Source organism: Hyaena hyaena, unplaced genomic scaffold (assembly GCF_003009895.1).
Source record: "Hyaena hyaena isolate Hyena2069 unplaced genomic scaffold, ASM300989v1 scaffold_310, whole genome shotgun sequence".
NCBI classification, from domain to species: Eukaryota; Metazoa; Chordata; class Mammalia; order Carnivora; family Hyaenidae; genus Hyaena; species Hyaena hyaena.
Window position 1 is genome coordinate 1,852,818 of NW_024080940.1, and position 72,089 is coordinate 1,924,906.

At 40.3% G+C, this 72,089-nt stretch overlaps 2 protein-coding genes and 1 long non-coding RNA gene across 3 annotated transcripts; 1 reads left to right on the forward strand and 2 right to left on the reverse strand.

The window, feature by feature from the left end:
• The first annotated feature begins 5,198 nt into the window (after nt 1-5,198).
• IL7R (interleukin 7 receptor) lies at nt 5,199-30,440 on the forward strand. The gene is made up of 8 exons (XM_039248279.1): nt 5,199-5,357; nt 10,109-10,247; nt 20,981-21,138; nt 24,903-25,060; nt 26,892-27,054; nt 27,964-28,057; nt 29,180-29,255; nt 29,677-30,440. The coding sequence occupies exons 1-8, from the start codon at nt 5,276-5,278 to the stop codon at nt 30,178-30,180; spliced, it is 1,374 nt and encodes a 457-aa protein (XP_039104210.1). The 5' UTR covers nt 5,199-5,275; the 3' UTR covers nt 30,181-30,440.
• A 14,287-nt stretch (nt 30,441-44,727) lies between these two features.
• Nucleotides 44,728-49,946, reverse strand: LOC120242468. Its single transcript, XR_005531087.1, has 3 exons — nt 49,846-49,946; nt 45,443-45,509; nt 44,728-44,788 (listed from the first exon to the last, which is right to left on the reverse strand). It is a non-coding gene; the product is annotated as an uncharacterized LOC120242468 (long non-coding RNA).
• Nucleotides 49,947-53,516: 3,570 nt separating this feature from the next.
• Nucleotides 53,517-62,205, reverse strand: CAPSL (calcyphosine like). Its single transcript, XM_039248242.1, has 4 exons — nt 62,069-62,205; nt 59,099-59,276; nt 58,602-58,811; nt 53,517-53,618 (listed from the first exon to the last, which is right to left on the reverse strand). Exons 1-4 carry the CDS (start codon nt 62,203-62,205, stop codon nt 53,517-53,519), a joined length of 627 nt encoding a protein of 208 aa, XP_039104173.1.
• Nucleotides 62,206-72,089: the final 9,884 nt, after the last annotated feature.

Genomic DNA, 72,089 nt, shown 5'->3' on the forward strand with positions numbered 1-72,089 from the left:
CATTCGAATTCAAAAATTTTTGTCACAGTCCCATCTGAGGTTCTAAGAAAAGAAAAACCTTTTATCTCCATATATTGCTCAGTTTCAGGAGTTCCATGGAGCACCCAAATTTGCAACTCTAGCTTTGGAATTTTACTGTTCTTTAAAGCCTCTTGGGATCAGAGCCGAGATCAGAGAAAACGGGCCTGGTGTGAATATTAAAATTCTTACTTCCCCACAGGCAAGTAAGCTTTGCCATGCCCAGATCTAGGACCATTCACCGAATAAATCATTTCATACTCTTTTTTTAAATGTTTATTTAATCTTGAGAGAGAGAGAGAGAGAGAGAGAGCTAGCAGGGGAGGGGCAGAGAGAGAGGGAGACACAGATCTGAAGCAGGCTCCGGGTTCTGAACTGTCAGCGCAGGGCCCAAGGCAAGGCTCAAACTCACTCAGGAGCAGTGAGATCACGACCTAACTGACTGAGCCACCTAGGCCCCTCATTCATTTTGTATTCTTCAGTCCCACGACCAAATGCCTACTCTTTCCTCCTGCAGATGGAAATAGCTACTACCACCTATGTTCTTCATGACAAGTACTTTTGTGTAACTACCAAGGATACAACTCTTGCAGAGGCTATTTGTTCTCCACAACATTCATTCTCCCCTTCTTTCTTGTACTAATGGATTCTCCAGTTATAGTTGTGAACATAGTTACTCCTTTTCACACTACATTTTCCTTTCTCCCTTGTAGCCAAGGTGGCCATGGTGACTACTTTCTAGCCAATAAGAGAAGAGTAGAGGTGATATATGCAACTTTCAGATCACGTTCTTTAAAAAGAAACTGATTCCTCTTCACTTTCTTTTTACATCTGCTTCCCAAAGGCTGGAATAAGATCATGGTGCTGATAAGCTAACCCTCAAGACACAGACAAATGCAACATCCTAGGAAATGAAAGTGTAGGCTGGGTGCCTAATTGAATGAACCCATGGAGCTTCCTAACTGCCATGGATGATATCCTATGAGAGATCAATAATTTGCATTTTTGTTAAAGCCACTGTATGTCCAAGCCCCATCCCCCCCCCCCCCCCCCCCCCCCCCCCCGGTTTCAGATAGACCTCTTGCTCCTCCTTTTCCGGGTACTCCATGAACAATATCACTCAGGGTCACTTTTAATGTTGACCTTTGCATATTTAGCTTAGGAAATTATAGAACACCAGTGCTTTTCTTGGGGACTCAATTTACACAGGTGCTGGATTCTAAGAGGCCACGGGAGGCATAAGAAGTAGGATTGAGAGTTGTTGCCAATTTTCCCAGTCATCTGGGTTTGGATACCCAGATGTGGCAATCAGCACTGCAGTCCCTTAGAAAGTGTTCTGGGGGCATATAGGAACTGACCTGCAAGGATATCTGTGCAGAGTCACAGTCCAGGGTCTAGGAAGGTGTCACTTAATCCAGACTTCTCTCAAAAACACCACAGGACACTAATACTGGAGCTGTGAGCAGGAGCCTTCTATGAACTGGTTGCCTGTTGGTAAGGGTCTGACGGGAGAGATAGACCCACACCATGCCCCAGCTGCCCACAAAAGCAACAGGACCTGGAACCATTGCCAACAGACATACCACTTTCCTCAAGAATTGACCTTCTGGGTCACATTTTTACCAAAAATTGAACATGAAATAACATCAAAACGCTCTCTTTCTAGCAGAAATGACTTGAGCAAAGAGTGAAAAATTAATATTCAAGGCTCCATTTTTGTGGTATCCAAAGACAGAGACTAAAATCTTGTCAAGGCAAAAATAGCTCTGATGTTTCAAACTCTACCCAGAAAGAACTCGTTGCATGACATGACAGTGAGGCATGGGGCTGAAGATGCAGGGTAAGGAGGAAAGGGAAATGAAAGAAGAGCCACAACAAGGAAAACACTGTGCTCCTGGAAATGAAACTTCATGATGTCGGGACTCCCCCATAGGGCTCTAGGGACTGACTCAGCACACACCGTTAAAATGCTAAAGACAATTCATTTAGGACTAGAGCACGATTAGGGCTCCCTACTGCCACCCTCACCTATTTGACACCTTTGGGTGTTTTTATCAATCATTTTTCCCTTATTGTCCCTGGGGGACCCCAGTCACTCCACTAACCTGGCCTGGATTTCTTTTTTCCAGCAGGTAGGTGCTCAAGATTGTTTCCCATCTTACGGATAAAATCTAACTGTTAATTAAGGAAGGTAAGTGATGGGGGGGGGCGCTTATACAGATGTCATAGAATATGTTTTGGAACTTTCTGAATATTTTTGAAAATATCAGATTTTGCCCAGGATATTTCCATAGCAACATACACTGCTCATTATTACTAATGTTGTAGCTGTTGTTTCATTTTATTGTCCTTAAGTCTTCAATCACAAGGTGAGTGACTTTTAAATCTTTCTCATTTAGGACAAATTACCGAATGTTAATGGCTGTTTTCTAAGCTTCATATAAAAACTGACTCTGAGAAGGGCTTTGGCCCTTGAAACAGTTTGTTTCCCAAGGATGCTGAAAGAGAAAATGCACTGGTGCCTGTCCCACTAAATTTATAATTTCTGTTAAGTATGGAAATCAAATTTCTGGTCCTAAGAGAGGAGTCCAGATTATGAAGATTAGTGGTTAAGATTCTCAGCCTGAATTTGCCCAGGAAAATCTTTGACTTCACTGACTGGGAAACAAAGAGAAAATCTGGAACTTCCTGGAGTGGACTTCTACCAAGAAACCAAACAACAAATTTGAATAAGGGGTGCACACCACCATCCTGGAATCTCAAATCTAGCTAAAAGGTATGTTCTCCAAGATCTTCAGGACTCTACCTATTATATACAAAGGGCATGTAACTTATTACAGTAGGAAAATAAAAGAAAAGCATTCTGTGCTTTCTCCGCTTAATAAATGGTCTGAACGATCACACACACACATGCACTCACACACATTCACACACAAAGGAAGAAAGGAAAGTTGTGAGCAACTGACACTGGGAGTCTTACAAAGTTATTGTGTTCTGCTTGTATATGAGAAACATTAAAATGCCTTTCCTTTTCCATGATTCACCACATCATAGGAAGACAACATAGCAGAGGGGGAAGAGAGAAGATAGTGATGAAAGGAAATGGTGGGAGAAGAGAAAGGAAAGATGTGTGCCCCAACCAGGCTGCAGCGTCCAAGGATCTGCTTTGTCTTCTGTCCAATTGCTGGGATCCTGGCTTCTCATTTGGAGGCTATGGTTCCCTGAGCATCTTTCTTGATCTGCTTTTCTTAGCTCTCCACTTCTCTCATGGACAGTAATGACAAAGCAACAAGGTGAATTTCTCTCATTTGGTGTAATAGGTGGAGCAAGGCTGTTCTTCCCCAGCTTTCCTAAGTTTCAAAAGACTAGCAAGACCTAGGTGAACAAAACAGAGAAAGCACCATTTGTTCCCCAAGAATCTCTAGAAGGACTGACTCATGAGGCTTCTCATTTCTTTGAGCTCATCACATTATATCTAGGTTTCTCTCTAGGTCTTCCAGCATCTCCTGCCCCACCCAAAAAGAGTAAGTACACCAGTGGAAATCCCCTGAGCAAACTAGCACATGCTGTACCAAAATATTGTGTCTTGACTTTGTTCTTTTACATCTTCACAACTAAAGGAAAGAGATACAATCAAAATGATAGTCCACTTAAATGATAAACAAGAGAATTTAAAGAGACACAACCCAATTACTCACCCATGGAGTGATAATCTGAACAATTCATGAGGCCTGGATTGGTCGAGATATAAATATATATATATATTTGTCACAATAACTGTATGTGATGAGCTAAGTGAACTCATGCAGCTTTCAAAGATTCTCTGTTTTACGCACTGGGGGGTGTTGTTCATCTTTGCTAATTTAGCCATTTTTATAGTCTTGTGGGACCAATTCTACCCAATATCATTGAATCAAACAGAAGTTCACTACACACTCTCTACTCAGCATCTCAATACTCATCACCTTATAATTTCAGTCTTGTGGCTTATTTCTAAAAGAGAGCCGAGTAGTGTTTCATGGCTTGAATCCAGGTGATTAGCCAGTAGAAGACCTGAGCAGACCTCCATCTTCCAGAAGGTTTCCTCTGTCTGTTGATAACAAGGATTGCTATCAACCATCATCCAAACACTAATAGCGGTTTAAAGAAAAAGATCCAACAATTACCAGGAAGTCACTTAGGCTTAACAATTGTCACTACTTTAACCCTGATGCCATGTTGGGAATAGTTTTGATTGGCACACAAGTTTAGGGTAATCTTTGAATTATCTTTGTCACTGTCTCAGGCTTCTGCCCCTTGTATATACTGTATATATTAGTTTGGTTTACAAATGCCATATGTTACTGAAATGTGTGGCAATCAGATTTTCAAAAATATAATCCTATTATAAATACACTGAGAAAATAACTATTTATCCATTAAACAAGGGATCAACAGGTTTTTTTCTGTGAAAGACCACAGAGTAAAAATTTTACACTTTGTGTGCCATACAGTTTCTGCCGCAGGTCCCCAGCTCTGCTGCTGTAGCACAAAAGCAACTGTGTTTCAATAAAACTTTATTTGCAAAAATAGGTGGTAGGCCAAATTTTGCCCCTTGGCCATAGTTTGCCAACTCCTAAACTAAATAAATAATTCTTGAATTCCTACTTGGATTAGTGAGGTATAAGTAAGTACCAGGGATACACAGAAAACATAACAAACATTTGTAGTTCTTGTGAAATTCTCTAGTATGTATATTCAGAAATTGGAGATGAAGTATTTATAAATAACCTGCAATAAATTACTTAATAAAGTGCAGAATCTTTTCTTAAAGCAAAACTTACCCCAATCAATTGGTTAGTTATGTAAGTTTACAGTTTTGCCTTGTGATTATTTTTTTGAACTGAGCCTTATTCACACTCTATAGTCTCAGGTATTTTGGGCTATACTTGAATTTGCTACCTTATTCTGGAATAAGCACAGTAAGTTTGGGGACTGACAGGAATACCAAAAAGGCACATTAATTCAAATGCTCTATCCCTTCATTTCCTCTACCTCTGCTTACAACAGCAATACTTTTACTCAGACTTCCTGTTTCTGGCACTTGCCTTCTTTTTTGCTGTGTTTATACTTCCCCCTGTCTGTGGTTAAAGAAGTATAAAGTGCTAAAGCTGTAGATTGGTGTCTCTCTCTCTCTGCTTCACTGGTGCTCTGACTCTCATTCATTCCTACACACAGGCTCACACACCTCCTCTCTCCTCTCTTTCTCTCTCTCAGAATGACGATTCTAGGTACATCTTTTGGTATGGTTTTCTATTTACTTCAAGTCGTTTCTGGAGAAAGTGGCTATGCACAGAATGGTGAGTCATTTCTAACTTTTCTTTAGGATTTCAGATTATCTCTAGCATATGCGTCAGGTTACGTAGATCCCCAACAGACCTGATATGGGCACTGGGTTGGAATGGAGTTGGAGAACTTACCACATATTCTGTCATTTTTCTGTCATTTGTTAAGTTCTAACCACTGGGACAGGAGGCCAGGGAACAATACTGTGGATGGTATAAAGTCTTAGAATTGTCTAGAAGGAATGCATTTAACTCTCTAAATGTGGATCTTAAATACTGGTCAATGTCTCTACTCTTATAAAAAGAATACCCATATAGATGCAATGGGTATTCTTGTTGGAGAATCTCCAAGGTAATTTTACCTTGTTAAAAAAAAAATCAAGCTAGATTTATTTTGTTTAGCTTTTAAGAGGTTCCAAAAACATAACTCTCATGATAAATAATGTCCAGAAAGAACAGCTTTGTCTGCACTTACCATCACCAAACCTCCAGCATCTAAAAGTGTCTAGAACATAGTAGACATTGATATTTGAATTGAATATTTGAAAATTTCTTCAAAATATTTCAGTTTTTATATTTATGTGAGATTTTTAGTGAATAACTGAATAGAGAAAGATCTGTATGAGCTGTCTCATTCAAATAAATTTAATTATCATCATATAATAATTCTCTTTGGGATCCTTGAAATACTTACCACCTACAAGCCTGTGCTGTCTACTTAGGAACTGGGTCGTAATTACAACTGTAAAGAAAGACAAAACGACAGCAAGAGGAGACACCTGGGAATTTGGACCACTCATTTGCTCCTGATAATTAAACTCTTTCACTCTAACAGTTGAAAAGTATTTTCCTATCAAAGATATCAAAGACATCAGCCTAATGACTCAGCTTAGATATATAGTCATGTAATTACTAAGGGTGGAAATCCCTAGAATATTTCCACTGATGGAATTGTCAGAGGGCTGACATTTTTCAGTGTGACCATATATGATTCACTTTGTGGGGATGATCATAATTCCTTGGTACATACTGCCCTGTGTTTGCATGGATAGCTGCTTGACAGGTAACACCTAATTCTTACTCTCTGGGGTATAATATTTTCCCTCTATTTCTTTCTGGTGACCATACATTTTGAAAATGAAATAAGAATTCTAACTGAAAGCTGAGTTTCACTTCAACTTTTTAAATTTCAGTTTTATTTAGGAAATCTATAACCACCCATCCACATTGATCACCTCAAAGTACTTTTCAGTTTGGGGTATATAATAATCCACTGCTGTTTGTTGAAAGATTTGTTTTCTGATAACCACAAGGATGATAAAGAGAAGAAAGGAATATTTTGTAAAAATCTAAACCATGTATGTTTTTGATCAACTAATTCAACAGGAAGATTTCCAAACCACACAGCCTTGTCAATAATGCATATTCTAAAAAATTAAATTTTTATAGACAAATATGCTTAGCTAGTGAGGATTGAAAGAATAATAAGTTAACTCACTGTTAAAAAGATCTGTGTAAATTTCAAAGTCATAGTAATAATATCTTCGACATGGAACTCTCTTTCAAAGGATCCCCAAAGGTTTCATGTATATTCTTAGAATTAGAATTCTTAATTTACCTTCATTACTTATTTCTCAAAAACAAACCAAAAAAATAATAATAGTCATAGCTAACCCTTATCAGGTGTTTACTATATTCTAAGCTAACTCTTTGCATATATTTGTTCAATGATTCTCATAAAATGTGAATTTCCATATCAAAACATTGAGGTATAGAGAGGTTGAGTAACCCAACAGGAACCACAGCTACAAAGTAGAATAGCCAGAATTTAAACCCACATCTGTCCAGCTCTGGTGCCGTAGGTCTTAACCACTGTGTATAATACTCTTACCTAAGAGTTTTCCAGCTTAGATCAGGTAGAACATTATTTTTGTAAAATGCCATGCAATTTTGCAAGTTGGTGAGGGAAATTTTTCTTGGTTACAAAGCAGTTTTGTTCAATAACACCTCCTAAAGAGCCAGTAAGCTGCTTCTCAAAACATAACCACTTTAATTGTATGACCAATGTTTTGTATATTGTATGAGAATATACATCAGACTCACTTCACCAGCCTGGATGGCTAAGGGTGGTGGGCATGCCTTGTTCTGCTGGTGCTCAGCATCTGCTAGACTCTGTTCTCTGGCTTATATTGTATACTAAAGAATTTTGGAGACAAAGCTGATCCACAGAAGTCTGAATCCAAATAATAATGTAGGTTCTCTTGTATAGAATTAGTGGAAAACTTAAAGAAGAGAAAACATACTTAAAGAAAAGACACAGTGTGGACTGTTGTGTAAAGGCAGGCTAAAACCACCACTGTTCCACTGAGAAAAAAGCCAGTTCTTAGGAGACAAGGTCTTAAATCCTATCAGATTAGGAATGAACATGCTTTAAAATGTGAGTCCTAATGCGAGTTGTCCGTCGTTATTTAAAACTGTTATCAGGGAGCACCTGGGTGGCTCAGTCAGTTAAGCATCTGTCTGACTCTTGATTTTGGCTCAGGTCATGATCTAATGGTCATGAGATCCAGCCTCACGACAGGCTCTGTGCAGGGCATGGAGCCTGCTTAAGACTCTCTGTCTCTTTCAAAAAACAAACACAAAATCCAACTGTCATCAGGAAGGGATCCCCTAATGAAATTACATAAAGAGTCTTTGCTAGTGACAGAATTATAAGCCTATGGATTCTAGGAATGGTCAGATAGAGCAGTGCCCACAGCTTTTTATCTCTATGTAGTTTTTCGAGATTTGTGGCTTTTGCTGAACCAACCTGTGACTCAACTAATTGGTCCACTCCACTCACAACCAGCTTTACTAATTTTCCCACAGAACTACTTGGTAATTTAAGTAAAGAGGATGCTATTTGTACATTTCATAACCTTCAGCACATTCAACTGGGGTTTAATTTTAGTATATTCTGTATCCTATTTGAAGCCCTAGAAGCTTCTGATTTCTTGTATAGATGGGCCAACTTAATTTTTAGTATCAGTGGACCTGGAAGCCATCATAGCTCACACCTGATTACTATGAGAATGGCTTCTGTTACTCTGGATTTTTCAGATCCCTGTCCAAGCATATTTGCTGACACATTTTTCTCTATTAAATATTGTGACATATAGGTACAAAATGTCTATTTAATCTTAAGGGCCTCAACCCAGTTTAAGAAATTGAATACTATCTATGACAGATTGTACTTACTAAAAGTGATTGAAAAAAGATTCTGGTTTACTACATACTTCCAGAATTCTGTTAATATCTATAAGACACAGTGTCTATAGAAGAAGGATCTATAAGCACTGAAGTCATACCTATAGGATTTGTGGAAAATCCACCAGATCTGAGTCCTAGCAGATTTAATCTAATTACATTTGCCTTAGTAGCCTAAGACAAGTTGATTTAAATAAATATTTACACAATAGAGATAATCAATTGTACTTTTAGTTGGAATGCCTATTTAGGCAAGGGAAAGCAGCTATCTCTTAAAAAAGTGAACTTCTCATAGCAGCACTCTCCACAATAGCTAAAACATGGAAAGAGCCTAAGTGTCCATCAACAGATGAATGGATCAAGAAGATGTGGTTTATCTATACCATGGAATACTACATGGCAATGAGAAACAATGAAATCTGGCCATGTGTAGCAACATGGATGGACCTTGAGGGTGTTATGCTGAGCGAAATAAGTCAGGCAGAGAAGGACAAATATCATATGTTTGCACGTATAGGAGGATTAGGAGGAACTTGACGGAGGAACAAGGGGGAGAAGAAGGGCGGAAATGGTGGGGGAAAGGGAGAGAGGCAAACCATGAGAGACTCTTGAATGCTGACAAAAACTGAGGACTGATGGATGTGGGGGGGAGGTGGGGATGGGCATGGAGGAGGACACTTGTGGGGATGAGCACTGGGTGTTATGTGGAAACTAATTTGACAATAAACTATTTCTAAAAAAAAAAAAAAAGTGAACTTCTGACTGTATGATAGTTCTCATCTTCCTTCATTCAAAAAAAAAAATACTTGGGAGGAAATAATCAAAGATTAGTAATAAAGTCAAAGGCTAGATTAGGTAGCATTTGAGTAATGGAGATAAAGTATCTCTTGTTTGAAATGCATTAATTAACAGAAGAAATTATAGTGTAAAAAGGAAAAAGTATGTTTAGTATTTTATTCTAGATCCAATGCACTAACTCCATGACAGAAATATTTAGAAATATTTGGAGGTAGGGGCACTTAGGTGGCTCAGTGGGTTGAGTGTCCAAACCTCCTTTTTGGCTGAGGTCATGATCTCATGGTTCATGGGTTCCAACCCCACATCAGGCTCTGCGCTGACAGCTCGAAGCCTGGAGCTTGCTTCCGATACTGTGTCTCCCTCTCTCTCTCTCTCTCTTGTTCTCTCTCTCAAAAATAAATAAGTATATGTTTTTTTAAAAAAAGAAAAAGGGTATAGTCTATTTAAAAAATAAATATTTGGAGGTTATTTATTAATTTTGATGACTTTTTTCTTCTAGAAAAATCTGTGCTCTGTAGGTATTATTTTGGTTTGGATTTGGGATCGTTTTGGTTTTGATTTTGGTTTTTCTGTCTTTTGCCTTGGGCTTTTCTTCTTTAGATAAGCTTATTGTATCTCCTTCATGTCTGCTCCAAAAGGCTGCCGTTTGATTAATGTCATTCCAGATTTCAAAAGGATGCACTCATTTGCTTCATTAACAGATACATGTTTGTTCCTCCCAGGAGACTTTGATGATGCCGAGCTGGATGATTATCCATTCTCGTGCTACAGTCAGTTGGAAGTAGATGGATCCCAGCACTTGCTGACCTGTACTTTTGACGACCCAGATGTCAACAGCACCAATCTGGAATTTGAAATATGGTGAGGAATATTGGCTCCTGTGGGTGCCTGGAAATCCTGTCTCTCTTTTCATGTGCTGCTCAACAAAAGAAGGAATATGAGCCTAAGTAAAATCTATTGAATTCCAAAAACCTCCTGAAACTCCTTGTTCTTCACCAAAATACTACAGCAAAGATACTTTCATGGGCTAACCTGTCAGTCAGTCCCTGCTGATACAGCAAGCACCTGGAGACCTCACAACCCTCCTGACTTTGCAGCAGACTTTAAATCTGGTTTTCCTAGGACACTGCTCCCCCCAGATTTCTTTGCCTAACATGAGACAATCTAGTTTCTTGTTGCACTCTGGAGCACTGATGCCTGGTTTCTAATCCTAATACCAGCACCGTCTTAGCTTTTCAACCTAAAGCAAGTTATGTAATTTATCTAGTCCTCAGTTTCTTCACCTATTAAATGAGTTGTATGAATTCATACAGAGGTTTGGATAATTAAATAATTTAATAGTTTAATAATTTAATTAGAGGGCTGCCTGGGTGGCTCAGTTGGTTGAGCATCCGACTCTCCATTTTGGCTCCAGTCATGATCTCACGGTTTGTGAGTTTGAGTCCCACATTGGGCTCTGTGCTGACAGCATGGAACCTGCTTGGGATTCTCTCTCCCTCTCTCTCTGTGCCTCTCCCTTTCATGCTCTCTCTCTTTCTCAAAATAAACTTAAAAAATATTAATAATTTAATTGGAAGACACATCCAGTATGTAATTACTGGGAAAGATACATTAAAATAACAAAATCTATGAATACAGACCTAACTTTCACCTTCTTGGCACAATTTGACTTCAAATGATACTCTTAGTATCAATTTTCAAAAAATCAGCAGGAATAATCTGGCTCTTATTTTCATGAGGCCACAGGGAAAAGACAAAGAAAAAGAGAAAGTCTCTCTCTGATTTGAAAGTTTGTTGAAAAAACTCAGAGAACTTTCCTTTCCCTCCACAAACCATCTCATTGATGAGGGTTACTGTCTGTGATGACTTGGAAAAAAAATTCCAACGTGGAATTCCAACATAGGGCTATCTCCAAATTCATATCAAATGACCTAAGTAGGTTACCAAGAGAAGGGAGTTAAGACTCACCAGTAGCAAAAGAGGGCTTCTTAAACTCAGTAGACCCTCACCAATCCCCCTAATACATGGTCTAGACAAGTCCTAAATTCCATGCCTTACATTAAATTACAGGAGCTTCCTGCATGGGCTCATGTAGTGCTTCCTGATGCAGTCATTTGAGAACATTGTCTTGGACTTGAATTCCATTGGGCGTTCTCAGTCTGCTTGTCTTGGTTCACTTCTATAACATACTTTCCAGGAATAAAATATGTCCAGAGAACAGGAACCTACAATGTCCAGAATCTATACGGCAACTAGACCAGGCTAAAACAACCAAAGAGTTCATTCAAACCACGCACTCATTTTTATGCATAAAAACCCCTCCAATAGTTGTATGACTTTGGGTTCTCCACCAGGCTATTTGGTGGATAGCAGCATTCATATAGTTTCTCCTCAGGAGTCTGAGGCTGACCTTTCTGTCCACTTTCACTCACACCACTTCCTTGACCACTTGAACAAACTTACCCACTTCCTTTTGCAAGTCTTTTGATTTTTTCTATCATATTGTAATCTATCTGCAGTATCCATTGGGGGTTTTCAATTGGATTTATATACTTCAGTTGGAAAGGGATTGTCTTAGACATATTTTCAGTGTGAAACAGTAAGTTTGAGGAACTTAAGGTGCTTCTGGAGAGCAGCTGTGTTTGTGAAGGTATCCACACCTTGAGGGGGACTTTCATACAACTCCTAGGCCCAGGAGTAACATTGTTTCTCAAATCAAAGTCACTTAGAGTGCTGTATTTGCTCAATAGGCTAGGTTGCTTTTCCAATGAAACTAGCTTCATTGGAGCTTTCTGTTCCTTTAACATGTTTATAAAGAAGAAATTGGAAGTCACTGTAAGATGTACTTTCTGCTGAAGTCTTTACACAAGTGGAATTGTTGATAGAAACCAGATGCTGTTTCCCAGGAGGGCTTATTAGGGGCATTTTCCTAGATGAGTTTATCACCTGCCTGATCTGGTCATCAGTTTCCCAGGGTTAGAAACCAAATTACTTGGTGTTCAATGAGAGGATCCATCTCCCAGGAATAGACTTGTATTAGCCAAAATCACAGACTTAGATTACCAGAATGCCAATTGACAATTTCACATTGATAGATACAATTATGTTAGATGCCCAAATATTCATACTGGGCTCAGGACCTATAGGAGTAGGTTTTTGGAGAGGAGGAACAGAGTGGGGCAAGAGGGTATATATCAATGTAAATCCACTCTTACTGGTGGACCTGAAAATTTTTTATTAACCAGACTCTTAACCGCCCCTCAGGTACCTGAAATAACACAACAGAGGCACTAAAAGCAGGCACTTAGGTTAGAATCCCCACAGTAACACTTAAGGATCTCTGTGACCAAAGAGTTGCTACTTAAGCTCTCTGATCGTAACGACTACATTGCATTCGGATGGATGGCATATAGTCAGTACCTGTAAATGGTACTTAATTTTCAGTGTAGACTTATTTTTATTACAAATGTGATCAAAAGGTTGTTCAATAAATATAGGAGCAAAACAAAGGAAATTTGCTTGTTGATTTTAAGACTAGAGTTATTTAGTCTTAGTTATTTCAGATCTCAAAGCGCTTAATTTTTTAACACTAGCTACTAGCATTTAAACATCTAGATATCTCTTTAAAAATCAGATTTGATCATAGCAGGCCCATCCAACAAAAGTGTCTAAACAGAATTCCTGCTGCTTTTGTGGATGGACAATTAAATCGCAGCCCTGAAAGTAGACCCACTTTTCTCATTTATGTTACTTTTGTACACACCATGGGCACTTGACTTTGGGACCTTGCTTTTTAGGTGTTGGTATAAGGTCCATAGTCAGCTCTCAGAAGGGAACTGATTTTGTTTTATTTCCACATTCTTGGGGGCATCACAGTCACCTCCGTATGCCACTTACAGATATCACTTCCCATATTTTACCATCAATGTCACAGGCACCCTGCCAAATCTACCTCATATTCTAGACTTACCTAGCACTATCTGTCACGTGTTATTAACTTAGTCCTTCTTCAGTATACCATGCTAACTCTCAAAGATGCTCAATATTTTTGAGATAGATTGTCTTTCCGGGCCAAATGAGAAATAAAAGCTACAGTTTGCTTTCGTTTCTTTTTTTTTTTTTTTTCTTTTTAATATTTCCATGTAGCTTGGGGCACCTGGGTGGCTCAGTTGGTTAAGTATCTGACTTCGGCTCAGGTCATGATCTCACAGTTTGTGGGTTTGAGCCCTGCGCCGGGCTCTGTGCTGACAGCTCAGAGCTTGGAGCCTGTTTCAGATTCTGTGACTCTCTCTCTCTCTGCCCCTCCCTCGCTTGCACTCTGTCTCGCTGTCTCTGGAAAATAAATAAACATTAAAAACAAATAAAAAAATAAAAATATTTCCATGTAGGTATCTGTCTGCCCCATCAGGAGAAATGCATTTATCAAGCTAAACCAGACAGGATTGAAAGAGATTTAGAAAGCTGGAGGTGGGGTGAAGAAGCAGGAACTATGGTCTCCCCAGGAATCTCTCCCTATTTTCAGAACAAGAGGGTTTGTGTGAGTGGCTTACAGTTGATGTCCTCTGGGAAGATCCTACAGGCCCAAATTTGTATAGTACCACTTGGGATCAAAAGTATATGAAAGAAAAAAAAATAGAAGTAAAGCCAGTGAACCATTGAAATAGTAATTTCTTAAAGTTATTGTGCAGGTACCAAAAAGACAGTTTACAACCCACGTGTACTCAAACTAAAATATGGAATGAGGCTCAGAGGTATATGTTATAATGCAACTTATATAGTGTAAAGGCAACGAGTGTCTATTCTTTACAGTGATTGGCTACAATATTAGAATTTTCTTAACCAAAAGGAAATTGGTTGGTGATTACCTCATATCAATTTTGGCAAATGATTTAAGTCTTGCTTATGATTTTCAGAGGCATAGGCAAGAAGTGACTCAGGTAAAGTTCATCTTGCTTGTCTTGTAAAGTAAGCTAAAATAAGATTTACATATATGACTAGCTGCTTTTGTCTATTCAGAGAATTTTCAAGTGTGGTCTCTGTGTTTAATTTTAACATGGATACTTGTGGTGCTTTTTTCTCCCCACAAAATATCCTAGAATGGCTCTATCCAGCAGAAATACAGTGTAATCCACAAATGTGTGAGCCATGTATATAATTCTAAACTTTCTAATAGCCACATTCTAAGAAATGAAATATAAATAGGTGACATTAATTTAACTTAATATTGATTTAATAATATACTTTATTTAATCTACTATATCCAAGATATCATTTCACCATATAATTAATACAAACAAAAATATTAATGAGATATTTTACATTACTTTTTGCATATTCAAAAACTGTTGCATATTTCATAGTTAAAGCACATCACAGTGTGACACTTCAAATATTCAATAACCACATATCAAGAGGTGGCTATTGCATTGGACAGTGTCATTCTAGAATATTTCTAACTTTAACAATACATAGTTTGCAACCAAGTAAATTGTTTCAACTTAGTTAAGTGACTTGAAATGAATTAGATTGAACTGAATTAACTTCTCATGAGGAAGACACTAGTTTCCTCCAGTTGCCTGAAGCCAGTGTCATTGGCACAAAGCAAGATTTGTCTATTCCAGGCCATAGGTTTTTCTTAGCAACAAACATGTCTCCCCCTACACATAGGGTGGCTCCTGGAATTCAGATCCTTTAACAGGATGCCCAGGCTCACAAGCCAACCATAGGGTGATACTTTATTTTTTTATTGCTCATTTACCTCATTTTCCAAAAATTGGGAATGAACCAAGAATACCATTTTAGGTTCTTCTTAAACTTTCAACAATGCCAAAAACTTGCTACCTGGTAAGGGTTTATAACTGAATATCGTACTATGCTTTACTTACAAATATATTCTAAACTCAACGACTAAACTAAAAGGCATTGTCTATCTAATTTCTCCACATCATATGTTTAACTAAAATTCAGAAGTGGAATCCTGCTCCAATTCTACCCTTCTATCTTTATTTATCAAATTATGAAATGTTGGCCATCTTTGGAACTTTCCATGTGACATTCCTCCCAAGTCTGTTCCCTGGTATCCATCCGGCCCAACTTAAAAATTTGCTTTTAATATTTACTCTATTCCAAGGGGGAAAACCCAGTTAGCCCAATGAGGGACACACTGTCTAGAAACTCCAACACACACACACACACACACACACACACACACACACTTAAAGCCATACAACTGCATACCCTAAAAGATTAACAGTTAACAAAAACAACTGTTTTTTTGGGAGGGAGGGGGTGGCAATTTTAAGGGATGTTCCACAAATAGCAAATCTATTTAGCCAATTAATAAACTTAAAATTTTTTCATCCATCTCTATCTTTGTTTGAATGCAGGCATGTAACCAGTCACTCAAAAACCACAGCAGCCCAGAATTGGGAGATTATGCACATAAAGCTGAGGCTTCCTCCTCAGATTTTAACCCCACACTCACCTCACTTCAAGCCACACAGACATGTTCTTTCTTCTCAGAATCCAGGAACATTCCTGGAAAAGGCTCACTTGAGCACATGCTGAGAAAAGTGTACACAAATCCAATTTAGCAAAGAAAACCAACACATTCCGTACTGTAAGTAGTAAAGGACATTTTTAGAATATATTCTCTGTGATCTTTTTAAAAAATATATGATTAATGAAAAGAATTCTTTTCATGCAAGCAAACCCATACAAAATATTTTTTTTCCTTGCCACTATCCTCACTTTCAATTTGAGCCAGCTATCCCTCTTTTCAGGGCTATTTGGCTGGAAGAGCATATAGGAAAACAAATTGGTAATCATGTTTATCACAGGAAAGGGAAATTAAATTGAGGGTTGGAAAGAAAGAGAAATTAGACTTTTATTTTTATTCTGCATTGTTTAATTATTTTTACAATAAGAGTACATATTTTTCATTCTTTCTTTCATACAGAACATTTCTTTTACCTTCCTGTCTCCTTCTTGCCACTCATCCCCTGTGAACAATACATCACCCTTTGGTTTTGCCAGTTTCCAATAGTTCTTATAAATGGAATAACACACTGTTTACTCTTTTATTTTTGAGATTTATCCACATTGATGCATGTTTCAGATCGCATCTTTTCAACTGCTGAGTTTTTATTGAATGAATGAATATATCACATTCCACTGAATGAATATATCACAAACTTGTAATCCTTCCTCCTTTTCATGGACATTGGAGGTTTTATTTTTTCAAATTTGAGACTCTTAAGTTTTAAGTTGCTATTAAAATTTTTGTACAAATTAGTTTGTTCATTTCTCCATAATAAAAACCTCAGAGTGGAATTGCTATATCATAGGGTCAGTGTGTGTTTAGCGGTAAGAAACTGACCAGCAGTTTTCCAAAGTGGTTATACCATTCTACTCTCTAACCAACAGAGTGCGAGAGCCACAAGTCATCTCCAACATTTGGCTTTGAAATAGTATCTTGTGATTTTATTTACATATTTCAAATAATAAATCATGTTGACCATCATTTTGAGTACTTGCTGGCCATTTGCATGTCTTCTTGTAGCAAGTGTCTACTAAAGCCTTCTGTCCTTTTCACCCAATTATTTATCCTTTTATTGTTGATGACTATGTTCTGGATCCAATTCCTTTGTTGGATATCTGCATTACAACTATTTTCTGCTGGTGTGTAGCTTGCCATTTCATTTTCTTAAGGTATATTTTAGTAGACAGAAAGCTTTCATTTTAATAAAAGTCCAATGTCCTTTTTTCTTCTTTTTTTTAAAGTTTATTTTTTCTTGTAAAGGTGCAGCAGATACTTTTTAAGTTTACTTTTGAGAGATAGTGACAACGTGAGCTGGGGAAGGGCAGAAAGAGAGAGGGAGACACAGAGTCTGAAGCTGACTCAAAGCTTCAAGCTGTCTGCACAGAAGCCATATTTGGGGTTCAAACTCACAAACTGTGAGATCATGACCTGAGCTGAAGTCCCATGCTCAATCTACTGAGCCACCCAAGCTCTTAAATTTATTTATTTATTTTGAGAGTGAGAGACAGAGTGTGTGTGTGTGTGTGTGTGTGTGTGTGTGAGAGAGAGAGAGAGAGAGAGAGAGCGAGCATGCATGCGCACAAGCTTATGCCTGTGGACAAGCAGGGGAGGGGCAGAGAGAGAGAGAGAGGGAGAGAGAGAATCCCAAGCAGGCTGTTAGTAAAGAGCCCCACCTGGCGCTCAAACGCAAGAACCATGAAATCACGACCTGAGCAAAAACCGAGTCCATCGCTCAACCCACCGAGGCACTCAAGCACCCTTTTTTTTCTCTTTTATGTTTAACTGTTTTGTGTGTCATTACTACCTTTTTCCATTTCTAAAGTCAGAAAGACATTTTCCTATGTTTTATTCTAGATATTTTGTAGTTTAAGCCTTTACATTTAGGTTTACGATCCGTACCTAATTAATTTTGTATAAGATTAAGGGTCATATTTTCCTTACATTTGTTTAGTTTTTCCAGGACAATATGCTGAAAAGATTTTCTATTTCCCATTGACTTAATAGGGTATTTGTATTGAAAATCAGTTAACCTTCTATGTGTGAGACTGTTTCTGAACTCTCCACACTTTCTATTTATCCACATATTTATTCTTAAACCAGTGCTAAGACTGTCCAGTTATCATAGCTTTATAGTAAATTTGAAATCAGCTGCTCTGAATCTTACATATTTGTTCTAATTTTTCAATGTTGCTTCAGATTTTCTGAGTTCTTTGTATTTCCACATAAATTTTTGAATTAACTTGTCAATTTTTTTAAATTCTGCTGAGATTTTGACTAATATATACACCAAGTTAGGGGAAATTAGCATCTTCTTACTACTAAATTTGCTAACCCATGAATGTACTTCTTCACTTATTTAGATCTCCTTTAATAGTTCTAAGGAATATTTTATAACTTCTATTTCAAAGGCCTTGAACATCCTTTATTAACTTTATATCTAAGCATTTTATGTTTTCATTGGTATCATAAATGAAGATGTTGTTTTTAAATTTTATTTCCCATTGTTTGATACTAGTCTGTGGAAATGTAATTGTCCTTTATGTCCTGACTTTGATGAATTCACCTTACTAGTTCCTGTAATTGTGTTGGAGAATCTATATAATGTTGTCTGCTAATAAAGAAAGGCTTTTTGTCTTCCTTTCCAACCTGGACATGTTTTTCTTTGTTTTTCTTGCTTTGTACACTGACTAGAACAACCAGTAAATTGTTGAATAAAATGATGAAAGTGAATATACCTGTTTTGTCCTTATCTCAGGGGAAAATATTCACAATGTCACCATTAGGAATGATATTATTTATAGAGTCGGCCTATATTTCCTTTTTCAGGCTGAGGTAGTGTTCTTCCATGAATAGTCTTGATATCATCCTACAAGTCACTGAGAATTTGTTTTTTCAGACTGAATACTTCTATTGATCTATCTTGAAGTTCATTAACCCTTTCTTCTGCCATCTTTAATCTGTTATTAAGTCCATGCAATACACTCAGTATATTTTTAAAGATTTTAGATTTACTTGTCAGTTATAGCATTTTCATTTTGTTTTCTTTTACAGTTTCCATTTCTCCACTAACATTATATATCTGTTCAATCATTATGACCATATTCTTTTTTTTTAGCCCTTGAACACATTTACAAAAGCTGCCCTAAAGTCCCTTTCTGCTAATTCTAACATCTGGTTGTGTTAGGATCAGTTTCCATTGACTGTTTTTTGTCTTGACTATGGGTCTCATTTTTCTTTTTTTTAAAGTCATTTTGGGGCGCTTGGGTGGCTCAGTCAGTTAAGTGTCCGACTTCAGCTCAGGTCATGATCTCTCGATTCGTGGGTTTGAGCCCCGCATCAGGCTCTGTGCTGAAAGCTAGCTCAGAGACTAGAGCCTGTTTCAGATTCTGTGTCTCCCTCCCCTGCTCATGCTGTCTCTCTCTCATAAATAAAGAAAACATTTAAAAAAATTTTAAGTCATTTGTAGCAGCTTTTGAATATAGAAAAGACATCAATAATAAGTTTTCTAGATTCTGTTAACTTACTCTGCCAGGTGTTGATTTTAGCTCTGTTACTCAGTTAACTTGACTGAATTAATATTTAAATTCTCTTTTCTTTTGAGATAGTACTTAAATCTCAGATCAGTTATTTCTAGAGCCATCTAGCTATTGCTATCCCATGGTTTCCTTAGAATCTCCTTCACATCTGATAATTAAAGGGCCATATAAGGATATGAGCAGAGTTTATATGCAGATCTCTCCATAGATTCCTCATTTGTAGACTTTTCCCAGCTAAAAATATCCAGCCACATAGGGAGTCCCCTAACTTATCAAGACAATGAAACTGTGGCTTTCTGTTAGATTCTAGATGCCTGTCACAGTGTGACCTGAGGAGTGCCATCAAACACATAAAAAGAAAAAAAGCAGAAATAAGGATCTCATCCACCCTTTTTTAAAGGATAAAATTCCCTCTCAGAGTGCATGGGTGACTCAATTGGTCAAGCCTCTAGCTCTTGATTTTGGTGCAAGTCATGATCTCACAGTTCATGGGTTCAAGCTCCACATTGGGCTCTGGACTGACAGCGTGGAGTCTGCTTGGAAATCTCTGTCTCCCCGTCTTTCTGCTCCTCCCCTGCCCACTCTGACTCTTTCTCAAATTAAATAAGTAAACTTTTTAAAAATTCCATCTCACTTCTGCATACTTCTGATTACTCTTTAAAGCTTTTAAGTAGGATTTCAAAAATATCTTGTCCTAGATTTATAATAGTTATATATTGGAAAGTTAGTATAAGTTGTTCTGCTATTACTGGACCTAGTACTTATACTTCTTATTGAAAAAAAAGTGCAATGTTAAGCTTTTGATGCTAGTTGTACAATAAGCAATAATCTCTCCTCCTCAGTTTCTTGAAAGACTGATCTTAATCAGGAAAAAGAAATTATAGAAGTGACAGAATTCAATTCCTAGATCATTGCTATTGTGTTAAGCTAAGGAACATGGGAAGAAGGGTTGATTTTAAAGTCTGTTGATGAGGTAAAAGTGGAGCACAGTCAAAATTACCTTTGAAAATCCTTAAATTACTCATTAATTATATATGGTTTTATGTATATAATCCTCTAGACTATTGTATCATTTCCTTTAACTTTGTTTTGGTCAATATTTCTTCACAGCCTTTATTTCCTGAATTTATTTCTGCAAAACATCAAAAGGGGCAATTATCTACCCACCTAAACAATATTTTTGTTTTTCAATGATCAATTATTTAAAAATAGGAATTTTCAAAATTTTTCATTAACATGCTTTGACAGTTTCAGATTCAGTTGCATCTGATGCTTAAGTATATCATCACTAGGTGTGATGGAAGCAAAAAGCCACATTATTTAATTATTTCTTTCTCTCTCTCTCTCTCTCTCTCTCTCACACACACACACACACACACACACACACACACACACACACACAAGCACCTATCCAGACAGAGTTGAAGTCATGCAACTGAAATGTACATGTAATACTATTCCATTGTGTGTAGAAACTCTTACTTGAATTAAGATGGATTCCCTTTTTGTTTCTACAGTGGGGCCCTTTTGGATGTGAAATGTTTGACTTTTAATAAACTGCGAGAGATGTATTTCATCAAGACAAAGAAATTCTTACTGATTGGAGACAGTGAAATATGTGTGAAGCTTAAAGAAAAGAAGATAACTTGCAGGAAAATGAATGTAGTCAAGATAGGTAAGAAGTTGTATATGGGGGTATGTTTGCCATTTGGGCATATATGAAGACACTGATCATGTCTGGACTTTCTGTATGTTAAAAGTAGACAAATCATGAAAGCTCTTTGCAATAGAAAATAACAAATTTCTTAAAGGAAGGAATGTTTTAAAGAAATGGAAGTTTTGAAACATGTGACACTTATTCTTAATATGAAAGAATTCTGAGGGGGTTGCCTGGGTGGCTCAATTGGTTAAACATCCGACTTTGGCTCAAGTCATGATCTCATAGTTTGTAAGTTTGAGCCCCTCATCAGGCTCTGTGCTCACAGCTTGGAGCCTGGATCTTGCTTCCAGTTCTGTGTCTCTTTCTCTCTTTGCTCCTCCTCTGCTCACACTCTGTCTGTCCTTCAAGAATAAACATTTTTTTAAGTTAAAAAATAATTATGAAGGTCTTCAAACTCAGCTATGAAGGATAGAGAATGGCACCTACACATTGCAGGAAGAGTTCTACATGAAGTCACTGGAGCTGGGCCCCTGTCATCCACCAATGTATGTACTTTCCTTCTTCATCTTGCCTTCTCCTGAATTCCTTGTATTCTTCTTCCCATATACCCACCATATTCTGAGTGTGTTTAGTTAATTTATCAAGTTATTTTGATTGAAGAGGTGCATTCTTTTACTGGTTTTAAATACTATGGCTCACTCTCTTTCCCAATTCTCAATCGTTTTTTCACCTAAATATACAAAAAGAAAATTAAAGGTAAAAGAACAATACTCATTAGAGACAACAAAGAGGTGAGAAACTTTGAATCTAGTCTCAGCTTTGCCTCACTAAATCGGTAAAATAAAGGATGAAAACAGAAGTTCCATGTGTGAGTAATTATCCTGTAAAAATGCAGCAATGGTGAAGAAGAGTCATTAGCCAAATGGTTGTGCATATTGAACACACAGCAACATAAGCCACAACCAATGTAACTGCAAGGTAATTCTAAATATAGGACACAAGCAAGCTAGATTTTGGTCATTTGGAGACTAGGCTGTTATGGATGGATACTCAGTTTGTGCACTGCACAAGAGCACCATGTCTAAATGTTTACATTGGAGTTGCAAATATATATTCACTACACTGAGAACAAGTAGGGAAGGCACAGAGATTCTTAGTCCTCTGACAGGGTCATGGCATTTTACAGAGTAAGTATGTGACTACTCAAGACTCCAGATAGTACCCTGATGATCTGAAACCCCAGATCTCACATATCCAATGCTCTCAGAAGCCCATTTTCTATATCTCAGCAGAAGCAAACCAACCACGCCACATCTGACAGGCCAAGGGAGAAGGGTAGTTGTGCTCACTCTGTTAGTCTGGGTTCTTGTGAACTTGGTGTGGTGAGCTCGTTTGGGCTTTGGAAGGCACCCCTGAACAACTAGATGAGAGATAGTGGAGGCATGCCACTCAGTAGCACCTTCTTCAGTTTCCTAAGGTGACATTTTATTAGCAGAACTGTCATTTAATTGAATTTATAATGGAAGCCCCTGATTGAGCCCTAGACCAGAGCTACCCTGCAGCCACCTGCTCTTCACTTCCCCTTCTTTAGGTATGGGCCCTCTGGTAAGGCTAGAGGGTCAGCTTCCTGCCTTCCCATTTGTCTTGGTAGAATGAGTCTGTATAATTGTTCAGTTTGTTTACAGAATAAATTAACTTATAAAAATGTTGCTTGAGGAATGAGCAACTTTTTCTAATCTCAAAGACACTCTCTGGGCCAGAGACAGGACACCTGTACAAGCCAGAGTGAGATAATGGAGTACAGAAACAAAAGTCAAATGAAGAAGAGTGAGCCTCATAATCAGACAGAATTGGATTTAAATCCTATCAAACTGTTTTATAGGAGACTGAACTTAAGTTAATTAACCCCTCTGAGATGGTTTCTTCATCAATATAGTAATGATAAGAGATTATGGGGCGCCTGGGTGGCTTAGTCGGTTAAGCGTCCGACTTTCGCTTAGATCATGATCTCGCGGTTCGTGGACTCGAGACCCGCTTCGGGCTCTGTGCTGACTGCCAGCTCAGAGCCTGGAGCCTGTTTCGGAGTCTGTGACTCCCTCTCTCTCTGACCCTCCCCTGCTCACGCTGTCTCTCTCTCTCTCCTAGAAATAAATGAAACATTAAAAAAAATTTTTTTTAAAAAGAGATTATTGGTGGAAGCCTGCATAATACTTACTAGGTTTATAATCAATATCATTCTGATTTTTCCTTAATTCTTCCATTATTGGGAGTCTTTGGGAGATGGGGATGAAGCAAGGAATTCAGCATCAGAGGTTTCACTGAGAATCTGGATCTTAATTATTCTCTTGAATAAAGGGTAGGAAATGGCTTGGTTGGGGTTCTCTGTTGGTCTGTTTCTCTACACTCACCACACTTTCCTCCTGTTCCCACAGGGCATCTACCCTTTCTATAGTGAACCTAAAAGTAAAGAAGGATAAACTTCCTCTTTTACAAGACATCCAAGGGCAAAGAAGGAGACACTTCCTCTTTTTCAGGATCTCTGGGGCAATGCAGGAGAAACTTAGGTGGTCACCACTATGAGCTAGTGACTACAGTAAGTGAGCCAAACTCCATTATGTCAGTTCACTTTACTGGGTCGACAAATCTGCCCTAAAGCCCAGCTCAGATAGCCTAGAATCCAGCTCAGTCTAGAGAGTAAGAGTTTGATGAACACATACTCTCTCATTAACAATAGGTTTAGATTAGATTTTAGTCCATGTGCTCCCTTTCTCTGACTGAGATCAGCCATGCAAAAAAAAAAAAAAAAAAAAAGGCTGTCCCACCTTTAGAAAACTAAGGCTAAAACTAAGTTCCAGGCTTTGGTGATAGAGTAGCTAAGAACTCAAGACAGGAAAGCCCCTGGTTAATCGTAGGGAGGCTTCTTGACATGCATGCTTTTCAAAGAATTCAGTGCCTTTCTCAGGGTTGGTTCTGCCTGAAATAAAATGTATTTTCGTCCAACAGTACATCATATATGGTGCATGTGATCCTAAGAGTAAGTTTGTGAAACAGGGAGAGAGAAAAAAAAGAGACTAGAGAAGAATTTAGAACTAATACAAAACAGACTAAAGTCATACTAAAAATTATAAGCTTAGAAACAGAATGCAGACCCTCAACTTCTACATAGTTGAGATGAGGTACAAGGCTTCCAACTTGCAACCCGATTTTATTGGAATAATAAAGACTCAAAGTTTAAACACTCCTGCTTTGGAGCTACTTAGTAGCAGGTCCTCTAGTATTCAAAAGGCAACGTGAATGTGTTTTAGTGTAGAATTAGCACTAGCTGCTGTAACAAATAAGCCCAAAAACATGGTATCTGAGACACCATAAGTTTATTTCTTGCTCACATAAGAGCCAAAATGGGTATTTCTAATGTGTGGGTGGTACTCCTTGAAGCAGTATTCAGGCTTCCTTCATCCTGTGGTTCCACTGTCTTCAACATATGACTCCAAATGGTGGAAAGGGAACAAGCACAAGGTCACACATGTAAGCTTTCTGGGCCAGAGTGGGAGGTAGTGCGCATCAATTCCACCCACATAGCTCACAAGGTTACATCCTACTACAGGGGAGGCTGAAAAGTCTAGTCAGGCTTTGAACCAAGAAGAAGAAATGTTTTCTGATCTGTTGCCCAATTACTGACCCAGAAAAAGAATGTGATTTTCAGAATGGATGAACTTTAAAAAGTATAATTATTTTCTTGAACAGCCTATAGATTGACCTCTTTTCTTTTTCCTTTCCAGTTAAACCTGAGGCTCCTTTTGACATAAGAGTCATCTATCGTGTGGGAGCAAATGACTTTCTGGTGACATTTAACACATCTCACTTACAAAAGAAGTATGTGAAAGAATTACTGCATGAGGTGGCCTATCGCGAGGAAAAGCATGAAAATGACTGGATGGTATGTAGATCAACTATATTTATCCATTATAAAATGCATGAAGATGTACATATAAATATACTGAATAAGTAAATCTCCGTAAAATACATAAAATTACAATATACATACCTGAAATTATAAAATAAAAACTTCTTAATGTTATAAAGTTTATTGTCCTAGTGGTACATTTACCTGGGGAGGGGCCCTAGCAACTTTGTGTTCAAAACATACCTTTTACTGAAAGAAGTTAAGTATAAGAGAGATTCAGGTTTCACAAAACCTGGATCTTCTCTGGGCCTTCCTGTTCTAGCTCTCATTGTCGTTAGAATGGTCTGGACATCCCTGCAGTTTGTCTTGAGGAGAAGGTGGGAGAAAAGTAGAATGACCCAGATTTTCAGTTTCCTCTGGGCTCACTGGCTTAATTTCTGTCCTGTTTGTAACACATGGACAAAAGCTAGATGATAGCTTATCTTTCTCAAGGTGAAGAGAATGCCTACTTACCCGTACTATTCTCTTTTCTTCGGCCAGGACCAGCCTTCTTTGCTTGCAATATACTGCTGTATAGTACTTACATAAGTGTAATGTCTTCCCTAAACCAGCTGCTCCCTCCTTCTACCACACAAACGGCCACACAAACCAGGCTACCTTGACCCTGTTCTCTTAAGTCTTCATCTGAAAATTGCACCAATGAAAGAGCAACTATAGTGGAGAAAGGAAGCATTAAAAACAAGCAAAAAAAAAAAAAAAAAAAAAAAAACCTTTTCATTTTAAGTAATCTCTACAACAATGTGGGGCTTAAACTCATGATCCTAAGATCAAGAATTGCACACTCCTTCAACTGAGCCAGCCAGGAGCCCCAAGAAAAGAATTTTGAATAAACAATACCAGGTCAATCAGCTGTTTGGGGCAAAAATTAAGTTAAATGCCTAACTTGGTCCATATAACAAGTAAAATAAAAAGACGATTTAAAGAAATATGTAAAAGTGAAACTCTAAACAGTGTAGGAAAAATATACGTAAATGCTAATGTAATATTGAGAGGAAGAAAAATATTCTAAGCATAAAAGCAGTAAAGAAAGTAAAAGATGAATACATATGAATACATAAAAATAAAGGCTTATAAATGTCAGCACACACGAAAATCAAAATTGTAAGACAAATTAGATATTAGGATTAAATTGTCATACATACAACTGACAGATGGTTAATATCCTTCATATATATGGAGGTCTTATAAATCATTAAGAAAAGGATACATGTAACAACAGAAAAAATTAGCAAGAAGCTTGGAAATGTCTCATAAAATAAAAACTATGTAAATGTAATAAATAAGTGAAAACTAATATCAAATAAGTATAAATGTAAATAACAATGGAATATTAACTTTTTACCCACTAAATTGATAGAAACTTTTTTCTTAAAGATAGTGCACATTGTTGAAGAGACTATTATTCTCTATATTGCGATATGCAACTTCTAGGGAGAAATTATTCCTGCTCACTTACCTTACCATTTCCTTGTATTTTCCTTTGGGATGTGAAAGGGGAGAAAAAGGAAGAAAAAAAAGAGAGAAATTGAAGTGTGGAAAAGAAGGTGAGAGCCTGGGAGTGATTTATATCCTCTTGGTATTGGAAAGCCCAGCTCACCTGAACAAAGACTTATGGTACTGTTGCCCTCCTTGACCACTGGTATCATCATTTCTGAGCTCACACATGCTCCCCCCTATGTCATATCTTCTTTTTCAAAGGCGAGTACCCACATGACTAAAGGCACTCAACTTGAAATGATTTGGGGGATCTGGGCAGCACTTCTTTTTTGATCCTAAAAATATAATGGCATGTTTTGCTCTTTAGCATGTGAACTTATCCAGTACAAAGCTGGCACTCCTACAGAGAAAGCTACAACCTGATGCAATGTATGAGATTAAGGTCCGATCCATCCCTAATCCTGACTATTTTGAAGGCTTCTGGAGTGAATGGAGTCCAAGCTTCCACTTCAGAACTCCAGAGATCACAGGTGGGAAGTGACAGCAGGCTCTTTGTCTCCTGCATACTGTTTGCATGTCAAAGTGTGTGAACAAGAGTGAAAGCCAGAGAGGTGAAAGGAACCCACACATTAGGACTCCCCTGAGGGCATGCTTACACTGTCTTTGGATAATGACCTGCCACCTTTGCTCTTTTTGTGAAGAACAAGGAAGTGGTGGGAATAGAGCCCACAGTCATTGATCAAATGTTATAGGCTGCCCTGGACTCTACCTACCCAGGTGCTCTTGGGAGCTGCTAATAATTCTAGGTAAAGTCCCCACCTACTACCTCTACTTTACCAATTTAGAATGGAATCCCAGTGGCTAATGTCTCAAAAACTCCTCTAGAGAACACCTTTGATAATAGAAGATGGGCAAGTGAGTGCTGCCCATCCATGCCTCCTTTTCCAGAAAAACAAAAGTATCCACATGGTCTAGGAAGCCAGAAAAGCCAAATAACATGGCTCAGGCAGGCTCCTGAGGAACCAAAACACTCCACATATACCATCTCTTTGAAGTATGAGGGGAACTGTTCTGCCATACCAACATCACACTCTCTGGAAATTGCTAAACCTGTGAGGTAGAGCATCCTCCTCCTCATTCCCCTACTGGGCTTATTTCTTTTGGTGGTGGGAGTTGGGGAAAGAGTGCTGCTATCTCTAATGCTAGTTCACTTTTATATTTCAAGTGCAAGTTTTCTAGACCTGGTAACTCACATCAGTGCCACTTACTGAAGCCAAAAATCCATGTGCATAAAGCTAGTACATCATCCTGTTTGCTGAAGGGCAACTTTGAAGAAATAATAAATGGTCTCAAGTTACTAAATAAATTCAAAACATCCTCAAAGCCTCCCCAACTCCATGCTTAATGACTGCTAACCAAGATCTATCCTTGCATTCCAGGGAGGATGGATCCTGTTTTACTAACTATTAGCGTTCTGAGTTTCTTCTCTCTGGCTCTGATGGTCATCTTGGCCTGTGCGTTATGGAAAAAAAGGTGAACTTTAATTAATCAATAGGCTGGTTACATGGGGTCCCAAAAAGTTGGAGCTCTAACCCTATTTATTGATGAGGAAACTACAAAAGGGAATAAGGCATTTCAGGAATTATAGTGCCCAACATCCCTCCCCACGCTAAGGCACTGGTGAACTTCCACAGTTAATTTTATAAGATGAAAGTATGTAAATTAGACATAGGGCAAACCCTGCCCCCCAACTTCTTCTCCTAAAAGAGTGGGAGCCAAGCCTCCAAAATATCTGGGCAGCTGGGGGTACCCATGGAAAATGCAGAATGTATTTCAAGTCTTGAATTTCAGCACAAAAATTCATGGGACTTTTGCATTCTACCTCATGACAGAGCCATGTCTGTTTCATTATAAAAATGATGTTTTTGACATGTACCATCAATTTATTAATGTTATAGGAAGATGCCCTCAGCACAGTGCCACACATTCTCATGATACTCCAATTTGTCTTTTTTTGTTCTTTTTTATGTTTATTTACTTTTGAGAGAGAGAGAGAGAGAAAGATTGTGTGTGTCAAAGAAAGAGCAAGTGGGGGAAGGGTAGACAGAGAGGGGGACAGAGGATCTGAAGCAGGTTCTGTGCTGACAGCACAGAGCCTTACAGAGGGTTCCAACTCACAAACCGTGAGATCATGACCTAACTGAAGTTGGATGTTCAACTGTCTGAGCCACTGAGGTGCCCCATGATACTCCAATTTCCCTGGGTGACTTGGGAAATATTCCTCACTTCCACCAAAATCAGGGCAGAGGAGTCGCTGTAAGAGGAGTAAGATGACAACACCTATTTTAGGAGTGGATGAGTAGGGCGAATGTTGGTTTCATAGCTACACCCTTGCCAAACCTCACTGTTCCACTTCTCCAGGGTTCTCTCCCAAAGGTGTTCACAGAGATCACTGACAACTCCTCTGTGAATTAATAGGACATTGAGGCCCAGGGAAAGCAAGTTACTTATCCAAGTTCACCCACCTAGTTGTGGCAGAGCCAAGACTAGAAATCTGCTCTTCTGATTTCTGCCTCAGAATGAGGGGAAAGACTTATTGTGCATGCATGCTCCCTCACTGTTCATTTCATCTTTCTCAATGTTCTCTTATTTCAGAATTAAGCCTATTGTGTGGCCCAGTCTCCCTGATCATAAGAAGACTCTGGAACAACTATGCAAGAAACCAAAAAAAGTAAGTGCTTCTGGTGCTTCTATCACAATGTTGGAGGCATCTCAGTAGCCAAAAATGATATTGCAGGATAGGGAACAGTTGAACCACAAATTTGGTCTTTTGTGCATCCCATAACTGTAAGATATTAGCTACAGCTCCGGGGAGATAGGAAGCTAAAACGAAATACAAGTCTCAGAGGTCTCCTGGGCTTTCCTGAGACTGGAAGGCATGGCCAGTCCCTTCAGACTCTGATATGTCAGAGTGCATCCAGAGGCAGAGTCAACTTGAACATGTGGGTAATTCTCTGACAATTCTCTGGTAAACCCCTGTCCGAAAGTTCCTTACAACTTTCCTTGACCTGAACTTTTGCTGGTGTGTCTCCTTGGAGCACTCTCAACGCCTTCTCTCTCTCTCTCTCTTTTTTTTTTTTTTTTTGGTGTAGAATTTGAATGTGAGTTTCAATCCTGAAAGTTTCCTGGACTGCCAGATTCATAAGGTGGATGGCATTCAAGCTAGAGATGAAGCTGAAGGCTTTCTGCAAGATACTTCTCTTTCACAACCAGAGGAATTTGAAAAGCAGAGGCTTGGAGGGAGTGTGCAGGGCCCCACCTGGCCATCTGAGCATGCAGTCACCACCCCAAAAACGATCAGAGGAGATTTGCCCCTCAGATGCCTCGCTGGGAATGTCAGTATGTGTGAGGCCCTTGTGCTACCGTCTTCCAGGTCCCCAGACTTCAAGGATGGTGGCAAGAATGGGCCTCATGTGTACCAGGGCCTGCTGCTTGTCCCTGGAACTACAAATGGCCCTGGACCCACTCCACTTCCTTTTCAATCAGGAATCCTGACATTGAACCCAGCTGCCCAGCGACAGCCCATTCTCACTTCCTTGGGATCCGGTCGGGAAGAAGCCTATGTCACCATGTCCAGTTTCTACCAAAACCAGTGAATTGTCAGAAACCCAGGACTGGTACCATGATGACTGACAAAGATGACTAAGCTCTACGTACTCTCCCTCACAGCACAAAGAAGACAGAAATAATGAAATCTCCTCTGTATCATCTAGGGGATTCAGAAGCATGACCTGGACCACTCCTCCCCACTCCAGGGGCATTTGGTTTGAGGCAGGAGCACTCTGCTTCAGGCAACCCAAATTATTCTATTATTTCAGAAAAAAAATGGCAGGAAAGAATGAAACAAAGGGTGAAGGTGGAGGAGAGAAGGGAAGGGGTAGGAAGGCAGGGAGAAGACAAGGAAAAAAGGGAAAGGAGAACAGGGATGAGAGCTACCATTATTAGGATACTATATATCCAGTGGGCTCTACATAGCTTGTCTCCCCACATCCTCATAGTAATCCTGGGCATTGGTACAATTATTATTATTATTATTCTCTTTTTTTAAAAGATGATGGAACAGAGGCTTGGAAGTATGAAGTAATTTGTCCATTTTGCCCCCACTCAGCATGGAGTTTGATGGCTGGGAGTCTAATTATGGTTCTGCCTAAGTCATGTGCCTTCCCCTTGACTAGGGACTATCCTATTCTCGAGTGCCAAACCCCACTAATAACAAATAGGGTGACTATATCATTTATTGTCCAAACTTGGTCATTTTTGAAAGTGAAAGGGGAAGTTATAAATACTCATTCCAGGACAACAAGCATATACCAGGAGTGTCCCAGACTAATGAGGACATGGCCACGAAACTAAAAATGCTCTGAGAAAGAAAGGGTCACGTGATGTGTGAACTACCATGGCCAGCCATGTCTACAAAACCTGAAGAAGGCAAGAAAAAACCACAAATCCCATTTGATTTTGTTTTTCTGAAAAAGTAGAAGCCCAGAATTTCTGGTAGTAGTTATCAAGAGTGTGATTGTCTTGCTAATGCCACCTGCCTGGGTCTGTCTAAAATAAAAGAACCTGTTGCCAACGCCAGACACAGGTGCATTTGAGCAATGAGCCAGGAATAACCCTTCTATGTGTGTAGAGACTCCCCCAACCCAAATGCAGCCACAAATGGTCCCGAATTTTATTCCTGTGGATGTTGCCCCAAGCTTCAGGGAGAAGAGTTATAAGCACATGCAGTGAGTGAGCCGACTGGGGCTGTGTTCTTGAAGGTAAAGAAGTGTTGACATCCGTTCTCTTGCACGTCTTGGTCTAGATGAACTTCTAGTGATGAGCTCAAACAGAGTCAAGGCAGCTGAGGAATCTAAACTCAGGGGAGTGCAGTCGACACCCATCCCACAGGCCCCCAGACCCTGGGTAGACGCAGAACCACACAGGGCAGCAGAGGCACAGGAAGTAATGAAAAGCATAAGTTCAGGGTTTTGTTTTGTCCAATGGGTTGTTGTTGTTGTTTTTGTTTACATTCTGCAACTTTTTGTTCTGTTTTTAGTTTGTTGGAAGGCTAAGTATTTTTAAGTTTTCAATTTTCTTGTTTTGTTTTATGCTATCTGTGAAGGGGGTTTTAAATATTGGACTAACATCATATCTGTTGGCTTTGAGGCCTAATGATAATAAGATCATTTATCGCTCTGTTGGGCATTGTACTTTCCAAATCCTTTTCTCTGAATCAGTAGTGATGAATATAATCTTGTATTCCCTTAGATTTGTTAGTGCTTTACTGATTTTCAAAGCATTTCCATAAGCATTACCCCTTTCATTTCCTTGGCAAGCATTTGTGGGAAGCCTGCTATGTGCCAGCCACAGGGCGAGGCACAGGAGATTGCAGATGAATAAAGTTGAGGACCCTGCCCTTATAAAGTGGAAAATCTGATGAAAGTGACAACTTTGTGAACAAATGATCATAATAACAAAAAGTGCTGTAATAGAGCCATGCTCAGAGTGCCCAATTGAAGTCAGGGAAAATTCCCCAAAAAAGTGACATACATCTGAGCAGAACCTGCCTGGTGTGTCAGCAGCAGAAGACATTTTCCACCCTGTGGGCACATGTTCTTTACCTTTTGCAGAAATGGGATCCCGGTCTCAAAGAGGAGGTCCTCACAGGAAATCCCATGCCAACCTGGGTGTCCTATACCTTATTCACAGAGGTCCTATGAGGTGTGTTGTTGTTATCTTTAACTTCAGGAGAAACTGGGACACAGAAACCTTACATGTTAATCCAGGACTGGAAGCCATACGTTTGCTTCCCTGATATAATAGACAGTCTTTCGACGAAATGAGGAGATAAGTCTAGACAAAGGTCAAAGCCACCCCTGCTCTAAAATCCCATGTTTCAGTACTGTTGGGCACAGATTATCATTTGAATTTAGAGTGTGAATGCCTGTCTGTTACGAGAGGGGTTTAAAATCCATGTATTATACTCTTATAATCGTAACTGCTGCTAATGCTTGATTTTATACTCAAGGACAAGGTATAATGTCAGATTGTAAGTTCTTTCCAACCAACCTCCTTTTGCATTTCATTAGGAAAGACTAATTGGTCAGACACAATGCATGGGTCGGAGGTGTAAACTGCTAGCTGTGCAGAGCATGAAATGAGAACCGGTAAATAGGCAGCTGATTTGGACAATTAAACAATTGTGGCTGGATCTTGGGAGCCCCTGGCTTATTCTACTGATTTTCCACCAGTCTTTGCCTCTTCTGTCATTCTGGTTTCCATGGAAATTTCCTTCAGAAAAGACAAGTAGCTATTTCATATGCATGTACTTGTGTTTTCATAGCACTTCTGGAGAGGCTACAAGATGGAACTGGCCAGGAAGGTGGTGAGAATATGTGGTCAAGACATCTGGAATGGTGCAAATCAGATGGCATTTGTGTCAGCTCGGTGGTTTTTCTCTGTGTTTTATCTAAAAACTACCTATAATTCACTACAGTGAAGGTCTCTGATTTGACTATGTACCTACCATATGCATTATAAACATTTGCAGAGCTGCTAAGTATACAATTATCCAATGTGTGTTACCATCTCATATTTAATTAAATGCTACGGAACCCTCTGTGCGCTTGTCTTCTGTGAAGAATAGGGATAGAATGAGCCACAGTCTTCCTCAGCCACTGAAAACATTCTGGTGTCATTTGCTGTCATTTTATATTTGGATTTTCAGAGGAACATCAATCATCAATTAAGTAATTAATTCAAAAGTTAATGAATCAACAGCAATTTGTTGAAGATCTGCCTTGCCTTACTTTGTCCTGTGCTAGGCACTGGAGTTACAGGGACGAAATACACTGCTCCCAGCTCACAATCACAGGGGAACAGAGACACACAGGGACAGTTCCAATGTCATATCACTGCTTTCAGGCAAAGTATCATCAGGATTCTCAGTGTACGAATGGAAACAAATTTGGGAATTTAATAAAGGCTTCTAGAGTACTCCCAGAATATCTGAGAGGGTCAAAGAATGAAGCATGGAGTTCACAGAGCCTCCCCTTATCTCTACCACTGGCACATCCAGAAACTGAAAAGAGCCTCCGCCACCATCACCACCAACCCCAGAGCAGAGCGGGCAGCAGCATCCAGCGGCTTCACATACTGGCCACCAGTTTAAAGGTAGAGCTGGAGCCTGTGGCTGTTGTAACTATGCCAAGCTCATATGCCTGGGCCCTAACAATGGGAAGTAGAGAAGAGAATAGATGGCATTTGCATCTTCTACAGTAAGAGGTTATGCCTCATAAATTGGGTCAGTCCCCAAAAATAGGAAGGGTCTTCTGCCTCTTGCTGAGGCAAAAAAACAAACCAGGAGAGGTAACATGAAGGAAATCAAACTTGATGTGGCAAGACAGAGTAAGTAGTAATGTGCCAGATAAAGGGGTCCAGAGGACATTCCTTGGCAGAGGAAACCGTGCACTCAAAGCCATGGATCTGTGACAGAACATGGGGCATTTGGGGAGTTAGAACTACAATAGGTGATATCTCCTTGTTTGCCTCAGTCAGGAACAGTTGGGCATTGCTGGTTATTCCCAAATCAGACACAGGGCACTTGTATAAAAAATAATACATATCTACTGGGAATATTTTATTTTAATTAAAATCATTTGACTCTGTGTCCATTCACCACCGTTTTGTAACAAAGCCAAAGCTTCTCCATTGGGTTGTGGGTTGCTGACCATAGTTTTACTTTATCTTTCTTTGATAACACACACTGCAACACACCAACTACTCTGTCTAGTTTTGCTTTCTTTAAAATGGATAAGGACTGGGGCGCCTGGGTGGCTCAGTCAGCTAAGTGTTTGACTTCAGCTCAGGTGATAATCTTGTCGTCTGTGGGTTCTAGCCAGGCATCGGGTTCTGTGCTGGTAGCTTAGAGCCTGGAGCCGGCTTCAGATTCTGTGTCTCCCTCTCTCTCTGCCCTTCCCCTGCTCGTGCTCTGTCGCTCTTTGTCTCAAAAAAGTTTTTAATAATAAAATAAAATAAAATAAAATGGATAGGACATCAAACACCTACAAAAAAAATCTAAGTGTAGATTCCTAACTTTTTTTTTTAATTTTTTACTGTTTTATTTATTTCTGAGAGAGAAAGAGAGGCAGCATGAGCAGGAAAGGGTCAGAGAAGAGAGGGAGACAAAGAATCCAAAGCAGGCTTCAGGCTCTGAGCAAGCTGCCAGCACAGAGCCCGACGCAGGGCTCGAACCCACAAACCATGAGATCATGACCTGGGCCAAAGTCAGACGCTTAACCAAATGAGCCACTCAGGCACCCCTGTAGATGCCTAACTTTAAAGGTATACCCCAGCTTAATCTTGCACCCATCATGTTATCAAGTGTATGGGTAGCAATATCTTTTTTAATTTTTAATTTTTTTAATTTTAAAAAAGTTTTTTAATTCATTTATTTTTTGAAGAAGAGAGAGAATCCTAAGGAGGCTTCAGCACAGATCCCAATGCAGGGCTAGAACACATGAACCATAAGATGATAATCTGAGAAGAAATCAAGAATTGGATGCTTAACCAACTGAGCCACCCAGGTGCCCCTAGCAATATTATTTCAACATGCCTTTGTCAAGTATTTTCAAACCAATGAAGATATTTCTTATAGATCGAGATCAGGCTTTTTTTTGTATACTCACACTTTATCACCTTCATAATATGATTACATTAACAGGTCCAACTGGCCTGAATAAGTTGGGAACACACAGGACTGACTTGGGTGAGTTTGTGTCTCACTTGGTGGGTACAGACAGCACTAGAGGCTAGCCTGCTGGCAGCCAAGTCTCAACATGGGTGTCAATGTATCTCAGAGAGAATGAAGAGTGTTGCTGGTTCATTCAGAAAGTGGTCAATTGGAAGCCATCCACAGGCAGAAAGTCTGCCAATCAGTGGCTGAGATGGCACGTGACAGAATTGGTGGGGACCAATGGTTAAACAGTTGACATCATAGGCTCAGGAGTTTTGATTTGGTCTTCAGAGGGTGAGGGTACTTGGGAGGATTTTAATCAGGGGCGTGGTGTAATAAATTTCATGGGTGCATCAGAGTTTATGGAGGAATCCCAGAGTACCTTATGATTACCCCTACTGTCACCACATTGATTTGTAATTACCTCATCTGACTCCACTCTGGGCTTCTAAACACTCTGACAGAAAGAACTATGACCTACTGGGGTCTATGTCTGTTGTTAAACACAGCACCTAAGGTCTAGAAGGCACTTAATCATAAACATAGAATGAGTGAATCAGCGTGTTAGTGAATGATGCTGTACTGGTCACTGTGCTTCCTCACCATCATTCAGGATAGAATGATGCCAGGCTGGGATGCTCAGAGGCAGGCGCTGCATCCTTGAGTGAGAGGCACATCTGAGCAGCCACGTGTAAGGAGTCAGTTGCCTTCTCCATCCACAGTTACCTCCCCAGCTGCAGTCTTAACCACTGTAACCACAGAAATGGGGACACAATAGGGTGAGGGAATTTTCCAAAGCTCCATTTCTCATATGAATGTCTGCATTTAATCTTGTTTATTCATTTATTTAGTTTATTTTAGATGCACATTGAAGTCTAACCTAAATTCCACATTTTAATGGCTTGTGGCATTCATATGGGATTTGTGTATAGCTCACAAGGAGCTGTTCAAGCAAAGAAAGTATGATGTGTAAAACTTGATTGGTGGGAGGAATACGTTAACACTCCAGAAGCTAGTGGTGAAAAACAAATGTAAAGCAAATGATCCGCGAAGCCCTTGAGGTTTGAAAAATAAAACTTCTATGTTGAATTCTGCAGAAACACTTGAGTTGATCTGGCGGACCCCTCAACTGTAAATTATTAGGGTCACTTCCTTTCTACTCTGGGTAAAAGTTTCTCAAAAAGGAGAAGAGAACAGGCAGAGGCTGAGGACTTTTTCTTTTTCTGTGACAAATTAGTTGCTACAAAGTGTAAATTGGACTAGCTACTAAACAAAAAGGACAAGTAATCAGAAAACACTGTAATATTAAGTTAAAGACACTGTTATCTACTGATAAGAGTACTTATATAGACTAAGGAATAGTTTAATTAGATAAAAATCCAATAAATGCTATATCACAAGATTCATAAATATGCTGTAAAGTCCCTTTTTTACATATTAATAAACTTGCATGAATTTAAATGTAACATCGGCAATGTAGATATACATGATGCTTAGGATTTATTTTTTAATTAAAAAAAACTTTAGTAAAATAAGAATAGAATATAAGCCAGGGTCATGCTCAATGGTGAAATATTAAGTATTCCATTAAACTTACATATAAAACAGAAAAAATTCCCCTGTCACCACATTTAACATTGTTCTAGAAATGCTATTGAATGCAATTAGACAAGGAGAAAAAGTAAGAAGCACAAATATTAAACAGGGTTTTAATATGTAATGAAACTAAATATTTATTATTGGCAGATGAAATCATTGCATATTGCAAAACCCAAAGAGACCAAGCCACAGGAAAAAAAAAAAAGACACTAAAAGACACAAACACTTCATTGAGGTCTTTGATTATAATATTTACATATGTTGAATCATTTCTTTAAATTTTCATTGAATATTTGTTACTAAACTAATACTTGCTTGTTCCTCAAAATTTAAGAAACACAGACATCTATAATGTAACAAGTAAAAGACTTCATTCCCCAACCCCACTATTCAGAAATAGACATATTTCATATGTAATGTGTAGTCTTTTAATCATATACATATATATGTATGCTGTTGTTCTAAATATCGGGTGGAAAAATAGATGTTTATGAAGAACTTCCACAATTCTGGAGAAAAAAAGAATTGAGAAGAGACTAACTATATGAGTGATTTTGACATTTTAGTCTTTTTTAAAGGCAATAGAAATTACTTTCATTATTCATTTACAAGTCACAAAATGATAATAATTATCAACACAAAAAGTTGCAAGGGGATTACTTGCCTGAAAATTGCAGATATCCCTGGTTAGATTTTCCTTTTTCTTTTTTGTTTTTTGTTTTTTGACCATCAATGGAAAAAAATAGAGAATCTATGTGTCCAGATCCGTGTACTTAAAAAAATTACATTTGCTTTTAATTAGTGGAGAAAAGGTGGATTATTTAATAGAGAGAGACTAGAACAATACACTAGACATTTGTAGATAAAGAGGAAAGAACTAACCGATTTCTTCAAATAAATCCAACATAGATCAAAGATACAAATAATTTTTAGAATGAAAACAAATATTTTATAAGACATGGGAAAATAATTTTATACTCTTTGGGTGTAAAAAAATGTCTAAAAAAGACACAAAACCCACAAACCATAAAAGAAAAGGAGTGATACATTTGTATATATAAAATATAGAATATTGGTAATTTTTTATTGTATTAAAAAATCCACTACAAAGAGAAAAGATAAAAATAAACTGGAAAAATATAGTAACAATGTGATAAAATGTTAACAGCTTTAATATCCAAACAGTCTTACAAATCAATAAGCAAAAAGCAAACAATCTAAGAGGAACATGGACAAGCACATTAGCAGATGGTTTACAGATGTGAAATTTATTGTAAAAATATGAAAATGCTGAATCTCCTTCAGAATAAAAAAATGCAAATAACAATGAGGTAAATTTTTGCCTATAAAATTGTGAAAATTAAAAATATTGCTAATGTCAATGCTGGGAAAGGCATGGTAAAACAGGCTTTTCATATACTTTCAGTGTGCATACCAATCAGTGCAAACTTTTAAGAAGGAGATTTGGAAATACATAGCAAAAATTTAAATGAGTATATTCCAAAATTCCACTTTTTAAGTGTTTATTTATTTATTTTTGAGAGACAGAGAGACAGAAAGGGAGAGAGAGAACCTCAAGCAGGCCCCACACCATTAGCACAGAGCCCAACATGGAGCTTGAACTCACAAACTGTGAGATCGTGATCTGAGCTGAAATCAAGAGTGGGACGCTGAACTGACTGAGTCACCCAGGCACTCCTCAAAATTTCACTTTTAAGAATTTTCTAAAGAAATAATCACAGAAAGGGTTCAAAAATTATGTGCAAAAAATATCTATGCAGTACTGCTTCTAATGGAGAAAAATTATAAATATTCTAAATAAAATATGGTGTATCTATACTATGAAATATTAACAAAGTCACTAAAATAAATATGGTATAGTTTTAGATAACTGATAAAGAAAAAAGTCTATGCCATTTTGTCATTTCTTCCTTCTAGAAAGAGGAAATTCTGAAGAGGTCTCCACCTCTCTCTTACTCCTTTACCCTATCGTTCCCACATTGGGAAACTACCAGATTGAGCTGAGTATCTGTTAACTAATCTATATGTGTGCTCAGTAACAACCCATGCCAAAAACGAGTGGCTTCAAAGAACATCATGAATTGTCACAAATTGTCCATTGCGTGGGAGTTGAATGACCTAAGTTGGATTCTTCTGGGTGGTTCTACTAGTATTAGCTAGAATGACTTCAACATCTGCAACAGAACAGAAGTCAGCTGATTTAGGCTGGGTTCAACTGGGAATACCACTGATTCATGAGTTTCCTATCTTTTTCTTGAGACTAACAGGAAACATAGGCTTATTCTTTTCATAGTAGAGGCACAAGAGAGCAAACAGAAACATAAAAACATTTTGAGGCTTAAGCTCAGAATCAGTACACCTGTCACTTGCACCTCATCCTATCGGCCAAACAGGCCAAATGGCTAAACCCAAGCTCAAGGAGTGAAGAAATACTTTCTCTTGTGTGGGAACTCTGAAACATAAGGTAAAGCATGCAGATAGAAAAGGAATGAAAAGGGATGAAATGCACCTCCTTCATTCAGATGTGAGGTCAGACATAAGGCCACATTTACAGGAGAACACAAATGTTGTCCCTATCTGAAGAAGCTCCCCTGTCCCATTCATACAGCAGCAGGCCCAAAGATACCTTCCCTCCAATCCTTAATGAAAGGACTTTTGTCTATATGTGTACTGGAAATCTTTAGGAAAGGAAAAGTGGTTGGCCAATAAAAGGATTTCAATATTTATAGATCCCTTAATCTAATAACAAAACTGACCATTTTTCACATAAATTGTTAAGTAGGAGGAAAAAAACACACACTTCTCTCCTAAGCACAAAATGTAATTTCTTCCCTTCAGTATGACTGACCCCGCTAAAGTCATGTGCATATCCCTAGACCAATGTCAGTCACTAGAGAATGCCAGGTACTGACTGGCTTGGAAATAGTTCACTCTCTGGTTCTGGGGATGAGATGGGAACCTGCCCAAAATATGGGTGAGAGGAAGGAAATAAAAGATGTGAAAGAAGCAAACAAAGGTGTCTATTACAAAAGATCTTTTTTAAAAAGTACATACATATACAAAATTTTAAAAATTTTCTTTGGAGAAAGAAAATTAGATCTCCAAATCTCTATATATAGAGAAAGAATATTAGAGTTAGAATATGCTCAGAAAAATCTCTGGAAGACAAAACTCCAAAATGTTTTCAGTGGTTGTTAATATGGAGAAGAATGGAATGATAGATGGCTATATAAAAGTAAGAGATTTTCCAATTACTACTTTCCTCTTCTTTTCCTTTTGGGAAGGACTATACATGTTTTATTATTATAATAAAAATAATTAAAAGAATAAAATGTTTCTCAATATAATTCTTACTTGGAATTAAACCTTCTATTTTATTCTGTAAAATTTAATTTTCTATAATAACATTGATACTGACTTATTCAATAAAAAATGAGATTCTGCTGTTCCAGAGTCATCATCTGATTTCTTCCTTGTGTTATGGGTGACACAACAGTGAATTTCAAGATTCCTTATCCTCCCATCTTTTAAATAATTACTGAATTCCAGCACAGTTCACACCTCTTATTGCAAATTGCAGAAATAGATACTCTGGAACAAGATGAAAATGTCACTGTGGCCCAAGGGTGCAAGAGCACCTGGCTCCAGGAATCCCAAACAGACCAGGTTTGGCCACTTAACACTGACAAAATCCAAAGGCAGAGATGAGCAGTGGTGAAACAAGAAAGGAATGTAATTTGGTGAGGCCAACACCCAGAAGACAGAGGACTGATGTCCCTAAGTATATTTAGCACTGTCTCTAAAGGTTTATATGAGGGAAATGTGGAACAAAAGTTGGTGGGTACATGTAGGTGAGCAGTAAAGTTCAGGTCAGTCACTGCCTTGGGGTCAGTTATGTGGGGTCTTGCTAGCATCAGGGCAGTTGTTATTGTTTGAGGATGTGGTTTTGGCTCCTATCATGGGATGCTTTGCCTGACAGATCTTTTGCCTGAGTTCAAAGATAAGCCGAAAAAAAGAACTTAATTAGGTAGAACGTACACATTGAGGTCAAAATAAAGGTAACTAAAGTCCTATTTCAATATGGCATGTCTCTACAATTCACATCTCTTCTTTATCCTGTCTATTTTACTATCCTGGTTGAAAAGTCTCATAATCCTATCAAAATGGTGTTCATATAAATTTGTGCTTTCCTTTATTTCTGCTTGGTAGCATCTTCTCCCTTCCAATGACTTCCATGACTACTACCAAATCTCCATCTCCCCAAGTTCCCCATTGAATCTCAGCCCTCCTCATTCCCAGAAGATGTTCTTGTCTTTGCTTTGAGAAAACTGGGCCATGACTCTTCTTCCTCTCTATTTTCATCTACAATCTTACAAATTCCCATAAATCCTTAACAACTCTTATCCCAGTCAAAGGATAAGATTCCCCTCTGTCAGTAGAAGACCAAATCAATCATTAAGTCCTTTACTCCATCTTTCCCTCCTACTCCAGAACTTTGCCCCTTCAGTCATCTGATATCTCTTGTTCCTTTGCTTTTTCAATTACATTCACTGGCTCTTCACCTTCAAGATTTTCCTATCCATCCAGACCTACACCCTAAGCTTTGAATCATGTCTAGTAAACTGACCTTCCATGAGTAAATATAATATATGTCTTTTGTTCAGGGTTAAATCTCCAGCACCTAAGATATTACTCACTGGTAATACTGAATATTTGCTCAGTAAATACTTGTTGGTTGGATGAATGAATATGCAACTGCCTGTTGGATTCCTCACCTAGATATCCACAGGTCCTCAAAAGTGAACTCTTCATCTGCCTCATTGGTAGCTTCTCAAATGTGTCATTTCCCATGTATGGTAGAGAAGCTGCCATAATTCAATGGATTTAAGAGACCCAAAAGGGGAGACAGTAGATGTCTCAAGGATAGCTTGTATGAACTGAGATTATACCCTGTCCCTCCCCTGCATGCCGGATCTAAGAACCATAGAACAGCCTTAAGTGGAAGTCCCAGGAAAAACTTAAGCTACATTTTCTGCTAGCCAGCTTGAATGAGGGGATGCTCCAAGTCTGAAAGTGTATTAGAGAAAATAACATAATATTTCTTATAAACCTGACTGGTAGACTGTGATATAAAGATACATACATACTCAATAAAAGAGGAATAGAACAATGACAGAGCAAGGTAATCTTGTTGGAAGATAGGGGAAAGCTTTGTAAAGATTTTAACTTTTGGTTGGGCCTTGAGATTTGAGACAGTTTAGGAAAGAATCTCTTAGCTTGTTACTCTGATTCCACCCCAACTGAGTGTACCGAAAATCAATTTTGGTACAAACCACCCAGAGTTAGGACATGCCCCTCAAGTGATAGGGAACAGTCCCCAACAAGAATGTTCCTACTTCAGATGTTTACTTCTTACTTCAGGGCTATTCACACATCAGTATTAGTCAAGGTTCTCCAGAGAAACAGAATCAATAGTGGGTGTGAATGTGGGCTGGGGTCGGGGTGGGGGGTGAAGAGGGAAAAAAAGAGAGAGAGAGAGAGAACTAGACGTAGATTTATTTCAAGAAATTGGTTCGCATGATCGTGAGGGCTGGCAAGTACATATAGCAAGCTGGCATCAGGTAAGAGTTGGTGTTGAAGTCGAGTCTGATTTCTGTGGGACAGGCTACAAATTCAGGAAGGATTTTTACATTGCAGTCTTGAATTTATAATCTCTTTGTTCAAAATGCAGGTTCCTATGACACCCTCAGTTTCAGTAAGTCACTAGAATGATCCAAACTCAGGAAAGCATTATGCTTACTGACAATTACAGTTTCATTATAAAGAATGCAAATCAGGAGGACCAGCCATATAAAGAGACATGTAAGTCTGAGAGGAAATGCAGTGTGCTCTCTTCTCTTCTTATGAAATCAAGGCATGTCACACTTCCAGCAAATCAATGTTCACCAACCAGGAGGTACCACTGAGACTCAGTGTTAAGAGTTTTTAGAGAGGCTCATTATGTGGTGACCAGGATGGGGGCTCCTCACCAGAAAGCTGCACCATATGATGAAAGAGTTGGCACTTTGAGCCAGCCCACCTCTGAACAGGGGAGGGGTTCTGGAGATGGAGTTCATCATCTTTATTGTGATATTTTATATACAATTAATTAGAACAGAGGTATCTAAAAATACCCTAAAGACACAAACATCACCCTCAAATGGGTGAGGCACTCCAGATCCTGAATCCATGACGTTTCACTGACTTGTCTAATTAGCATACCCAAAGTGAAGAGTGTGTCCCTTCTATGGGTAGTTAGTCAGCTAAGAAGCACTGAGAAAGAGAGAGGTCAGAGAGGGCATCTTTAAGAGTTCCTTCCAAGGATTATTGTAAAAAGAACATTATGGTATTACTGGCAAGATGAATGCAAAAACTGTCAGCCTAATTTCATTAAATATTCAAATCTTCATGCCCTTTGTTCTGATTCCAGTGACCAAACAACCTTATAATTATGTTTCCAACAAGAGATCTTCCCCAGGGCACAAATTTTCTCATTTACTAACATGAATAACTTTGTTCCAGTATGTGAAATGAGACACAGCTACAACTCCCCACAGAAAGCTCCTGCATAGACATAAATGGAAAATTCCTAGTCCCTATATCATAGAGACGAATAAAGAAAGGATGAGTTGCTTCAGTGTTGTTGTAGCACGAATTTCAAGGTCTGGAATAGAGCCATAAAGGCCCAAGTGACCAGACTCGATAAGTGGGGAACCATTACCCGATATGGTTGTAGAAGTTGTTTTCTTGGTTGTTAAAATGGTTAAGGATAGAAAGACCTCCATTCTACACTTCTGCAACCTGGCAAATATCTTATTCCACATGGATTACCAAGACTACCAAGCATGCCTCCCTAAAAAAAATGGAAGGCAATGGGGACTGCTGTTTTAAGTGGCAGAGACAGCTAGTGGGCCACTAAAATGTGTACTGTCCTTACGTTAGATGGATTTTCACCAGCAAGAAGATTTCCTGACTGGGACTACACTTCCAAGCCTCCCCTGCATTTTCATGTAATTATGTGACTAGTTATCATCAAATGAAATGCCAGCAGAAAAGAGGGTGTCCCTTCCAAACCATAGCTTTTCAGAAAGTTCTTCAGTCTCCTCTACACACTCTTCCACTTCAGGTACATGAATATCATTGATTACAAAACCCTGGGAAACAGCAGAACTACCAAATGGAGGAATCTTGCAACCCAGAATCCCTACACGGAGGAAAGCTGTTCATCAACCACAAACAGCCGATACATAATACTGCTTCCTGAATGAAGAATAAATATCCATTGTTTGAACTTTTATAAATTTTAGGGTTTTTTTTTTTTCCTACAGAGAACATGACCCTAACAGGCCATAGTAGGTGAATGGCTTGGTATTCCAGTTTTAGCAACGGTTGCCATGAGCTTGCTCAGTGTAGGTCTCTCTTGAGTGACAACCTACCCTCGGTGGACTGACACATTCAGATCCTCAAAGCTGGAAGGCTGGGGGACCCAGCCCTGAGCTGTGAGAAATTCTCCAATTAAAATGCCAGCACACAAGGTCTCTTGGAAGTGCTATTTCTCTCCTACATATGCCTGTGAGGCACATACATTTTCCCGACACTTCCTTCATATTTTCAGTACTTCAAGGATAAAGAGAGGATGGCCCAGCAGTCAAAAATCACAAATTATGACGGCCAACTAGGGATGGGCAAATAATAAACCAAAAGTACTGGAAATACATAAGCTGGTATCTCTATCCATTGTGACTTGAAGTGTTACCTTAAAACCAGAGGCATCAATATCACAGAGAAGCTTGTTAGCGAAGCTAAAGTTCGAACACCAATCCAGCCTTCTGAAACAGAAGCATCATTTTAACAAGAGCCTCCGGTGATTCGGGTGCTCATTAAAGTTCAAGAAGTGGGGCACCTGGGTGGCTCATTTGGTTGAGCATGTGACTCTTGGTTTAGGCTTAGGTAATGCTCACACAGTTTGTGAGTTTGAGCCCCATGTCAGGCTCTGCACTGACAGACAGCCTAGCTCTCTTCCTCTTTTCTCTCTGTTCCTCCCCTGCTTGCACTGTCTCTTTCTCTCAAAATAAATAATTTTTTTAAAATTTAAGTTTAAGAAGCACAGAGTCAGCCTCTCCTCTCCCACTTTATTGCCTCATCCTTTCACGGTGAAGGGCCTGTGGTTATATGTGTAATCAATTTCCAGCCACTTTTGTTTCCCAAGAAGCAGATATTAGAGGAGGAGAAATGGGTCTGGAAACCTGGTATCACCTGCCTTGTGAAGGAGCCTGAATGTGGGTTCTAAAGATGAATTCCCAAAACATTTTCAAAGTCTTCTTCATTTATTTCCCTTAAAGCTCCAGAAAGTCTCCAAGGCTTCTTATAGGCACATAGATTTCCCTGTACATCACTTTTTGTCCTAATGGGCTGACCCAGGAAGTGATCCTACTCCATAAAAACCCAGCCTTCAACTAATGGGGCCAACTGAGCTCACCCACCTTTTGTCCCCAGAATCACCTATGTCCCCTGTTCGTGCACGTGTTAGAATTTGCTGACTTTAAATCCCTGGATCAAAATATGAAAATAAGGGGAAAAAAGCCATTAAATTTCAGAATAAAATAAGTTTTATTTGTATTCACCAAGAGACATATTAAAATAAGTAATCTCAGGGCATTTTACACAGTCAGGTGTTCATCCAATCCTTTTATCATCACCACCTGCTAAAGGCTCTAAAGACAACAAATCAGTGAAGGTTGGAGAAACATCTACAGTTACAGCCATAAGGGGAACAACTGTAACAAGAAATACATTATTTCACTTTCCAGCCTCGCTTCGTGGCTTTCCGTCTGCCTTCCGTTCTTCCTTTCTTTCTGATTTTAAAATATATCCTGAGGCATTTAAGAAAATGAATATGTTCCAGGCAATTAAGTAAGATGACTGAAATCTATTGCTTTTAAAATCCTAGTTTTTTCAGAAACTTTAGTTTATACTTTATCAAAAATCTATAGCAATGGACTTCTTTCAAAGTCATTCCACTTTCTGAGAGTCCCTGATTTCCAAATAATTAATAGAAAGTGTCATAATCTCCAGGATTTTGTCATCATTAAAATGAAATAGGCGTCTGTGTCAATAGAAGCACTAACACCAGCATAATAGTTCAAAAATTCTTCTTCTGAAACCTGGGGGGAGAGGGGAGATAAAGGCAAAGGAAAAGAAGGAAATGGTGTCAAAATATGTGAGTCATAGTAGAGAATTTTACATTCTCCCTGAAATGTTTTCTATTGAGTCTGATTTCCCATTGGCAATCAAGAAAAATCAAGTAATTGAGGATCAGGGTACCTGGCTTTCCTTTCCCCTCAAACATGGGCATTTGCAAGGTTTGCCAAACCACTGGCCATCATTTATTTCGCATTAAGATAAAAATGTTTAGAACTGTGCTATTCAGTACAATAGCCACTTGTCACATATGGCTTTCTAAATTTAAATGAGGTAAAATTAAACATAATAAAAAACTGAGTTCCTCAGCTGCACTAGCCACATTTCAACAGCTCAGTAGCCATATGTGGCTAGTGGCTGACATCTTGGAGAGCACAGATGTAGAATATTTCCATCATCACAGAAGATTCTATGGGAGAGCACTTCTCTAGAGCATTCTTTGTATGATCATACTTGTGATTATTATTAATACATTAGGGGAGAGAAATTTATAGTATAAATGCACAGATAAAAAGCTCTTTAGGGAAAGTTTAGAGTGATCACATAAATCAAGATAGAACTAGAGAGTGGGGTACTTCCCAGCATCCTTGGGCACCCAGGAATCCATGATGCCTGGTATTCAATAGCAGAGGCAAGGAACTAGCAATATGGGAGGTGCTAGAAGGCCAATTTCTTGATTTGGTTAGGATACGTATTAGCATCTCATAGTTGGCCCTGTGCCTCCTGTAATGGGAAATGAGAAAGTAAAAGAGCAGGAATCAGCCCCCAGGTTCCATTTCTCTCTCATCCCTCTTAACCTCTCCCAATCCTCAATACCAACACATAGAGTAATTCTATTGCCCACAGTCCTAGGGGCACCACTCAGAGGCTGGGCAATGTACGAACTTGCTTGGCCCGCTAGATAGAAGTAGTCCAAGCCTGCAAGGAAATAAATGTTAACATTAAATGTTCAAACTCCCATTCTTGGCTGTCAAAATAATGGGTTTTTTTTGGGGGGGGGGTGGAGGGGTGGATTACTTTTGTTTTTTTAAAAACATGAGCGAGTACAGTTTGAACAGGGCCTTATCATTTTTAAAGAAGAAATTCCATCACCTGCAACTGAAATATCACACACATAACATTTTTAAATGATCCAAAAGCACCGTCTGGGAAGTCAACTTTTAAAGAGGCATGATACGTAACATGTTAGCTAATAAGAAGAAAGAGATTTTAGAAAGAACTTAAGACAGAAACAAAAGCTAGATGAACCCTTTTAGTACAACAGTTATTAATGTTTTCAGGCCTTAAACTAAAGAAATTTCTATTAAATCAGAATCATGTTAATGGCAAGGCATGGTATGATAAAATGACAATGACAAAGTTGGTATTATATATTAAACCATATCTAATTTTGTAGCTCAAAAACCTCAATTTCTGGCTCCTCAAAGTAATATCCTAACTATTGCTGTTATGACACATTCTTGTTTTCAATGCATATCTAGCTTACTACTGTAAGCATGTGTAGCTTTTTAAACAAAATATTTTCAAATTCATAGCATAAATGTCACGGAAATTCTGCTTTATAGAATATTGTTTTTCAGCTTCGATTTCTATTTAAAATACAATCAGGATAGGATTTACATACAGGAACACCTCAATATCTAGTAAATAGTTTGTGTTAAAGTTATATAAATAAAGCATTGCCATCAAACAATTGGCCTAGGATGGTTTTCAGATATGTGGGAATTTTTTAGGACTAGCTTACTAATTATATCCATACGCAAATAGATCTCTCTAAGTATGTATAAAACACACATGAACGTAGGTAGGCACAGCTCTTATAATCTTTATATACTGACTTGCATAACAGCCCATCCTTTTTAGTATAGATGAAACAAAAGTAAATTTAGCAAAGCTTAAATTAATAGTGATTTATTATATTTACTGTGCAGCTTCAAAGATAATCTTAAATAAATGGATGCTGAATAATATTGCTAAATGAGATTTGAGGCATGACTAAGTATGTAATCTGTGGAATGGGATTTATTTTCCAGCCCCCCTTGGAAACTAAAAGAATGATCTGGGTCTCATAAGGCAGTGCCTGACGTTTGGTAATGCTCTGCTTTGGGGCTGCACTTTATCCCATCAAGGTGGAAGGGCTCTGTGGCTCCTTATCACCATGGCAAAAGCAAAGTACTCTGCCGTCTGTCATTTTCTCTCAATTACAGGTTCCTTTCCTGTTCTAAGGCTCTCTCCAATCACTGATTGTCATCAGTTCCGCATGTGGCCTGAGTGTTTCTAGGAGACAAGCAACTCAAACCTTTCAAGTTTAAGATCAAGATGTTCCCAGAATCAATACCAGTGTATTAGCACCAAGTCTTAAGATTGGTAGAAAAAAAAGTTGCTCAAGTCTTTCATGACAGGATTACAAGCTACATACTCAGGCCTGGCTTCAAAATTTCAGGTACTTGATCTCTGAGTCACAGGGCCCATCTTAAATTTATTACGGGGTCTACAATATAGTCTAGAATATATTCTAGAATCAAACTGGAGATGAATGATAGTTACATGGGCAGCATAATGGGTGTGACCCTGTGCACATTTCAGCTATCTGCCGCTTGACCCCATGTTGGGAGCGAGAGTGGGAACAGGAAACCCACGGTGCTCACAGGAACTTTGGTGAAACGGAAATTGCATCACCCATGTTCAATGGCTGTTAGTTAGGATTTGTGTAATACTCCAGAGAAACCATAAACAAACTAATTCCACTTATGAAGAGGAAGAAGAATCTAGAACAAAAGAAAATAGACCATTACATTTGGAGATTTTCCTTTCCCTGAGACAATATACCTTTCTGGTAGTTGCAAGGTCCATTATCAAAACTTCGGCTACTGGTTGGTGGCTCATAGTTTCAGTGTGTTGCACTCCTAACAAGCACCTTCCACTCTATTCTGCTGAGGGAAGATACTGGCTTTGGCGAAGCAGGTGTGAAAATAAAACAAGAAGGTCATGCTATTCTCAGAGAGGAAGAGCTGCTTCACCACAACCTCTCACCACACTAACTGAGGTGGTAAAAGAACTCTTCTCACACAGCAGTGTTCTCAGAACCCCCATCAATCATTTGTTTATGTTGCTTTCAACAGATTTCACCTGTCATCCGTTTTATAAGATATGATTTTAGGGGATTCATTTAGTGAGGCTTTTTATGACAAGAAAAGAACCGGCTATCTCTGTCAAGGCTATGTAGTTTCCACATCAGCAACCTGGAAGAGTACGATGCTTAGAAACATTGGCTTTCAAAAGGATCAATTATACGAAGATCACATTATACGGCAACCTATCATATCCTTGGCCCCTTTGTTTTTCCTTGAATCATAAGCATTTCTGAAATGTTAAACTTTGCTGCTTCTTTCAACAGGCTCTTAATTTAAAAGAAGAGCCTATAATTTCCAGGAAAACAATTCTATGGATTGAACTGAGAAATTAGAATTTGTGGGGGTTTTCATTCTATGCACCAGAGAGTTGTGCATAAACCCAAAAGGGTATACCACTCAGAGATGTTAGTAGAATTTCAGGAAAGAGGGGCAGAAGGGCACCCACACACCAGCAAAGAACTCATTTGGTTAATTTCATCTCTCCACTTGATTAAACATCAGCAGAACAAATGGCATGTGTACTGCCTAAAGAAGGTTGAATCATTACTTACTTGAACTTCTGGGGCTCAGTGAGGCAAACCACACTGGCTAAGAGAAGTGAAGGGAAGACACGATGGTCTGCTTCCAAGAATAGAGGGGTATTTTCCCAGCATTGTCTTGATAGATTGTCTACATCGCCATATAAAGGGATGCAACAATCCCAGCTTCAGTGCCTATGCTTCCTCTCCTCTGTGATCTCTTAGCTCTGGGCTATTAGTTTGATATGAAAGCCAGTGGTTTTGTTTATATTCATTCTAGCTCCTTCCTCTACCCCCACAGCCTAGAATAGAACAGGGCACATAGCAGTGACTCAATAAATATTTACCAGTTAGGTATTTACATGTTGGGTATTCAACCTAACGCTGTGATGCAACAAAGCTCATCTACAGCCTACTTGGCAGGGGACCAGCTCTGCCTTAGAAAACTGCTACTCTAGGGTGTGAAGTGTTACTCCATACTGCCACCAAACCACCAAGAGCCACACATCAGCCCCCAGGGTGCTATTTGGGTCTGGGCGAAAAACTCTATCAATGTTTGAATATCTACAAAAATCAGAAAATTAGCCTTGCTGACGGACAGAAGGAATCGTGTCTTGGACTAGAACACGGGTGCTTCCTGGATTGCTCACCTGCGCTTCTGAAAGGAACTCGGGCAGGACTATGAACCAGCCCTTGAACAGAGGCTTAGTTAGGGTCAGACCTCTGTTCCTCCCCAGGTTTGCCTTTAGGGGGAGCTAGAACTCAGATTCAGCACTGATACTGTCGACTTATTCTGACCAATCCCGATGCTCAGCATATTCACATACGCTGTTTCTGTTTCAGGAGAAGCTACTATATCCATCCTCTTATCTTTGGCTTGTTTATTTACTTGCTCTCTGGGGTTCAGGCCCCACAGGGAAGGTCCTTCTACGGGTTATTTTGGAGATTTTTTTTTTATTGTGTTTTACTTTCTGACCTCAATACTTGCTTTTTAATTCGCAAATGGAGTAAAATTTAAATTGTGAAAGTCAAATAAATAGAAAATACATCCAGAAAAGTATTAGCAAATTATTTTTCTTAAATCACTCTTCTCTGTCCCACCCACTGCTTCTCTGTCCCTCCCACTGCTACCAGAAGGAATAGAGTTAAATAAGTGACTCTGACTCAGCCAGAAATCACAAATAAGGAGCAAAACAGGAGTGGAGTGATCCTTAATCATCAATTTGTTAGATCTTGTGGGGGGGTGGGAGGAGACCATGGAAGAAGCCCTTGGTGGAATTCTTGCTTGTGGGCCCAGAGCCTGACCTGCCAGAAGGGATATAACTGAATGTGACCAAATACACTGTGAAGCACGTGTTATCTAAAATCTGTGAGCTATGGCCTATGCCCCATTTAGACAGGAAGCAAAAATATCACTGGGGGAGACGAAGCTGATAGCTATGACCTAGTCCTTGTTCAGAATCACATGCTAACTCTATGGCCCCAGTTAAGCAGAGGCATGAGTCATTCCCAGAATCAAAGACATAGATCTATCTAGAGCAGTAGGCTTGAAACTGCCCATGGCCAGGAAACCAGGGACCTCTCCTTAGCCATAGCAACAAAGTGCAGGTTACAGAAAACATGGATTTTTTTTTCCTATACAGCCCATCACAATTCTGATTTCTACCTCATTTCTATATATTTCTTCATTATACTTGGTATCTTTCAGCCTGCCAATCTCTATATAAGCTTAGATAATAAAGCCAGTGGAGAACCAAACTTGTGTCATTAATTTCTGAAAAAGTAGCTTTCCAAAATTTGGGGATGCTCCCATCCTCAAGAAAAAGGTCACTTTTCCAGCCTGTCATCAGAGTCTGTGGGAGTTTAGCTTCTTGACAACAAACAAACTGCCATGATTCTCACCTGGAAACACATGCTCTAAACACAAATTTTAAATCAAAGTATATCTTGATCTCAACTTCCAAGTCTGTGAGACAAAAAGTAAACAAGTGAGGGGCGCCTGGGTGGCTCAGTCGGTTAAGCGTCCGACTTCTGCTCAGGTCATGATCTTGTGGTTCTTGAGTTCGAGCTCCACATCAGGTTCTGTGCTGACAGCTGGGAGCCTGGAGCGTGCTTCAGACTCTGTGTGTCCCTCTCTCTCTGCCCCTTCCCTGCTCATGATCTGTCTTTCTTTGTCTTTCAAAAAATAAATAAATGGTAAAAAAAATTTTTTTTAAGTAAACAAATGAATTGGTACAAAATATGGCAAGTGTGCTTGACCCTAAATCCAGAGTCACTTAAATACTTGGATCTTAAAGGGGGCTATTACCCCAATCCATACCCCCAAGCCAGGGGATGAGAGCAGCCAGGGACAGAGGAGACAAAAAAGGATGGTCCTTGATTACAAGGCAGGTGGTTATCACCTCCAGCACCATAGCCAAAGGGCTGATCACTGTTTTTATCTTTGGCTCCAGACACAGAACACATAGAGGGAGATTGATAGTTTCAACATCCTTTTTCTAACAACTGAAGCTGCCTTTGTCTCAAAGCCTTTATGGGGAGATTCTCGCACATTGACAATACGAAGCCAAAGCTTAGAGCAGGAAGGAGAACACTTTGGGCCATAAACTGTCAAGATGGAACACCCTCTTTGAAGTAGACCTGTGACCCTTGTTTATGTCATAACCCACCTCTTGTAATGGTGGGAATGTCAACATCATTGGCCCATGGCAGGGCGAGGGGAGATGAACGTTCCACCAGACAAAAGTTTGATGATACAGTCTGTTCACTCACAAGACAAGAGGTCCCCCATAAAATCTGAGAGCACAGCCAAGCGTAGAATTTTAACCATAGGGATTGTCCTAGTTCTACTGCTCAAGGAAATGGCCTCCCACCTCACAGAAGCTTTAGATGACCCAAAAATGTCATTCTAAATCTATTCACCAAACCGAAGCTCCCCTAAACCATGGGCAGAGAAACTCAAGATTCAGGTATAAAAATTGAGGCTGATGTGTGGTTCTCTTCTGGTCCCCAATTTGGAACCAAAGCTCTTAAAGTCAGGAGGGTGGCTGGGTGGCTCAGTCAGTTAAGCATCTGACTCTTGGTTTCAGTTCAGGTCATGATCTCACAGTTCATGAGTTCAAGCCCCTCATCTGGCTCCTCTGTGATGATAACATGAAGTCTGCTTGGGATTCTCTCTCTCTCCCTCTCTCTCTACCCCTAACCCCATTCGTGTGTGCTTGTGAGCTCTCTCTCCCTCTCTATGTCTCTATCTCAAAATAAATAAATAAACTTAAAGAAAATTTACAGTCAGTCATAAAAACAGATGAATTCTCACTCTTAGAAATAGACTGTCTACAAGGATGTGGAGAAAGACTGTGGGTGCAGAGGAAGGGATTATAATTAAAATACTCAAACTTTTATTAATGGCCAAGGAGGGCACCTAATGTTTATTAGACACATGTACGTATCCTAGCACCTGGTTCTAAGAGCTTTCCAAATCTTATTTTAATTAATTCCTATATTAGAGCTAAGGAAACAGTTTCAGAGAAGTTAAGTCACAGTTAACTACACAGTGTTATGTCTGCCCTAGAAAATGCAGTGTGTGTCAACAGCGAAGAATCACTGTGATGAACATGAAATCAAATGCGATCCTGGTTTGGGGCTGATGTTTAATCATTTGGAGCCATGTCTGGACCCAGTGCCCTGGTCCCCAGGTCCTACATTTAGAGCTTCCAGGCAGTTCTCATCATGACGATGAAATACACATCAGTGTCAATGGATGCGCTCACCCCTGCATAGTAGTTCATAAATTCCTCGGGGGTCACCTGCAGTAGAAAAGTTAGAAACAAAAACATAACTTTGCTTCCCACCATTTCAATGGAAGCCTATTTCTAGTACCTGTAAATGGGAGGGAACTTTGGTGAAGGAGGCTTTTAGTGACACAGATCAAGAATAGATCTCAGACAAGAGCAAAGAGTCAAGTTGAGGATGGCCGTGAGGGGTGGCAGAGGGAAAGATGAGTAAAAAGTCTTGAAAATTTCCAGACCAACTTAAATGGAAAGTGAAATATAGGTTCTCGCCTCTCTTTAAGAGCAGGAGCCCATCTGTTCGGATCAGTGAGACTGAAATTCAGAGTAAGAAACAAGTTTCTTTAGCTGTAGTTAGTACGGGTTTTCTGTGACACGTCAGAAACAACACGGCATGTCCTGGGGTGAGGGCAAGTAATGTTGTACCTCTTAAAAAGTGGAATTCTGTCCTGAGGATAAAGAAACAGATTTATAGTTAAATACTCCTTAGCTTCATGCTTTTTTAAGATAGAAATTACTCATTTGAGGCACAAAGTGAGTCAAATAAGGCACCCCTTGCTCCATGCCCCCTCACACTAGTCTGGGTTCTCTCCATCCTATTCTTAGAACTGTCTTTTTGGAATAGCAACCAATGTGTTTTTCAAGGCTAGGTTTTATATCACTTTCCTTCTAAGAAGAAGAAACAACAGGTATCACTATTAGTTTTTTAATATCTGTCAGTGATACGTACACTGCAATTCAACCATACTGGCTAACAGGATTAGTTGACTCAGGGAAGAATTGTCTTCCTGTGTGAAGGATCTCTGTGACCAATCAATCTAGCCCAAAGTACAGCGCCGCTCCCATGGGAGGACACAGACATGACAACGATGGCTGTTTGAGAAATCTGTTGTTCTCTAGTTAGCCCTCAATTTAAATTTTTTTAATGTTTATTTTTGAGAGAGAGAGACAGAGTACGAGTGGGGGAAGGGCAGAGAGATAGGGAGACACAGAATCCAAAGCAGGCTCAGACAGCTGACAGCTCAGAGCCTGACTCAGGGCTTGAACCCACAAACTGTGAGATCATGACCTGAGCCAAAGTCAATCCCTTAATCAACTAAGCCACTCAGGTGCCTCTAGTTAGCCCTCAATTTTAAATGTCACGAGGGATTAAAAACATCACAAAAAGTGAAATCCATTAATAATTCTAAACCCCTCTTCCAGAGTGCCTACCTGCATCTTCTAAGAATCATATAAACTGATTGACCAACTTGCCTTTTTTTTTTTACTGTAATCATAAGTGGACAGAGAACAAAAAGTCAGGGGATCCATATTTCTCTCCCTGTACTTACCTCCCCCACACACAAAATAATAAAAAGCAGAGACAAGAAAGTCATTGAACTGAACTAATAGTTGAGATGGACTCTTTGGTGGTCTGGAAGTAGAAATAAATATGTGCATAGCTTTTATTAAAAATTAGAAAACCATTAATATTCTCCTTTCTTCAATTTCTTTACTTACGTCCTCCTTTGCATTTCCCATTTATCCAGCATTAAACCTTATCTGGAAGTCAGATTATGTAAAACCAGACATCAGAACTAATATATCTGATCATTTCAAAAAAGGCCATCAGTTATTCTTAGTGAAGTGTTTGTTTGTTTCCTGAGACTCAAATTATACTCAGAATAGCCTGAATCACAAATCCTATAATTTCTCCAAGTTTTTCTTCATTGTAGTAAATTACTTTTCAGTCATGAAAACTATTCCTACTTAATTATTTTGTTTGATATTAGTAAAAAGTAAGAGAATGGACACCCCTGCTTTTGGTCAGCCTCTTGACTATGCTACCCTGCATTGATAGAATACTCGTTAAATAATGGAGAAGGTCCTAAATGGGAGCACTGGAAGTATTTGAGTCATGATACAGAACACAGTACTGTTTTATATGTTTCAGACTGATTAGAAAAATCATAAAATAAGTTTAGGTTGTTTATATACACTCAGTAATGTATTAAAATATTTTAATTATTAAAAACTTTCTGTATGAGAGAAGACAGCAAGACCCATATTCTCTCAAAGCCTAATCTACTTCTGAGAGATTTAAAAAATATATTTGTAATTGTAAAATAACATATACAAATGAAACCTCCCAAACCTAGATATTAAAAAAGTAAGAAGTGGGACACCTGGGTGGCTCAGTGGGTTAAACATCCAACTCCTGATTTTTGGCTTAGGTCATGCTCTCACACTTTGTCAGTTTGAGCCCTGTGTCAGGCTCCACACTGCCAGTGCTTAGAATTCTGTCTCCCTCTCTCTCTGCCCCTCCCCCGCTCATATGCTCTCTCTTTCTCTCTCTCTCGAAATAAATAAACATTTTAAAAAATAAAAATAGAAAAGTAAGAAGTGTAAATCTCACCCAATGAGGGTGGGGCTTAGGGGTAGAATTAGAGCGAAGAAGGTTCACTTCATACATGATTTGGTTGCTTTCATACTTCCATCCATATGGCTTCTGGTGCACAGGGGGCTCTGGGGGTGGGGCGTGAGGAATATTAGCACAGGATCCATTACATCAAAATCCATGACTGCTACAAAACCAGGAGTTTTTATGAACACCTGAGAACTCAGCCTAAACTATCAAAAATTCACAAATTTCAGCATCATAAGGAATATGCTAAATTTCTTTATCTTTTTAAAAATTTTTTAATGTTTTTTATTTATTTCTGAGAGAGAGAGATAGCCTGAGCAGGGGAGGGTCAGAGAGAGAAGGAGACACAGAATCTGAAGCAGGCTCCAGGCCCTGAGCTAGCCATCAGCACAAAGCCCGATGCAGGGCTTGAACCCACAAATCGTGTGATAATGAAGTCGGACGCTCAACCGACTGAGCCACCCAGGTGCCCCGGAGTATACTAAATTTCTTGGCTTATTCTAAATTTTGTCTTATTTTGATATCAGCTACATTTTTTAACCATATGTAACTGCACTGGCTTCAAGCATAGCTATGCTTCACCATAAGAAATCTTAACGTATAAAACAACTCAATTTGAAAAAGCTAAATTAAGGATTAATTCTTCTCTTTATAAAAGAATTTATCACGTTGTTTGTTTACGTCAATAGTTCTTTGTGCATTTAAAATATGATTCAATGTGCAAAAGTTTGAATTGTACATCACTTTCCAAAAACATTTTCATTATGTCTTTTAAGTGAGATATCCCTCTAAAACCCTTAGCACAATACCCAGTAGATAGGTAGTCAATAAATGATCCAGATCCATAATTATGCCAAATGAGGTTCATGTGTATATTATATGTAGTAAAAGAAAAAAGTACTTAAAAAAGCACTTCTGAATCTTTTAGAGACAGGGATCTCAAATATGAATGTGAATAAGAGCCATCTGGGGCACTTACTAAAACTGTAAATCCTTGATCTCCACCCAAAAATAATCAGATTCTGTAGTTCTGTGGTGCAGCCAGCAATGTACATTATTAATACGTAACCCAGATGATGATCATGCACAGTCAGCTGTATATTAATACAGGGTCTGTGATAGTCAGGTGATATCAAATACTGTTAACTACTAAAAACCCCAATGGCCTTTATGAGTATTTCAGAACTTAAGATGGCTTGTTAAAATAAATGTCAAAAGGGACAGGAGTGGGAACTTTAAATAAGCTGAATCATAACAACGGGCTACTTTGACTTGGGTTAGAGAAAAGGGCAGCTGAGGTTTCCCCTGACAACGAGGAGAAGGAACCACCTGCAGAGAGGAGGCAAGCACACCCTGGGATCTCATATAGAGGCGGGCTAATTTGGGGAAATGGCAGTTGACTATTTTTCCACTGCCATTTCAAAGATCAAAGGCCAACAATGTTGGAAGAAAACATATGGTTTAGTTCTGTTACCTCTGTCCCTAAGCATTAGGCTACACTGCAGAATCTACCCCCATCCCTTTTTTAAATCTACCTCTGTAGTCCCTTCAACTGAAATGAAGGGTATTTCTCTGTCCCCAAGAAGAAAATGTCAGTAGGAAGGATAAAAAGTGTGCCTTTCTATTCCCCTAGCCCCTTGCTAATAAGACTCACAATGAAATTTCATAGCAAAAGTTAGGGGTAACTCCCTTAAGAAGGGGAAGCCTTGTTTCCTATTCCTGTCATTAATATCTTTTCTTCCTGCCCAACGCCCCTCTACTCCTTCCTGTGTGACACAGGGGTTCGGAGGAACCCTCCCCAGGCGTCTGCTGCTGCTAACTGTGGCTGAAGTAGAACATTCCCTTCCCCATCATCAGAGCCTTCAGGACACCTAAGAGCAGAACTGTTCTGAGTTCAAAACACTTATGGCTGTTGATAAAAGACAGATGACATTGTCATCTCAGCCTGGACACAGTTGCAGAAATGTAATTCCTTACCCTACCAAGCTATGTGTTCATAACTTGAAGATACCAGTTAATGGAAATGGGGTGTTTTTAAGTTCACTATAGTTTAGAAATTCAAGTTAATCTCAAAGCCTACACAAGATGAAATCGAAGTAAATTCTGTTATCTGGCATTCCCTTTACTGAAAGCTTCCCTTAAATGGCACTTCCACATAGCAAAGTGTGATGACAAATGATATTGTAAGGATGAGTGTGAAAAGCACTTCAATATCCTGAAATACTTTGTGAATTGTGTTCCAAAAAATTAAATCATTATTTCATTTTGAGGTTAAATAGGCTTTACTCTAGTTCATTGGAATGTGGCTGGCTAAGTATGGTAAATATAAGTAACCATGAATGGAGTGTTAAATCAAAATATCATGTTCTCCAGATGATAGGTATTTAGCTGTATGTGGATTCCCCACCAATATATGTGCACACACACATATATTATCACTTTCATTCCCAACTTTCTAAATAGTCTCTAAGGAAATATTTTACTCCTATTTATAATGAATATGTTATAAGTATTTTTTAAGGCTTTGGACCTATTACCTAATTTCAATTACAAATTCGACAGAAGAAATTCCACTTAAGTTAAGCTCTTTTACTTACCAATCCATCTTTGTCATAGGGTGAATCAAAGTTATCCAGAAATTTCCTGAATACTTGTTCCTCTGTCCATTCTCCATTTTGGTACTTAGGATGGTGTTTCGCATTATACACCTCACGAAGATCTTCAATTGTTATAACTCCGTCTCCAGTTTTGTCTAACTTCCTAAAAGCTTGCATAATTACCTCTTTTCTGGCTCTAGACATTGGAGGCTAGATAAATAGATAGAAACACATATACAGACAAAAAAAGCAAATGAGCTTTTTTGGTAAGATATATGATGAAATATCTGATTCCTCTCAGTGGTATGAATTTGTTTGTCTGCTGTTAAAATGACATGCATTATTGTTACTCCAAAAGTCCCTAAACATGTTGTCAATCTCCTTCCCATCTCCTCCACAGCACAGTAACAACTTCTGAAAACAAAACCTCAAAATAGCCAACCCAAACCACGTGAAAGCCAAACTCAGCAGATACACTTATTCATGAGGCCACTTACCCTTAACGTGAGAAGAAATTCATTGAAGTCTATTGTTCCATTTCCATCTTTATCAAACCTCCGGAAGAGCTCTTCTGCCTCTTCCTTTTCCATGACCACAGCATAATCATTTAGCCCTTTCAGAAATTCTTTGAAATCAAGGGTTCGGTTGTTATTGTCATCCATAATTCGAAACACTCTGAAGAAAATGCACACGTGCACACACACACATACACACACACACACACACACACAGGAAAGAAAGAACAGAGAATAAGATGTCAGCATAAAGATTTAAAAATAAACCACTCTCAAGGTTATTCTCTGTACCCTCCTTCCAAAATTGGAGAGCCTCTTCCCAGCATCTCATAAAAGAAAAGCTTTAACAGAAAATGTACTAAATGATCCTAATTCTATGACATTTTGCAAAAGGCAAAACTATATGGACAATAAAAAGAAAAAGGAAGGAAGAGAATAGATGGAGCAACAGGGAATTTTTAGGACAGTGTAACCCACCTATAATGGTGGATACATGATACACTTGTGAAAGCCCATAGAACTGCAGAGTACAAAGAGTAAAATTCAGTGTATGCAAATTTTAAAATAACTATTTAGGAGGTTAGGGAATCCCAGGAAGGAAGGTGGACAGTGACAAGGGAACTCAACTGTATTACTAAAGTTTGAAACAACCTCAAACTTGGGAGGAGGTGGGGTATGAAGGTGCTGACTTAAGTGGCTCTGGAGATGAGTAGAGTCTGTAGGACTAAAGGCAAAAGGAACTACAGATAAGCACTGGACTCTAGTTGATAACAATATTTCCCATGGAGATTTAAGTTAAGAATTCTGACATTACTATAAGGTATACTGGAATTGAACAATTAAGTAAATCGATGGCAGATGGTGGGAGCCAGGCTTATCACTGTTGAAATAGGAATTTATAGATAAGCCAGGGGAGGAGGCTAGAATGGTCAGATGCATGTGGTAATAGGCTAGAGTTGGAGACATATGAACACATGTTTAGCTTAATATAAACACAGATGATTACATATAAAAATAGCTATAGATATGTACATATATTTACACATATACTTTCTTGTTCTGTCAGCTAAGAGAATCTAGAAGAAGTAACACCTAGAAGTAACCACAAGCACATCAAGAGCCTAGACCTTGGTTTACAATACAATTACCCAATAAAAGGAACGGGGCTTCTTGGAGAAATGTCTGATTCTAGAACTGGGACATGACATATGCAAGATGAGCTTGGAGTATCTTGTACAGAAAGTAAGGAAGTGATCAAAACAAACAAGCACATAAACTTAACACTGATGGGGATACATCGAAGGGACATAGGAGCCAACTGAAAGAGCTTCCAAAGCCCAAACTTCAAGAGTTTGAGCAATAAAATAGTGTTAAATTGTAACACAAAGTAAAAAATAAATATCAATGAGTCCATATTGGTTTAAAGAAATTATTAAATAAATAAATAAATAAATATTATTTAGAAAAAGACAAATTTCTCTTGCTGTAGAATTCCAAATAAATTATGCACATACTCTGCCCTCAAGGAGGGAAGCATACTCCCCACTCCCTAAGTGCAGATTTGCATGGAGACTTCCTTCCTTGCAGTCCAATATGGAATGGGGGGGGGGATGGTAACTTTACATTGGAGAAGCCAAACACAACCTCAGCCAGGTGGTAAAGATCAACACCAATAATGATAAATCATGTTGATGGTATGCATCCTTGACATGATGTGATGAAAATGGCACTTTACTTCTGTGGTCCCATAAAACCATAGCTCCAGTCTAATCATGAGAGGAAAATTAGGGGGGCAAGTTCCACTTGAGTTGAGGAGAGATTGAGAGAAGGGCAAAACTAGTAAAGAGGCCAAGACAGAGCACACAGTGGAGCAAAATGCCAAGGATGAGCCAATAAACTGGCTCACAATGAAAGGGCTAGGAGGGGTTGGGGAGTGGATAGGCAGCAAGAGGGACTCAACTGAGTGGGCCAGTGAGTGGAGAGAGGGCAGTGTTCCTGAGGGGTTTGCACCACGGGCAATGATACAGGTCCAGGGTGAGAGATGTGGAGGTTGTAGGTTGGGGTGATACAGTATTGAAGGGAAGTGGGCTAGTCTTCTTGCTGGACTGTGACCTCCTGGCCACCAGGATCCACGTGCCCACAGTCTGGGCTTTAGACAGAGCCAGGCTTCGTCTGAGAGTTTGAGACCGTTGAAGGTGACATCCCCAACGCTCAGTAAGTTCTTCGCTGTAAATGAGGTCATCTATAACCTCCAATGTGAGGTTGGACGCCCCTGCTGTGGCGCCCTGTATTTCTCTAACACTTAACATCACCACGGAGATTCTCATTTTTGTGACAGTCAGTTTCTTTAGTCTAAGTCTTGCCTGGGGCCTGGAGAAGCCTCGTTCACCCACGAACATACAACCACCTGGCCCATGGCTGGCACTCCATGGGGTCCGTTAAAAAGAGATCCTGCCAGCTGGAGGCTCACAATCTCTTTCTCCTGGTCCTGAGGACTTCTCACACTCTCAGAGGGTCAGGGGACAGACCCTATGGAGTTGGAAGAAGACCACCGGCAGTGAATACCCCACAGGCAATTCCAGTGCCCTTTGGAGGTGAGCAAGACGTGACTTCCTGAGAACGCCCTCTTCCCTCTTCCAAGCTGGCCCCCATTGTCACAGTTTCCAGCAGAGACCCTCTCTGCATCCTGCTGGATGTCCCTGGGACCTGGGCACGCTTCTCCCTTCACTTCAAATTTGTCCCAGGAGCTGTGCTCTCGTTGCAGACACAGCCTTGCTGAATCTGGGACTAAGAACCAAAAACTGTCACAAAGGACTTCAGAGATCAAATTTTACAAACTGTATTTTACAAATAGGGAACTGAGACCCTAGAAGAACAAGACTTGGTCAAGGTCACACAGCTAGTATTAGCCTCACCTGACAGCATCCTGCCTCCCCATGGCCGGGACCCTACCTGCCAAGTCCTTTGATGCCTGCAGAGCCCCTGGCCAGGCACTGAAGTCGGAGTCTTTCAATGGGATCAGTGGCCGTGGTGAGCTTTCTCTTGGCCTGGATCGCCATCTCTCGGTCATGGCGTGCTGTCCCCGCCATCTGAGAGGAGAATTCAAAGCCTGTTAGCAGAGCTCAGCTTCTCACCTGCTTCTGGCCCTTCAGGGTGACAGCAGTCTCTCCAAGAAACAGCCTCAAGCCTCTCAGAATCTCCAACTTTTATTTAGACCAACTATGTGCCCAGCATATTTCTTACTTATTTAGTCCAGAGAACACCCGATTTCTCTAGCCTGGACAACAGTTACAAATAAACAGCCTTTCCCAGTTACACGGTCATCTTGCTGAAACCCTCCTCCTACCAGAAAATAAAGAGTCTCACTTCCCTAACTCTCCTTTGTGGGTCAGCCTTATATACTTTATTCTTTTATTTAGCATTCTACATGTTCCCCTTTGACTCCACATTTAACATTCTCATCTATGGTTTAAACATTAACTTTTATTGTTTCTGTCTTGACTGAGATTCTCAACACTGCCCTCCCAGTAACTAGCATGTTTTGATGCACAGACTAGTGTCCATTAACACCTAGATTCTTAGGACAGAAAAAGGTAAATGGACGTTAACTCTCTCCTGACAAATAGATATACTACCTTTTTTCCAGTTTGGCTTTTGTGTTTTGAATATTCAGAGACTGCAGTGAAGCATCCTCTCCTGAGAGGTCCCTGAGCCTGCATTGGGGCTGGAGCTTTCAGAATTTGCACAACAGTGGGAAGCACGGTGGCCTGGGAACCTGGAGACCGAGTTTGAGTCCAGACTCCAACCCACTCCCAGAGATGTCTGTGCAAATCTCAGGGTCTCTGGTTTCTCCTCCTCTGTCAAATGGAAGGATTGGATTAAATGATCTGAGGGGCACCTGGGTGACTCAGTCAGTTAAGCGCCCGACTTCGGCTCAGGTCATGATCTCAACGTGGGTTCGAGCCCCACGTCAGGCTCTGTGCTGACAGCTCAGAACCTGGAGCCTGTCTTCAGATTCTGTATCTCTCTCTCTCTCTCTGACCCTCCCCTGCTCATGCTGTCTCTCTCTCTTCTCTCAAAAAGAAAGTTAAAAAAATTAAAAATTAAAAATAAATAAATGATCTGAAAGTTCCTCCCTGTTCCAAAAACAACTTATCCTCTTTTGAACTCACTGACTCATGTAAATGAGGGATTCTAGAAATTACTTTGTTAAGTGTGAATTGTGAATGAATGAGCAAGACAGTCGAAGGCTATGCAAACACGGCATTCAAGATGCAGAAAGATGGTGTTCTAATGGATCTGCCCTTGGCTCAAGGGCCCCCCATCCAGGGCCAAGTGCTGACATTTGTCCTGAGGGCCACATTAGGAGGGGATTCTTGTCATTGGAGATGACACCTCTCAGATTCACAGTCTCTAAGGCTGTTCATCTCCAATACAAGCTATAAATTCTCCCCCACAAAGATCACATTGTTTAACTTTGAAGGAGGGGAGCTCAGACCCAAAACTGAGCCCAGAATAGGTAAGTCAGGGATGTGCACGCTGGCCTGCCTCGTTGCCTACAGCACCTCCTAAGAGCCATCTTACGGGTTCCCTCCTCCTTGACCCGCATTCTAATTCCCACTACATGGATGCAAGTGTGAGTAATTCTTCTCAGTTCTCTTGGACACCAGGGCGAGGAGGCTTTTGTCTGTTCAGTCCTGCCCTCTTTATTCCACATTAAGAAGAAATTGCTCTGCCCAAAGCTATGTGGTTCCCTCCTTGATTCCTCCAGCACCGGAAGCACAGGTGTGCCAGAATTCCAGACGACCACCCATCCCGCTTTTGGAGACCTCCTCTCAGCTGCTGTGGGGCCATTGTCCATAGTGTTCACACTCCCCTCAGCAATCTCTTCCACAGCCCACATCAACTGCCTCCCTGGCAGCATTAGCCTTCTTCACACCTGCACTTCCCTGTTACTATTTTGCCACCTGATGTCAAGCTGATGACTCCAGGAGCTTGTCCCCAGCTTCTGGCCCGAATGCCACCCCCACAGAGTGCTCCAGCCACTATCAGAATCCCCAGGTTCTGTATGAAAACACCAGTTCACCCCGGCCACCTCCTGCTCCCTTACGCACCCTCGTCTGAGGCACCTCCTAGCCCTGAGCAGATGTTGCTGGTGGTAGTGGCCCCAGCCTCACCCCGCCTCCCTCCACCGGAGCAAGAAAGGCAGCAACGCCGTGCGCTCATCATTCTTTTTGTTTGTTTGTTTGTTTATGTTTTTATTTATTTCAGAGAGAGAGAAAGAGAGAGAGAGAGACAGCGTGAGCAGGGGAGGGCCAAAGAAAGAGGGAGACACAGAATCTGAAACAGGCTCCAGGCTCTGAGCTGGCTGTCAGCACTGGTCATGGCCAAGGCCTGGGGGAAGTGACTGCTTAACAGGTACGGCTTTAATGTTTTGGAACTCTACGAAGGCGGTGGTTGCACAACATTATGAATGTACGGTATGTTTTTAAGTGACTAATTTCACGTTATGTAAATTTTATCTCAATTAACAGAACCTTATGAGCTACTTATAGCTGTGATTTCTGTTTCACAGATGAAGCAAGTGGGGTGCCGTCAGTGTGGGTCCCGGGAATTCACTCATCATGAGAGACCCTGAATGATGGCCCCGGCGCCCCGCCCACCCCCCATCAGCAGACTGGGGGACTGAGGTATGGTCTGGTAAAGCAACTTGTCCCAAAGTCTTGGCTCACACCCAAACATAGATCTTGTGACTTTCAAGCAGACCTCTCTTGACTTCACCACCTTTGTGAAATAATATAAAAGAATCTGGAAGCACAGTTTCATGGCACTCACTCATAGGAGATCAGGGTAGAGTCCAGGAAAACACCCTGCCCCTCTATCTCCTGTGGCCAACTAGACACAGTGACCATGCTAATGATTACCTCTGGAGTAGAATTTGATATATTCAGGGAAAACAAAAACAAAAACTTCGTTCTTCCCATGATACTTGAAACACCCATATTAACCATTCTCTTTCCTCATTTAGTTACACATTTCATGGACAAACAGCTAATAGGCTTTGCGTGCTGTTTTCTGGGCACCAGGGCTGCAGAGGAAGGATTACTCAGAGAAGCAAGCCCTTGAATAGCACAGAACCCTAAATTTAAGTACTGAAGTCCCCCACTTAAGCAGGGCAGGACACAGGGTTTGGTAAGAACTGGGGGCTTTCAAGGAAGGCACCATAGCAGAGGGTCTTGGGGAAGAAGAGAGACATTCAGGGATTCTAGACAAGCTTGCATTAAGGCTCCAGGCACCTGGGCCAGAGTCTGTCCCCAGACTTGTGTCATCGACGTCACAGCGGGGCACAAAGAGAGTCCTTGACTGCAGAAGACCCTCCTGGAGCCTCGAGAAGCAAGCAGGTGACAACAGAGGAGGCCCAGCCTTGCCAGGGCAAGGCCAGAAAGAGGATCCCTCCTCTCCCGATGCACGTGGCCGCAGCGCCACCTGGTGTTGGCACCGCGTCTGCGCACTTCCTTGGGCCAGGTGTACTGGGTCCATTTTGCAGCCAAATATTTAGTAAGGGCTTAGTTAATTGGGCACTGGGTTAGACTGGGGAAGAAGGAATAAGAAACAATGCTTCTGAGAATGGGAATCGGCAGGGAGCACCCCACTACTCAGCCACAACAAATCAGAAGAGGGTGCTAACCTGCCTTGCAGGGGGCTTTCTGAAGACTTCTCAGAGGAGGTGATGTTTAAGCTTTCATCTTAAAGGAAAGAGTAGTCATCCAGGCTAAGGTAGTGCGGAGTGAAAGAAGGAAAGGCATTGGGCATTTTCCAGGTGCCAAGGCCAAAGCGAAAGAGAAAACAGTGTTATTACAGAAACACAAATATTGTAGTATGACTGCCATAGGGTGGGTGGGTGGTGAGGGGAAGCATTGTGGCCAAAGAGAGGGAATGTGGAAAGTGGCAAGTTGGAGAAAGATGAAACTGGGCAGGGAAGCAGGCACCAGATCACAAGGAGCCTGGGACACCGTGCTGGGCAGTTTGGATCCTGTACTGAGAGCAACAGAAGATCACAAAGGGCTTCAGTGAGAGAGTGACAGTTTGCATTGTCAAAGAGCCCTCTGGTTCAGTGTGGACAGTGGATGGGAAGGTGGCACAGGCTGGGGACAGCCAGGTGAGAGGTCATGCTGACTGGATGGAGGTATTGGCAGCGGGGACAGAGAAAGGTGAAGAGATCTGAGACGGAGAGTACATGGATGTGCAGTCTAAAGGGGAGGCAGGGCTCAGCCGTGGCAGCCAGAGGGCTTGCTTAGAGCTCCCCACCCCCACCCCACCCCCACCGGCTGGTGAGGAGGAACATGCACAGAGCAAGAAGATGCGGAGACCTGGAGATGTGGGGCACTGGCCCAGTGGAGCCACCAGCAGCAAAGTCAAAGTAGTCTTTTGCAAGATGGTCACCGGGTCTTCTCACATGGTCGCTAGTTAAGGCTCTTTCATCGCCCTATCCTGGTGCACAGCTGCCCGTCACTGCCAGAGTGCTCTTCTTGGATTTCAAGAATCATTGTGGGACAGGATTTGGAAAGCTAAAAATGCAGGGATATCTGTCTCTTCATGATTCTCAGTTAAAGTCTTCTTTGCTGAGTCAGGGGCAGAGTTAACCTGAACTTTGTGAGAAACTTCTCAAGCCCCAGGCTGTGGTCTTTGGTGTCTTCTAGTGGCAAAGAGCTGAATTACATCTCTGTGCATCTGTTTCTGTCTCTGTGTCTGTCTCTGTCTCCCTCTAGTGGCAATAAGCTGAATTACATATCACCTCTCGTGAACCTACACCCCAACAATATGCAACACAGAGGTGGGTCTTAAAACCAGACAGCCCCATGCATCATTTGCCCTGACATCCATTAAGAAAAAGCACCAAGGTCTTCCATATCCTCTCTGATGCAAAAACCCAAAGGAAATGTCTCACTCCACCCTCTAAAGAACACTACCCTTTCTGTTTTCTGTGATACTACACTTCCGGTTTTCATCTTTCAGGAAAAGGTTGGTTGTATGAAGGAACAGAGGGAGCTGAAGCAGGTTTAGTCAGCTTGGGTAAACCTTTTTTTTTTTTTTTTTTTTAATCTTACTATCTATTTATTTTTGAGAGCCAGACAGACCACAAGTAGGGAGAGGTGCAGAGAGAAAGAGAGAGGAAGACACAGAAACCAAGGGAGGCTTCAGGCTCCAGGCTGTCAGCACCGAGCCCGATGTGGGGCTCGAAATGACAAACGGTGAGACCATGCCGCCAGCCGAAGTCGGACGCTGAACCAACTGAGCCACCCAGGCGCCCAAGCTTGGGTAAACTTTAGAGAACAGAGAGTTAGCCTGTAAGAGTTGGGACAGAATTAGGGAAACAGGAAGGCCTTGCACACATGGTAGAGGGAGCACATGGCAGGGGAGGTGGGCCGCGTGCTGAGGAGGAGGAGCAGCAGCGGGCTGGCCTCGCCTGGCTGGACGGGGATGTGCACCATGACGGTTGGACCTGGTTTTGCCTGGACAGTCCTTCTTTGCATCCTAGTGCTCAGGGTGCTGGGACAGGGGGACAGTGCGTGCCTTGAGGAACCTGTCCTACTGAGGAAGCCCCACAAGCCGAGCCCGTGAGAACAGCAACAGCCAGCAAAGCCATCCAATCTTTCCAAAGACCTCTCCTGACTCTCGATGCGATCAAGCGCAGTTTCCCTACAGCCTCCCAGGCCATGTAGTGAGTGTTGCCTTAAAGGCATTTTTAGGAATTTCTGTAACTGTTAAATACCTGCGCCATTTCATTAACCATTTCAGTAGCAAGGGACCCAGTGTGCTATAATAGCTCCTTGTGATTTTAAACATTCTTCTATTTAGAGAAAAGAAATGGGTAAGGCAATGTAAAGGGTAGGTAGCTGCTGCTAAAACTTTAGGGCTCCAAGCTCATTCTTTTTTTTTTTTTTTTTAAAGAGAGACACAGAGCACGAATGGGGAAGGGGCAGAGAGGGAGACACAGAATCCGAAACAGGCTCCAGGCTCTGAGCTGTCAGCACAGAGCCTGACGCGGGTCTTGAACCCATGAACCGTGAGATCATGACCTGAGCCAAAGTCAGACGCTCAACCGACTGAGCCACCCAGGGGCCCCATAGGGCTCCAAGCTCATTCTTAAGAGGTGAAAGTCGTACTTGCCTTCTCTATAGCTCACATCCAAGCCAAACCTTTTCCCATCTGCTAGCTCAGATTTGACCCTGTACATAAGGGTCATCCCCATGGGAATGGAGGACTTGCAGTGGTTTTTACCTTTTCTCTACATGAGAACAGGATGTAAGACTGAAATTTTTATTTTGACTCAGTGCATCTTTTAATACTTGAAATGTCATCCAGGAATGGAATGAGACATACAACAGACCATGTTTGAAGGTAATGGTTGGGAAAAATTAAACTATCTCCACTGACTCCAGTCGATTCAACAAATTAATTATTGCTGTGTGGTAGATGGCAAAACCCATGGTTCCTCAAGAGGTTTCCCCATAGAAAATGCTCCTCTGGAATAAGTATTAGATCCCGGTGCTCGGAGTAGCCAGCAGGTGGCTAGGATGTGCCTCCTCTGAGACTGAAATGAAAGACTCAGGCGATTTGAAGAAAGACATAGTTTCTGCAATAGAATATTGGGACACCCTCCCCCCCCCAGGTATGTTTCATGACACAGATGTGTGTCAGGGTCGTTGACATCCTGAGAGATCCTTCATTGGACCCATCTGAGCTCAATTCAGCTAAACAGACCCTTAGCACCTCTAGCTATATAAGGGACTGTGCTAATTCTGCAGGTGAAATAGAGCTGTTGTTCCAGGCAGGTATGACTTCACTCACTCTGCCCACCCACTCCCTGACTCCAGGGGGCATTTGACAATATTTGGAGACATTTTTCGTTGTCAGAACAGGGGTGAGGGGTGCTACTGGCATCCCATGAGTAGAGGCCAGCGATGCTGCTAAATATCCTACAATGTACAAGGAGAGCCCTTGACAACCAAGAATTCTCTAGCCCAGAATACCAGTAGTACTGAGTGGGGCTGAGCAGCCCTGCTGTAGAGAAAGAACTGGGATCATCAGGGACAAAGAGAGCCCCAGGGATGATGTTGAAAGATGTCCACACCACACCCCAAATACGTGAAGCTTGACTCTCTAGGTGTGAGTGCCGGTTTCTATATTTTAATGTTTCCAGAGATTTTTCATGTACACCAGTTTGAGAATCTAAGTGACAGGAGCTGTGAAGACTGTCTGGCGGCAGGAGTGAGACCTTGAGGAGGGGGCTGGAGGCAAGAGGGGAAGCTAACATAGGATCAGATCCCGGCAGGAAGAGAAGTGGTAATAACCACAATTGTAACCAGTCTGGGGGCCACACCTATGCCTCAGCTTTGGCTTTACTCCCATGAGCACGAGGCCTCATGTAGTGGGTTCTATCAAATGTTGCTGCCCTATTCCAGGAAGTCAGCATAGACCCAGGTCGCTGGGCTGAGAAAGTGCCACAAATCAGTGGCAGAGTCAGGGCTGACAGCTAGGTGTGTCCTGCCCAAGTCTCTGCCGTCAACAGCTAGGTCATCGTGCTCATAAACTGCTTTGGGAATTCCGGGAAGGCCCATGAAACGAGAAGGAAAGCCAAAGCTTCGAGGAAGAGACTGCCTTGCAGTGCTGGAAGGATTTCACTGCAGAGGAGGGAAGGGGACAGCCTCACAGAGCAAAGACAGGCCACACACGGGCGCTAGATGCAATCCCTTTCTCTCCCCAATTAGGGTCTTCGCTCAGTTAGCAGAGTGCTGTGCAAGGGGTTTTGTTTTGTTTTTTTCCTGAAATCTAAATGTAAAGCTACTGTGCTGATTATCTTCCATTATATTTACTATTTTCCCACAAATTACGTTTATAATTATTCCACAACATATGAATATATGAAACAGCTGGGTTTTGTTTGCATTGCCAACTTCCGTGTAGATTTAAAGTATGATAGTATGGAATCTACTCTTCAATGGCATGGGCACACTGTAGAAATGAGATGGCACTGAAGTCTGGCACCTTATCAGGTTCTCTCTGCCAAAATACATTTTCTTAAGATGCTTAAAATTCATGCTTTAGCTGTTGTCAATAGGCAGGTTTCTCTAGAACCTCTGCTAAGCCATAATCTTTTATTCTTTCTGCCTTTCTTTGGGGTGTGATTTAAGTCCTCATTTTAATGTTTATGATATGGCACAATTTGAGAAAAATGTATAAATATCAGTGTTTTAAATTGTCTACTTCATGCATCTTCTTGAAATTTCATTTTATTAATTCAACCAGGACTGCGATTCATGTAGGTGTCTAAGATGCAATGTTTTGGGGTTTGTTTGTTTTTTAATTCTTTAATGTTTATTTTTGGGAGAGAGAGTGCACACACAAGCAGGGGAGGGGCAGAGATAAAGGGAGACACAGAATTTGAAGCAGGCTCCAGACTCTGAGCTGTCAGCACAGAGCCCAATGTGGGGCTCGAACTCAGGAACCACGAGATCATGACCTGAGCTGAAGTAGGACGCCTACTGAGCTACCCAGGCGCTCCTAGGTTGCAGTGTTCAAGGAAGCCTTCTATCTCAGGAATGTTCCAATGTCAACCTTGTACTTTGCCTGAGCCTCAGAGTGAGTGCCTCCTTAAATATTGTTCCCTAGGTGCCTACTTTGCCTCGCTCTAGTCCTGGTCCTAAAGTCAACTTATATTTAGTGAACACCTATTATGTGCTACACAATACTAATGAATGAGACAGCCAAGGTCCCTTACAGGAGTTGACATTTCTCAAGGTAGTTTTAACTTTGTTGGATTTGAACTACAACTGATTTTCCAGACACTGTCGACAGGCTTTTCAAATGTCAGTCCAGTCTCCTTTCTCTGCTACATTCCACTTTCGTTTGGGTGGCCACAGGAATGAATTCTGGCCAGAGACTCAGTTGAAAAGTACTGAGGGCTCTGGGAGAACTCTCCCATCTCCTTTGCCTCTTCCTGCCTTGAACGAGAATGCACTGTCCAGAAATGTGGCAGTCTCTGTGCGATCACAAGGGAAAGTCACAGGAATCACAGAGATACCAACTTAGAGCCCTGCCATCACTGTGCTGATGAACCAGTGTCGCAATTGCCTGACTCCACACTCCCGGCTTATGAGGAACGTAGGCCCCTATTTGCTCAAAATACCTTTGGTCATGTTCTCTGTTACTTACAGCCAAAAGTATTACTAACTGATACAATTGGCAAAATCTTATTCCTACATGCTTGGGTTGACCCTAGATATTGACATTTACCTAGGAAAAATAACTAACAATCCAGTGTGAGGAGAAACTCAGCTCCCCCTGAGAAGTGGAAGGAGAGATCAAGTAACTCCATTATAACCTGTTCTCTCAGCAGAATTTTTAAAGTAGGCTCTACAGTCCAGTATTGGGCCCAACATGGAGCCCAACAGAGGGCTTGAACTCGCGGCATTCAGATCAAGACCTGAGCTGAGATCATGTGTCAGATGCTTAACCAACTGAGCCACCCAGGTGCCCCTCTCAGTAGAATTTTATCAGCACTTGGCAACCTCTGCAGCATTTTTGGCCAAGAAGAGAATGAGAAATATCTTTAATGTGATATTCAAGGACCCATATAACTAACACAATGTGATACTAGGCTTCATAAAGCACAGAAGCCCCAAGGTTACAAGATCCTTATAATGAGCATCCCCTGGGAATCTCTGGAACCAGGAGCTGACTTAATAACACTCTCCTTGCTGACTCCTTCTCCATCTTGCTGTGCCTTGAGTCTCTGGAGTTTTTACCAGGAAATTACTTGCAATGTATTCTGGTCATGCAGCCTGCCACATGAAAAATCTTAAAGAAGCAGACTAAAAAAGATCTAAGCTACACAAAAGTAAGCAAAGATTTGGCTGGATTCGTGTACAAAATGAAAAAAAAAAAAAGAAACACAAAAGAAAAATAAATT

What these genes read in the sequence shown, in the direction of transcription:
- IL7R (XM_039248279.1), top strand. Translation starts at nt 5,276, where the DNA reads ATGACGATTCTAGGTACATCTTTTGGTATGGTTTTCTATTTACTTCAA. An exon ending in AATGAATGTAGTCAAGATAG is followed by an intron (nt 21,139 to 24,902) that starts GTAAGAAGTTGT and finishes TTTCCTTTCCAG; the next exon opens with TTAAACCTGAGGCTCCTTTT. An exon ending in TGTGCGTTATGGAAAAAAAG is followed by an intron (nt 28,058 to 29,179) that starts GTGAACTTTAAT and finishes CTCTTATTTCAG; the next exon opens with AATTAAGCCTATTGTGTGGC.
- CAPSL (XM_039248242.1), bottom strand. Translation starts at nt 62,205, where the DNA reads ATGGCGGGGACAGCACGCCATGACCGAGAGATGGCGATCCAGGCCAAG. An exon ending in GGCATCAAAGGACTTGGCAG is followed by an intron (nt 59,277 to 62,068) that starts GTAGGGTCCCGG and finishes CATTTTCTTCAG; the next exon opens with AGTGTTTCGAATTATGGATG. An exon ending in CCTATGACAAAGATGGATTG is followed by an intron (nt 53,619 to 58,601) that starts GTAAGTAAAAGA and finishes TTTCTACTGCAG; the next exon opens with GTGACCCCCGAGGAATTTAT.